The sequence below is a fragment of the Cyprinodon tularosa genome, unplaced genomic scaffold, assembly GCF_016077235.1.
Source record: "Cyprinodon tularosa strain WSP-4 unplaced genomic scaffold, ASM1607723v1 ctg681, whole genome shotgun sequence".
Lineage (NCBI taxonomy): Eukaryota > Metazoa > Chordata > Actinopteri > Cyprinodontiformes > Cyprinodontidae > Cyprinodon > Cyprinodon tularosa.
The window spans coordinates 271861-329902 of record NW_024039431.1 but is presented as its reverse complement, the minus strand read 5'-3'; the positions used below and the strand labels follow the sequence as shown (position 1 = coordinate 329902).

Sequence of the window (58042 nt, the reverse complement as noted above, 5' to 3'; positions counted from 1 at the left end):
AGAAATGATCAGCAACCTTTCTATGAAATCTATAGAAACAAAATAAAACATTTTCCCAGCATAAAGAAAAATTGTTTAAGATATGGTCAGTAATAAACCTGCTAAATTCAGACCAAAACCTTTGTATAACAGGGCAGAGCCAAAAAAGATGTGTCACAGTTTCTGGATGGTCCTCACAGAAAGTGCAATTGGTGTTTATGTCGCGTTTATATTTTATCATATAATGTTTAGCAGGGTAAATTTTATGGAGAATTTTAAATGACACTTCCTTCACCTTGTTTATAATTAAATATTTATGGGGGATCATCCAAACAGTTTTCCAGTGAATATCTGGGATATAACGGCTCCAATAAAATGTTATGGCTGGAGAAATCGCTCCTTTGTTCAGGAAAGGAGCTCTCTGCTGTCGCGCCCTGATGACGTCAGGTTACCCTGGAAACAAAGCGCGTCGCCTCGCCTCTGCCGCTGAGCTAGGTGTTAGCTGCGGGCTAACTCTGTAGGAAGCGTGATGTTTGGAGTTTAGCTGTGTGTTTTTTCTTAATAAATGAGGCATTAAATGACGGCGGAGATGATTTAAAGCGACGCGTCATGTCACAGAATCGAAACTATTTTGTTATTTAGTGAGGAACTTGGTGTGAAAGTAGAGCGCTGCTAAAGCTAACAGGTGTTTCAGAGACACATGTGACCCTTCAGGAAGCTGCTTGGTCCGCTTTGGGCAGGTGAGGCTGTGCAGAAACCAGAAGCTTTAGCAGAGGAAATATATTTTCCCCTGAATCTCATCTGGAGGCAGAGATGATGACTGATTAGCTTTAGCTCTGATTCTAAAGCCTGCCTGGTTTTTAGGTCCATCTGAGGTCTGGTGTGATGGAGGATGAAGAAGCTGTGACGTCAGAGCTGAAGATGCAGTTAGAGAATGAAGCTCTGAGCCCAGAGGAGAAGATCAGCCTCCTGATCGATGCTTTAAACAGTGAGATGGATCCTCTGTGGGATGGACGGCTCTGGTTCCACTGGTTCTGATTTTCTTCTTCTTCTCTCAGAGGTTCTGAACTCTGCAGCCCTGCAGAAACCCAGCAGAGACTTGGCTGGAGCCAAGGCTCGCTTATATGACAGCGGGGTGCTGAGTCACTGCGTCCAGGTCCTCTCTCTGGGTCCCAGCAGGCTGAGGGGGAGCTGGGCGGCTGCTGCAAGGCTGGCCCACCTCACCAGGTAGAGGTCACCCCCTCTAATATAAAGAGAATAAAGTCCGGAATAAAGTCTTAGCATTATCAGAATAAAGTTGTAATATTATGAGACGAGGTTTTAACTAAAACAAAAATCAGAATTCCGAGATTAAAGTCAGAATTCTCACTTTGTCTCTTATTAAACTGAAATAATGTTTAAAAATCTGTTAACTTTTTAATATTTTTTTCAGTGGCCCTAATGCTCTTCCCTAGATTTTTACAAGTAAATAATAGATTTAAATATCTGCAGATACTTTAATGGCAACAGTTAAACATAATATTTAAAACCTTTAACTATCTATATAAGTATGGAGGACCAATCCTGCCGTAATAAAAATACACACAGAAATAAAAGAATGACTTAATAATATAAAATTGCTTGAAAAGGTAGCTAATAATATGAATTTGTGCCATTAAATGTGACAAAATAATATTAATAAGACATTTCTTCATCAATTGATCAATTATTCATCTAAAAATATAAAGTTTTTTAAAAGTCAGAATTCTGACTTTGTCTCTTATTAAACTGAAATAATATTAAAAAATCTGTTACCTTTTTTTTCAGTGCCCTAATCCTCTTCCGTAGATTTTTCCAAGTTAATAATAGATTTAAATATCTACAGATACTTTGATGGCAACAGTTAAACATAATATTTAAAACCTTTAACTATCTATATAAGTATGGAGGACCAATCCTGTCGTAATTAAAAATAAATACACAAATAAATGAAGGACTTAATATTATAATATTAAACTGAAATAATATTTAAAAATCTCTTAACATTTTTTAAATATTTCCACTGGCCCTAATCCCCTTCTGTAAAAATCTGTTTTTAAAGAGATGTTCTGTGTAACCGTCCCTCCTCTTTCTCTGCTGCAGCTCCAGCTGTGTGGGGGCGGAGCCAGGCAGCCGATCCGAGGCGTTCCATAGGCTGTTCCTGCCATCAGTCATGGACGCCCTGCTGTCGTTGGCCGGTCAGCTGATGAGTTCATCGGAGGTGAGCGGTACAGTGTGGTGAGATGAGGTGGAAACTGTCTGTTACTCCTCTGGTTTGGTTTTTCTCCCAGAGTCCGTCTCTCTTCAGGAAGGTGATGGATTCTGTCAGCTGGCTTCTCTCGGCTCACCCCCACCTCACCCCTCAGGGTCCGTTTCACCCGGCCTCTGCCTCATCTAATCCAGATTCATCCACTTCAATAGTTGTGTTGTTGCTTTTTATTGTCTCCTTTGTCCGCAGTCCTCAGCTCCGCCCACTATGAGCAGATCCAGATGAGTGATGATGTCAGCGTGTGTCTGCTCTGCATCCAGATGTGGATTCACTCCTGTACAGTCAACAGGTATCAGGTGTCAGTTTAGAGGTTTTTACCCTCAGAGAGTTTAGAATCTACGGAAGAGGATTAGGGCCACTGGAAAAAAAACTTAACTGATTTTTAAATTGTATTTCAGTTAAATATGGGGAAAAAGCCAGAATTCCAACTTTTTTTTCTCAGAATTCTACTTTTTTTTCCTCACAATTCTGACTTAAATATCAGAATTCTTACTCTTATCTACATTTCTTTACATCAAGATCCAAAATTCTGAGAATAAAGTCAGAATTCTGAGAAAAAAAGTCGGAATTCTAAGATTAAACTGAATTTTTTTCCTCAGAATTCTGACATTTTTCTCAAAATTCTGACTTTAATCTTAGAATTTAGGATCTTGATGTAGAGAAATGTAGATAAGAGTAAGAATTCTGATATTTAAGTCAGAATTGTGAGAAAAAAAATTTAGAATTCTGAGAAAAAAAGTCAGAATTCTAAGATTAAAGTCAGAATTTTGAGAAAAATGTCAGAATTCTGATTTTAATCTCAGAATTGTGGATCTTAATGTAGAGAATTGTGAGAAAAAAGTCAGAATTCTGACTTTTTTTTCATATTATTCTAAAATAAAATTAAAAAATCAGTTAACTTTTTATTTTTTCAGTGGCCCTAATCCTCTTCCGTATTAATCACCATCAGATGTGTGTTAAAGTCGTTTTGAAGGAGAGCGGAGCGTAGAAACACAGACCTGATTTCCTGGTTGTTTTAAACTTCCAGATGTTGACCTCGGATCCATCAGAGTATCTCTTCTAACCAGGAAGTCTTTCCTTCTGCAGAGACTTTTTGTCCAATCAGAGCGATGAATCCGTCCTGCTGCTGCTCAACGAGGCCGTCGCCCAGCTGGCTCTGAGCTCAGACACCGCCGTGGGCGGGGCCTCCATCAGACTGATGCTCCTGATGGCCAGCCAGCTAGGACGCCGCCTACAGCCCCTCCTGCTCAACTTCAAAGGTCAGAGGTCAGATGTGTCGCCCATCAGAAAGAGGTGAAGCTGTTTTTGTTCCTGATAAAAGGTCAGAGGTCATTCCGCGTCCTCGCAGGTCTGTCCAGCCTGTTGGAGAAGGACTGGAAGGGGCGGGGCTTCGACGCGGAGGTCGACCAGCTGACCTCCGTCCTGCAGAGGCAGCAAAGCGTCAGCGGTCGGCCGCAGGTTAGTGGCTCGAAATATAGAAGGAAGGAAAAATAATCCAAAGTTACGCTTCTATGATGGAAAATCTAGTTTATGGTGAGAAAAGTTTAACCAAAACTTCGACATTGAAATAAAACTTTCTCTGAAAAATGTTGATCAAGCAGCTTTTTGTTTTTTCTTATTAACATTAAATCATGTCTTTTTTTAAAGCTAAATTTAATTTCCAACATTTAACATAAATTAAATTTCTAAAATATTTTAAGTCAAAAGACAAATTCTACATCTATTAAATATCCTTTTTTCAGGCTAAATGGAAATAATATTAATTATTTACCAAGAACGCAAAAAAAATAACTTTATTTAACTTTTTTAAATAAATTTTTACAACATTTTACATAAATATAAAAAACAATGAAAAGGTGAAAATTATACTATAATTGGATATAGTACAAAAAATATCTATGAATATTTTATTCATATTTTTATTTATATTTTTTATTATATTATTTTTTATAAGTATTTCTTTAATGGTTCACCAACTTATTTAACTTGTTTGATTATATCCATTTACTGTTTTTTTTTTTTTTATTTATTTAATGAAAATAACTTATGTAGAATAAATAAAAAAAGCAGCAATTTTCTCCAAAGTATTTATATATTTGTATATATTTATGCTTTTTAAAAACAGATTTTTCTTTTTCTCTTGTTTCCTCCTGATGTGGACCTCCTCTCTTCTTCTGCTCTAAAAATGTTCATGACCTTTAATATTGTTATTAGCTAAATATTTACCCTAATTTCCTCTGGATGATAAGGAAGAGGATTAGGGCCACTTAAAAAAAAAAGTAAACTCATTTTAAAATTTATTTTAGTTTAATATAGCACAAAAGTCAGAATTCTGACTTTAATCTCGGAATTCTGACTTTAATCTCGGAATTCTGACTTTAATCTCAGGAATTTTGACTTTAATCTCAGAATTTTGACTTTAATCTCGGAATTCTGACTTTAGTCTTAGAATTTTGACTTTAATTTCGGAATTCTGACTTTAATCTCGGAATTCTGACTTTAGTCTTAGAATTCTGACTTTAATCTCGGAATTCTGACTTTAGTCTTAGAATTTTGACTTTAATCTCGGAATTCTGACTTTAATCTCGGAATTCTGACTTTAGTCTTAGAATTTTGACTTTAATCTCGGAATTCTGACTTTAATCTCGGAATTCTGACTTTAGTCTTAGATTTCTGACTTTAATCTCAGAATTCTGACTTTAATCTCGGAATTCTGACTTTATGACTTTATTGTGGATCTTAATATAGATGCTCACCATCAAGGCAGAGATGTGGATCACTGAGCTTCACTGACAAAGATGTGAGTTATTTGGGAGAAACAGGAACACATTGGTGGAAAATGATGGAATTAGGAGACTTTTCCGTCCCTGAGGGCCCCTGCTGATGCTGTTTGATTAATGGAGGAGCAGAAGGAGATTAAAACCAGAGAGACAGACATGGCTACGGCTGGATGCTAACATGTTGGTTAGCTGGCAGAATTCAGTCAGATTTCTCAGATTAAAGTCAGAATTCTGACTTTTTTTCTCATATTAAACTGAAATATTTAAAAATAAGTTAAGTTTTTTTATTTCAGTGGCCTTAATCCTCTTCTGTATCAGGAAACTTAAATAGTGAAATCACTGTTAAATTGTCAGATGTAAATTCTTTACCTTTGGAGGAACATAATCATCCGTGTCTCGTAGGAGGTGAGCAGCGAGCGCGTGCGGGCAGCGTGTGCGATCCAGGCCGCCTGGCGCTCGTATCAGACCCGCCGCAGAGTGAAGAACCTGAGCAGAGCCGTCAGCGCGCTGCAGAGGAGATACAGGTTCCTCCGTCTGAAGAACGCGATCTAACTTTATCGTATTTAACGCGATAACTTGACGATGATCCTGTGTGGGACTCAGGGCGCGGAGGAGGCTTCAGCAGGAGCAGAAGGAGGCCCAGCAGTGGGAGGAGCAGCTCAGGTATCAGGTCAGTTCTGGGGAGAGAGAGCAGCGCTTCCTGATGGTGTCTATTTATTCTGGATCTATGATTCATTCGGGCGTTCATCGGAGCTCTGAAGGTCTTTTATTGTGGGAACTGTCAGGTGTGTGTGAGGAGGCAGCAGGCGAGGAGACGCTTCCATCAGAAGCAGAGGGAGCTGCTGCAGCGTCTTCCTCCTGGTAAACCTTCAGCTCGCCTCCATCTTTATTTTAATCTCAGCTTTAACCTGATATAGTTTAACTTGCCTTAATCTCAGACCAGGTGCAACCGTACCTGCAGGAGTGTGAACGCAGAGCTGCTCTGGTGATCCAGAGCTTCTGGAGAGGCTTCAGAGCGAGAAGGCGCTACGTCGACTCTCTGAGAGATGCTCTGAGAGAGTCGCAGAGGCAGCGGCGCGCCGCCAGGACTCTGCAGAGAGCCGTAAAACACACCAGCAGCCCTCACGCCGCCCAGTCCGTCCCGCTGCGGCGTCATAACACCTGTCTGCTTCTCCAGGGGCGTCGATTCCTGGACAAACGGCGAGCAGCCAAGGCCCCGCCCATCGCCCCTCTCTGGATTGGCCAGGAAGGTCTGACTGACAGCCGGCGGGCGGAGTTAAAACAGCAGCTGGACGAGTACATCGCCGCGTACAGGGTATTTGAGTTTATGATTTAAACCAGGAAGTCTGAAGGGATTCAGGTCTAATGACACCTGGAGGCTCCGGGAAACACTAACAAGCTGAAAAATGAAAACTACGGAAGACGATTAGGGCCACTGGAAAAAAAAAACAAGTTTACTGATTTTTAGATATTATTTTAGTTTAATATGGGAAAAAATCTCAAAATTCTGACTTTGATCTCAGAATTTTAATTTTAATCTCAAATTTCTGACTTAAATCTGACAGCTAACAAACATGTTAGCATCCAGCCGCAGCCATGTCTGTTTTAGAGACTAGCTCTCTTGTTTTTAATAATTTAAGATTAAAGTCAGAATTCCGAGATTAAAGACAGAATTCTGAGAAAAAAGTCAGAATTCTGACTTTAATCTCGAGATTAAAGACAGAATTCCGAGATTAAAGTCAGAATTCCGAGATTAAAGACAGCATTCCGAGATTAAAGACAGCATTCCGAGATTAAAATCAGAATTCCGAGATTAAAGACAGAATTCCGAGATTAAAGTCAGAATTACGAGATTAAAGACAGAATTCCGAGATTAAAGACAGAATTCCAAGATTAAAGTCAGAATTCCGAGATTAAAGACAGAATTCCGAGATTAAAGTCAGAATTCCGAGATTAAAGACAAAATTCCGAGATTAAAGACAAAATTCCAAGATTAAAGTCAGAATTCCGAGATTAAAGACAGAATTTTGAGAAAAATAGTCAAAGTTCTTGAGGGCGAGAGACATGCGGCAAAGGACCTCAGGTCGGATTCAAACCCAGGTCGACTGCATCAAGGACTAAGGCCTCCGTACATGGGTTGTGCGCACTAACCACTGCACACCGTCAGAATTCTGAGATAAAAGTCTTAATTCTGACTTTTTTTCTCATATTAAACTGGAATATTATTAAAAAATCAGTTGACTTTTTTATTTTTTCACTGGCCTTAATCCTCTTCAGTATGAAAGGAATAGGAACGTTTAGGAATAGGAACGCCGTTGCTTTTTATTTTAACTTATATCTGAATTAATGTTAATTTCAAATTGACTCTTAGTTTATTAACTGTTTTTACTGTAGCTCTTATTGTTTTAAAAATAGAATTTAAAATCTTAGTCCACAAGCATCCTCAGTTTTATTTACCCATAAATTTTCTCACAATGACATATGTTTACATTAATTATTGGCTGCATCTAAAAATATCAAAAATGGTTTCAGTTTAAACATAGATATGAAATAATACAATATAGCCTTTAATAACTCAGATTATATCATTGTACTAACTAGGACACTACAGCCTGTTAAATCAGCCTGTAGTGTCTTTTAATGTCCAGCAGGTGTCAGTATTCTGTGAGACAGTGTCACAGTTTGCCTCATTTATCACTATTTATCAGATTTTGTAAAAAAACATACTTTGCCTCAAATATTAACTGAGTTATGATTTATTTAAGTTTTCTGCTTGAACATGAGGACTCTTCGCTCTCAGTCTGCAGGTTTACTAGTGGTTCCTAGAACCTCTAAAAGTAGAATGGGAGGCAGATCTTTTAGTTCTCAGGCTCCTCTCCTGTGGAACCAACTACCAGTTTTAGTCCGTGAGGCAGACACCCTGTCTACTTTTAAGGCTAGGCTTAAAACTTTCCTTTTTGATAAAGCTTCTAGTTAGAGTGGCTCAGGTTATCCTGATCTATCTCTATAGTTCTGCTGCTATAGGCTTAGACTGCTGGAGGACATAGGGACCCCTTTTTCCTTTTTCTATGTCTGCTTCTGTCTCCTTGAACCCCAGTGGGCCTCAGCAGATGGCCGCTCACACTGAGCCTGGTTCTGTTGGAGGTTTCTTCCTGTTCAAAGGGAGTTTTTCCTCTCCACTGTCGCTATAAGCATGCTTAGTGTGAGGGATTGCTGAAGAGTCAATGAGTCGATGCATTCAGCTGGTTTTCCTTAGATAGAAAACTTTGAATCAATCTGACTGGATGATCTGGTGAACTGGAAAGTGACCTGAGATGACATGATGTGAATTGGAGCTATAGAAATACACTGAAAAAGCTTTTTTGCTTCTTTAAATTATCCGTTTTTTGTTTTCTTTTCAACCCAATATTTCAGGTGAGGCTTTATTTCTAAATCTAGAAGCTTTGCCTTCATGGAGAGTTTAAATTTTAGATTTATGGGAGAAGAAAAGACCCTGAAAGATCTGTGTGTGCTCCTCTGTAGTCAACAGGCCTGTCTGCTGAGGAAGGCGCCGCGCTGCATGCGGAGGTTCAGCTGCTCCTGCAAGCGGAGCTGCAGAAAGGAGAGCAGCGGAGGAGAGAGGAGCAGAGGGTGGAGGCTCTGCTGGCGTGTGCTCGCACACAGCTGGAGCTGCTGCAAGGTGACGCCCCCAAAGACGCAGGCTCTAAATAATCCAAGTATCTATGGTCAGTGCTGCAAAGATCATTAATCAGCAACTCTGTCATCCCTGAAGATGCCCCGCCCCTCTCTGTTGTCACGGCGAAGCAGGCGGAGTCCTTCCTGAGCCCATCGGCCTCCATCGCCGCTCGGGCGAGGGACGCCCACAACGCGGCGCTGCAGGCGAGCCGGCTGCCCTGGTGGAGGAACCTGGGAGAGACGCCCACAGGGGAGGAGGCAGGCCACGCCCACCTCCAGGAGCTGGAGGCGGAGTTTGGGGGACTGTTTATCGGAGGAGCAGCCATGGTTGAAGGAGGTCCTGAGGTGGAGCTTTAACCAGGGCTGATCCGAGGGACCTGATTGGCTACTTTAGTTTCCTCTCTGTGATTGGATGATTCTGATGAAACAGGAAACTGTTTCTAATTCTTTTTAGATCATAATCTAATTATGAATCTCTGACTTTAATGAGATCTTTTGCATTAAATCATGTAAAAACAGATGAAAGCGCCCCCTAGTGTCTTTCTGTGTAAGTTACACCTCTTGGCACCAATAAATGTCAAACATCTCTGCACCTGTTTGAATGAATGGATTTCCTGCTGGAAAATATCTGCAGAGGCTCCTGTTAGCCAGCAGAGGGCCCTCCTGCACCGCAGCATCAGGACCCAGAGGAGGAGGAGGAGGAGGAGGAGGAGGAGCGGCTCCTCTTCATCCAACTTTAATGTGATGCTCTGCCAGTAAGCAGCGTCCAGATGGATGCAGTCGGAGGCGGAGCTGAAAGCAGAGCGGCGTATCGATTATCGATCAGAGCTGCAGGGCAGCAGATGTTACATAAGCAGCTGTTGGAGGGAAGCAGCGGCAGCAGGAGGAGGAGAGGAGCAGGAGGAGAGGAGCAGCGCTGCAGAGCAGCAGGTAGGAGCTGATTATCATGCCTTTACTGCTGGAACTGATTTAAAGTTCTCCTTTAGAAGCAGACGGTGTCTTTTCTATTAATGCAGCTTTATTTAAATTATGCAAAAATAAAACAAAGTCTCTGCTACGGAAGAGGATTAAAGCCACTGGAAAAAAAATGTTAACAGATTTTTATGTTATTTCCTTTTAATATGGGGAAGAAAGTCAGAAATCTGACTTTATTCTTAGAATTCTTACTTTTTTTTCAGAATTTTTAATTTAATCTCAAGAATTTTGATTTTTAATGTTACGGAAGAGGATAAGGGCCAGCAAAAAAAAAAAAAAGTTAACTGATTTTTACATTTTTCAGAATTTTATTATTTTTCAGAATAAAATACTATAATATTTTCATATTATAGTAAAATAAAATTAAAAAATCAGTTAACTTTTTAAAAAAAATGTCAGTGGCCCCAATCCTATTCTGTTAATATGGGGAAAAAACTTAGAATTCGGACTTTAATCTCAAAATTCATACTTTTTTCTCAGAATTCTGACTTTTTTCGCAGAATTCTTACTTTTTTTCTCAGAATTCCGAATTTAATCTCAGAATTTTGGTTTTTAATGTTACAGAAGAGAATTAGGGCCAGCAAAAAAAAAAAAGTTAACTGAATTTTTCAGAATTCTGAGTTTTTGCTCATATTATAGTGAATTTTTTTTTAAATCAGGTAAATTATTATTTTTTTTTTTTTTCAGTGGCTTTAATCCTGTTCTATAAAGATGGGGAAAAAAACTTAGAATTCTGACTTTAATCTCAAAATTGTGGATCTTAATGTAGACGGAGCACTCGGCTTCACTGACGTGAGCGGCTTGATGCTAACATGTTTGTTAAAGTCTAAATTATGAGTTTTTTTTTCTCATATTAAACTGAAACAAAATTTAAAAATCAGTTAACTTTTTGATTATTTTTATGGCCCTAATCTTCTTCCGTACTCTACAGTCTTAGTTTTAACTAAACAAATAACTAAATGCAGACACTGTTTTCTTTTAACGAAATGTATTTCTAATCTAAATAGCTGAATTCGGAGACTTTATATCAGATTAATGAAGATAATATTTCTCATCAATAATTGTTTGATTTCATTTTATCTCTTTTAATTTGAAGTAATTTTTCTTTTAACTGTTTATGGCAAAACGCATCATTAAAAACTTCTTATTCTTTTTAATTTAGTAAAAAATACATCATGTCTATACATCAAAAATCTATCATGCGTTTTATTTCAAATCATACGTTATACGTAGTTTATCATTTAAAACTTTTACAAAGTATTTTTTAAGCTCTTTTTTCTTCTTTATTGGCTTTTAAAAATAATTAACCAGGAGTTAAAATACGTTTCTTTAAAAAAACACAACATCCTCCAGGAACAAAACCCTTTCAGATTTAGATTGATTGATATTTAACACTGATTTCTGTGTTTTCTTATTGATTAAATCAGAGTTAGGGTTAGCCTAACCCTAACTCTGATTTCCGTCGCCGCCATGTTTGACCAGGCTGTAGCTCTGAGGAGCAGAGCTGAGCTGCAGGAGTTAATGTTCAGAGGAATGTGGTGAAGCAGGAGCTTTAAACCGGTTCCCCTCTCTCTGTTTTCCACCTCCTCTTCATCGCCGGACCTCAGGAGTTCTCCTCAGAGATGGCGGGGACGCTTCCGAGCTTTCCCAGCCTGCCTCGGGGGGTGACGGTCCCGGCTCTGCTCGGCTCCCTGCCCCGAGCCGTCAACCCTCCCAGTCTGCCCCGGGGCCTCACCATGCCCAGTCTGCCCACTCTGCCCAGCTTCCCCAGCATTCCCAGAGGGATCACCATCCCCAGCCTGCCCAGGGGCGTGACGCTGCCCAGGATGGTCTCCATGCCCACCGTACCGGAGGCCCCCCGCCGGCTGCTGCAGGACTGCTGCTCCGTGTTTGATCACCAGACGTCTGGAGGTAACCTGACTCTGCTTCATGATGTTCAGTCATTTCCTCTCAGTCTACAATGATGATAAAACTGAGACTAAAGTTGAACTTTATCAGTGATTTTCTCTGAATTGAGTCTCCCTACATATTAAAGGAAGTTAAGAGGTTCCAGTTGGTTCTTCTAACAGAACCAGGCCTACATCTGCTGGTCAGTACTGGGTCAATTTGCTCCACTAAGACTCAAACGTCCCTTAACTGGATTCTACTGGAACAGCAACGAGACGGGCTGCAGTTTAAATCCCCACCAGGACAGAAGCTGCTGATTTGAAGCAAATCCTTCATAATTTGGATTCTTTCTGTCCTGAAGAATCCAAATTTTTCTGCTGGTTAATAAGTGATGTTTGATGTTTGCATGCATCCTTACCTTAGTAAACTGTCCCAGTTGTAAAGCAGGAGGAACCATCTGATGGTTCTGTTTCATTACCGGAGGTACTGCTGTCATAAACCGGAAAGATGGACCCGGTATTCAAGGCGAGTGGGAACTTTCAGAACGTTTAATGACAGAAAATAATAAAAAAACAGAACTGACACTCTGGAGGGAGAAACACAGGTAAGTGACCGCGATCATCTGACAGGAGATGATTATCAGAGTGAATCACTTCCCTGGTTTAACAGTTCAGTCCATCCTCTAAGGAGGAAGGCAGGATTCAGCTGATGGACTCCCAGAACAGCTGCCCAAAGTGTCCCCCATGCAGCGACCCAGGTGAGCAGGCAGGAGACCGATCCAGGTCAGAGAAACAGTTCCGAACCGGACAGTTCCGAGTCCGTAGCCGGACCAGGGGTTCCGACCCGAATCCAGGAATCCTCAGAGCGTTCAGGTGGGTTCAGAGTTCTATGAGTCCAGCAGCGAGCTCAGACAGACACGAGCAGAAGGCGGGCGGGCTCAGTGGCAGCGAGGAACATAGACAAGACATGGTACCAGGATAACTGCAGAACTTTAAAATGGTCTCCTCCTAGGGCCAGGCTTACAGGAATTAAAACTGACCTCCCCCACGTTCCGAGCCGGGCCTCCCCTCGCAGGCCAAGCTAAAACCCTGAAGCCTCTGTGGAGAAGAGCCGGGAACCAACCAGGAGACAGGAGACAAACCCCTCAATCCACTGGCCTCCAAGAGTCAGGACATGAACCAGGAACTTAACTAAACTCAGTAAGCAAAGATTAATAACTTACATTGAGACATAACACGAATAAACTAAGAACAACTAACGAATAATGATCTGGCCTCGATAGCTGGACTGAACCATTTATATAGCAGAGGGAGCAGGTGAATAAGATTAATGGTAATTAGAGAGCGGGGAGGAAACAGCAGGTGAAGGAAGTTAGTAATTAGATCAGCTAACCGGGGCTGCGATCATAACAGGAACTGGTTCTACCTTCAACTTCTTCAAACTAAATCAACATCCAGAAGCCGGAAGTTTGGAGCCAAACACATCCTGACCTTTACTGGATGGGCTTCTAGATTGGCCCCGCCCCCAACCATGAGGAAATGTACTGAACTACGTTTAAAAGCAGAGTCGGTGGCGTGAAGCCAACCAGCAACTTAACAACAGATGATTGTTATCTATTGTATATATTTGAGTCCCTGTAAATGACATTAAATCCTCTTAACGGTTTTAAAGTCGTACGGAAGCGGCTGTTCAAACCGTTGCATTTCTGAATTCTCCCGAGTGGTGATTGGTCGATTATTAAGGGGGTGGGATTGTTGTGGCGGAAGGTTCACAAACAAGTTTGATTGTGGCCAGTTTGTGGGAAGCATCTTGCTAACCAGTTAGCATCTTAGTGCTAGCAGGTTCCCAATGGGAAATTCCATTGGGACCAAGTAGCACTAAATTGGTGACTTAGAAACGACGCTGTCAAGGAACGCTATGGACAGAGGAAACATGCAAGAGGAGGGGAAAAAAAGGATTTTTTTTTTTTTTTTATTGAAATTTTCTACATTTTGAGACAATATGGTCTGATAGAGAGCACATTTATATACATGTTTAAGCCAGAATGATTTAAAATCTAGATATGATTTCCCTTCGACCTTAAGTTGGATCATATTTCAAAGAATCCTTTAAGTTGTGTAATAATTGAATTCACACATAAATATCATCAGAGCCTCCATTTAATGAGTTTAAATTTTATTGTTTTATTCATGAGGTCTTTTAATCCTCTTATTTTCCTTTTTAATCAAAGCAGCATAGTGGACAATAAAAATAATATATGCAAAACCTAAACCTAAAAGATTAAATAATAAAAAAAGCTCTAATAATGATTGAATAAATTCCTTTATTAGAAAACCCACAGCAGGTTTCCTGTTATATAATCCCAACGTTTGTCCCACTAAAGCTCGGAGCTTCCAGCTTTCTGCAGATTCCTGTAATATGGCGAATAAATCCAGAGCAGATTATTGAGCGCTGAGCTGCAGCACATGACCTGGATCTCCCACCAAACAACATTCACTGACACAGACCCGCCGTCCCGCCCGCAGGATCACAGAACAGAACCGTTCCCAGGTGGGTTTGAACCGTGCTTTAGATGGTTAATCAGGCGCCGCTGCTAATCACACAGGATAATTATGAATGGAAGGGGGCGGAGCCTCCACACCATGGAGGGGATTAACTCCAGCTGTGTGTGGATGTGAGCTGAACCAGACATCCTCATGTACGGTAAGATGATATTCAGCATTTATCAGTCTATTTTTTTACCATCTAGTTTATAGATTTTATTCTGAGGAAAGAAGAAAATTGGAGTCCAGGTGAAAAATTCCAATTATTTCATTAAATCTGTCCTTTAAAGGCAGAATTCTGAGAAAAAGGTCAGAAATCTGAGGAAAAAAAGTCAGAATTCTAAGATTGAAGTCAGAATTTTGAGTTTAGGTCAGAATTCTGAGTTTTTTCCATTATTAAATTGAAACACAAAGTTATTTCAATAAAGTTAGTTTCAGGTTTTGCAGATTATTTATTCGTGAAGTTAATAAAAAACAAACCGACATAAAAATAACTGAATAAATAATTTTTGCTCCCATTTGACCTGCGTTTTCGTTTACTATCCATTTACATTTCTTATTATTATTGTTATTATTATTGTTTATGCAGTTGCTTTTCTGAAATCGTCTCCGATCTTCTCCTAATGTTCCTCCGCATCCTTCCCGCTGCGCTGTAGACCTGCTGATGGATTCATAACTGCACAGATTTCAGACTCTAATGTCTTTTAATCTCATCATTTTTCCAGACGTCTCTTTGGGGAGATGAAGCCGTGTGTGCAGGAATATCCTGCAGAGATGCAGATATTTAGAAATTTCTGAATCTTTGAGGCTTTCTTCTTTGAAACACTTTTAGAGCCTTTTATTTAGACTGTGGACAGATCCATCCCTTCATGTGGTTTTATTGGTAGCGAGTTTCTCCAGCCCCAGTTTTGCTGGAAGCTCGGCTGAGTTTTCTCTCCATGATGAGCTGCTCTCCCAGGGCTGGAAACGTCTGGATTTACTTTATTTATTTTTTCTAAATCCAAGTAGTAATGGAGCGATCAAAACCATCCATCCATTATCTGACCCGCTTGTCCCAAGTGGGGTCGCAAGTGGTGCTGGTGCCTATCTCCAGCAGTCAATGGGCGAGAGGCGGGGTCCACCCTGGACAGGTCCCCAGTCCATCTCAGGGCAACACAGAGACAAACAACCATTCACACTCACACCTTAGGGGACTTTAGAGAAGCCAATTAACCTAACAGTCATGTTTTTGGACTGTGGGAGGAAGCCGGAGTACCTGGAGAGAACCCATGCATGCTGAGGGAGAACATGCAAACTCCATGCAGAATGATAGCAGCTCCGAATGTCACATTAGCAGATCTTGGTGCACATTTGCAAATCTTGGTGCACATTTGCAAATCTTGGTGCACATTTGATGATCTTGGTTCACATTTGCAAATCTTGGTGCACATTTGCAAATCTTGGGTCACATTTGCAAATCTTGGTGCACATTTGCAGATCTTGGTGCACATTTGCAGATCTTGGTGCACATTTGCAGATCTTGGTTTACATTTGCAAATCTTGGTGCACATTTGCAGATCTTGGTGCACATTTGCAGATCTTGGTGCACATTTGCAGATCTTGGTTCACATTTGCAAATCTTGGTGCACATTTGCAGATCTTGGTGCACATTTGCAGATCTTGGTGCACATTTGCTGATCTTGGTGCACATTTGCAATTCTTGGTGCACATTTGCTGATCTTGGTGCACATTTGCAAATCTTGGTGCACATTTGCAGATCTTGGTTCACATTTGCAAATCTTGGTGCACATTTGCAGATCTTGGTGCACATTTGCAGATCTTGGTGCACATTTGCAGATCTTGGTTTACATTTGCAAATCTTGGTGCACATTTGCAGATCTTGGTGCACATTTGCAGATCTTGGTGCACATTTGCTGATCTTGGTGCACATTTGCAATTCTTGGTGCACATTTGCAAATCTTGGTGCACATTTGCAGATCTTGGTTCACATTTGCAAATCTTGGTGCACATTTGCAGATCTTGGTGCACATTTGCTGATATTGGTTCACATTTGCAAATCTTGGTGCACATTTGCAAATCTTGGTGCACATTTGCAGATCTTGGTTCACATTTGCAGATCTTGGTTCACATTTGCAAATCTTGGTGCACATTTGCTGATCTTGGTGCACATTTGCAGATCTTGGTGCACATTTGCAAATCTTGGTGCACATTTGCAGATCTTGGTGCACATTTGCTGATATTGGTTCACATTTGCAAATCTTGGTGCACATTTGCAGATCTTGGTTCACATTTGCAGATCTTGGTTCACATTTGCAGATCTTGGTTCACATTTGCAAATCTTGGTTCACATTTGCAAATCTTGGTGCACATTTGCAGATCTTGGTTTACATTTGCAAATCTTGGTGCACATTTGCAGATCTTGGTGCACATTTGCTGATATTGGTTCACATTTGCAAATCTTGGTGCACATTTGCAGATCTTGGTTCACATTTGCAGATCTTGGTTCACATTTGCAAATCTTGGTGCACATTTGCTGATCTTGGTGTACATTTGCAGATCTTGGTGCACATTTGCAAATCTTGGTGCACATTTGCTGATCTTGGTTCACATTTGCAAATCTTGGTGCACATTTGCAGATCTTGGTTCACATTTGCAGATCTTGGTTCACATTTGCAAATCTTGGTGCACATTTGCAAATCTTGGTGCACATTTGCTGATCTTGGTGCACATTTGCAGATCTTGGTGCACATTTGATGATCTTGGTGCACATTTGCTGATCTTGGTGCACATTTGCTAATCTTGGTGCACATTTGATGATCTTGGTGCACATTTGATGATCTTGGTGCACATTTGCAGATCTTGGTGCACATTTGCTGATCTTGGTTCACATTTGCAGATCTTGGTTCACATTTGCTGATCTTGGTTTACATTTGCAACTCTTGGTGCATATTTGCAGATCTTGGTGCACATTTGTTGATCTTGGTGCACATTTGCAGATCTTGGTTCACATTTGCAAATCTTGGTGCACATTTGCAGATCTTGGTTCACATTTGCAAATCTTGGTGCACATTTGCAGATCTTGGTTTACATTTGCAAATCTTGGTGCACATTTGCAAATCTTGGTGCACATTTGCTGATCTTGGTTCACATTTGCTGATCTTGGTTTACATTTGCAAATCTTGGTGCACATTTGCAAATCTTGGTGCACATTTGCTGATCTTGGTTCACATTTGCTGATCTTGGTTTACATTTGCAAATCTTGGTGCATATTTGCAGATCTTGGTGCACATTTGTTGATCTTGGTGCACATTTGCAGATCTTGGTTCACATTTGCAAATCTTGGTGCACATTTGCAGATCTTGGTTCACATTTGCAAATCTTGGTGCACATTTGCAGATCTTGGTGCACATTTGCAGATCTTGGTGCACATTTGCAGATCTTGGTGCACATTTGCAGATCTTGGTTTACATTTGCAAATCTTGGTGCACATTTGCAGATCTTGGTGCACATTTGCAGATCTTGGTGCACATTTGCTGATCTTGGTGCACATTTGCAATTCTTGGTGCACATTTGCAAATCTTGGTGCACATTTGCAGATCTTGGTTCACATTTGCAAATCTTGGTGCACATTTGCAGATCTTGGTGCACATTTGCTGATATTGGTTCACATTTGCAAATCTTGGTGCACATTTGCAAATCTTGGTGCACATTTGCAGATCTTGGTTCACATTTGCAGATCTTGGTTCACATTTGCAAATCTTGGTGCACATTTGCTGATCTTGGTGCACATTTGCAGATCTTGGTGCACATTTGCAAATCTTGGTGCACATTTGCAGATCTTGGTGCACATTTGCTGATATTGGTTCACATTTGCAAATCTTGGTGCACATTTGCAGATCTTGGTTCACATTTGCAGATCTTGGTTCACATTTGCAGATCTTGGTTCACATTTGCAAATCTTGGTTCACATTTGCAAATCTTGGTGCACATTTGCAGATCTTGGTTTACATTTGCAAATCTTGGTGCACATTTGCAGATCTTGGTGCACATTTGCTGATATTGGTTCACATTTGCAAATCTTGGTGCACATTTGCAGATCTTGGTTCACATTTGCAGATCTTGGTTCACATTTGCAAATCTTGGTGCACATTTGCTGATCTTGGTGCACATTTGCAGATCTTGGTGCACATTTGCAAATCTTGGTGCACATTTGCTGATCTTGGTTCACATTTGCAAATCTTGGTGCACATTTGCAGATCTTGGTTCACATTTGCAGATCTTGGTTCACATTTGCAAATCTTGGTGCACATTTGCAAATCTTGGTGCACATTTGCTGATCTTGGTGCACATTTGCAGATCTTGGTGCACATTTGATGATCTTGGTGCACATTTGCAAATCTTGGTGCACATTTGCTAATCTTGGTGCACATTTGATGATCTTGGTGCACATTTGATGATCTTGGTGCACATTTGCAGATCTTGGTGCACATTTGCTGATCTTGGTTCACATTTGCAGATCTTGGTTCACATTTGCTGATCTTGGTTTACATTTGCAAATCTTGGTGCATATTTGCAGATCTTGGTGCACATTTGTTGATCTTGGTGCACATTTGCAGATCTTGGTTCACATTTGCAAATCTTGGTGCACATTTGCAGATCTTGGTTCACATTTGCAAATATTGGTGCACATTTGCAGATCTTGGTTTACATTTGCAAATCTTGGTGCACATTTGCAAATCTTGGTGCACATTTGCTGATCTTGGTTCACATTTGCTGATCTTGGTTTACATTTGCAAATCTTGGTGCACATTTGCTGATCTTGGTTCACATTTGCTGATCTTGGTTTACATTTGCAAATCTTGGTGCATATTTGCAGATCTTGGTGCACATTTGTTGATCTTGGTGCACATTTGCAGATCTTGGTTCACATTTGCAAATCTTGGTGCACATTTGCAGATCTTGGTGCACATTTGCAAATCTTGGTGCACATTTGCAAATCTTGGTGCACATTTGCTGATCTTGGTGCACATTTGCAGATCTTGGTGCACATTTGCAAATCTTTGTGCACATTTGCAAATCTTTGTGCACATTTGCAGATCTTGGTGCACATTTGCTGATCTTGGTGCACATTTGCAAATCTTGGTTCACATTTGCAGATCTTGGTTCACATTTGCAAATCTTGGTTCACATTTGCAGATCTTGGTGCACATTTGCTGATCTTGGTGCACATTTGCGAATCTTGGTGCACATTTGCAGATCTTGGTTTACATTTTCAAATCTTGGTGCACATTTGCAGATCTTGGTTCACATTTGCAAATCTTGGTTCACATTTGCAGATCTTGGTGCACATTTGCTGATGTTGGTGCACATTTGCTGATCTTGGTGCACATTTGCAGATCTTGGTGCACATTTGCTGATCTTGGTGCACATTTGCAGATCTAAATACAGATTTGTGGATTTTTTTACACATTTGCAAACCGGATTACACACACAAGTAGTTTTACACCTTTGCAGATTGTTGTACAGACACACAACTCTCCACACACGTGTGTAAATAATTTTGCAACAATATTCCTCCCATACTAACTTTCCTTTTTAATAAACTTACAGTTAGAGTGGCTCAGCTATCTGGATCTATCTCTATAATAATGCTGCTATAGGCTTAGACTGCTGGAGGACATAGGGAGCATTCTCTCTAACTAAGGCTTTCTTTCACAGCTCTACGGATGCATTATCTGCAGTTTTTAGCACCATTAAATGAATCTTTTACCCGCCAGTTCCTCTGATCCAAATGATCAAACTAAGACTTTCATAATGGGAATGATTCTCCCTCATAGTGTCTAATTTAACGTTGGTTCTTTCGGCTAATGGAGCCAGATCATGTGTCCAGTTTAATGGATTGAACCAGTGCTGCTGTCTCTTTAAACTCTGCTTACTGAAATCGACTATAGAGATGTTATGTAACAAGCAGCAGGATTAATTCCTAAGATGCAGCTTTACTGCTGCTGCTCTATTGTTCCGTATAAATCTGGCTGGTGAGGAGAAATCTAGAAAGTCCCAATGTTTGAGATAAACCCTCATCTTTAATGTTCAGATTGGGTCTAAGGTGACATGGGACTCAGACCCAGATGCTTTTTTGTTATTTTTTGCAGCGGGCGGTTTGGGTTCTGACCGCTGATTTCTCTCTTACAGCCATTAATCCCTGAAATGCTCAACATGCAAGAGATGAAAACCCAAGGATTAATAGCAACAGTGGCTCTGCTGCCCCCTACAGGCTGCAAACATCCCTGAATTCCTCATCACTAATGTTTTATAAAAACTTAAAATCAATAAACTGGAAAACATTATATAGAAAATGTTTTCCACAACTTTTATATTTAAGATGATCTCCAAACAATCCTGTGTTTATTCTCCTACAGCCTTGTGTTAATGTTGGGCTGTGTGTGTGTGTGTGTGTGCAGGTGTGTGTGGCTGCTGCTGGGCGCTGCGTCCTCGCTACAAACGGCTGGTCGACAACATTTTCCCAGAGGACCCCGAGGTAGAGAGGCAACAGAAACCATAAAGCATCCGACCGTATGTGAGGAGGCAGCAGGGTGTGAACATGTTTGCTCTGTGCAGGATGGTCTAGTCAAAGCCAACATGGAGAAGCTGACCTTCTTCGCTCTGTCAGCTCCAGAGAAGCTGGACAGGATCGCCGCCTACCTGTCTGAGCGTCTAACCAGAGAGCTGAACCGCCACCGTTATGGGTCAGAACTCCGCCTTTATCTGGTTAACCGGCCTGAAAGAGGATGAATGATTGAGTTGTTCTGTTTCAGGTACGTCTGCATCGCTCTGGAGGCCATGGAGCAGCTGCTGCTGGCCTGCCACTGCCAAAGCATCAACCTGCTGGTGGAGAGTTTCCTCAGCACCCTGCGGCTGCTGCTGGAGGCCGACAAGCCGCACCTGCACATCCTGGCCACCAACTCTGTACGCAGCCACACACCTGTGCTGTTCCCCACCTCGAAACATCATCTTCTTTCTGTGGATTAATGCAGAGGGATTAACAGCAGGATTATTTCTGCTTTTAATGTTTTATCTCTTAGATCAAAGCCTAGATAAGATAAGCTGATCATACAGACTCTGCAGTTATCTTTATAAAATACTTTTAAAATGTCTAAAAATGAAAGCATTTAGTTTCCTCTGTGACAGTTCTTCTGTTTCCTGTTTGGAGATAAAATGTATTTTATTTTCTTGCAGAGATTTAACAAATTTTTGATAAATTCTCATTATTTTAACGTTTAATCTTAATCTATGATAGAGCCAGATGAAAAACGTTTGGATGTGTGCAGGAAACACATTAGGTTCCCTGCAGGATCCTCCACCTTCTGCAGAAGGTAGAGGAGGCAGATCCAGCCTAAAGGGGTTTTTCTTTTCTCCTCTTTTTGCTTCATCAGATTCAAATATAAATTTTATTCAGACGGGTTCAATTCGACTAAATATATTTCTTATTTTTTTTCCTTTGTTTTCTCTTTTTTTCCCCATTTTTCTTCTTATTTTCAGACTTTAATTTATTTTAAATATTACATATTAAATATTTAGTTTGTTAAATCAATATTTAGCTCGAAAATAAATACTTTGTTTGCAAACTTAATATTTATTTAACAAAGTAATATTTTTATAAATGAATGAATGACACAGTGATAAAATTACTTGGAAATAATAACATTTTTATTTTTCTCTTTGCTAAATAACTATAAATATCCTCCTAATGTTTGGCTGGAAGTTCCGTACTTTTCAGTTGAATCTGTTTTTTATCGCAGTTTGTGAAGTTTGCGAACATCGAGGAGGACACGCCTTCATACCATCGCAGCTACGACTTCTTCGTGTCGCGGTTCAGTGAAATGTGTCACTCTGACCACGAAGACCCCGACATGAAGATCAAGTCAGTGATTTTATTGTTTTTCCATTCAGCGTTGCTGCCAATCGGAAAAGTCTTTATATGCCGTCAGTCTGGCAGCTTTGGTCTCTTATTAAACCAGAGAATAAAACATAAAAACAAATGAATTAATAATAAACTGCAGAACAGAGCAGAGCCAAATGTCCTCGGAACAAATGTGTTTTTAATCTTGATTTATAGCAGCTAAAGAAGGAAAGGATAATGTGGGTTGATAGAAAAAAATATTTAAAATGCTGGGAAATAACAGTTTTTCCACCCAGACTAAATTAAATTCTATTCAGTTTATTTCTATAGCTCCAATTCACATCATGTCATCTCAGGTCACTTTCCAGTTCACCAGATCATCCAGTCAGATTGATTCAAAGTTTTCTCTCTAAGGAAAACCAGCTGATTGCATCGACTCATTGACTCTTCAGCAATCCCTCACACTAAGCATGCTTGTAGCGACAGTGGAGAGGAAAAACTCCCTTTGAACAGGAAGAAACCTCCAGCAGAACCAGGCTCAGTGTGAGCGGCCATCTGCTGAGGCCCACTGGGGTTCAAGGAGACAGAAGCAGACATAGAAAAAGAAGCATAGATACAAAAGGCAACTGTCAACCAGCTCCACAGGCGGCCCCGTCCAGGAAACACACAGCCAGGCAGACGAGCTCCGAGCCAGCTCCCATGTCAGAGGATGAAGAGAGCACATCCAGTTAGTCACAGTCAGAGAAACAGGACTACACTGGAAAACAGGCCAAGCTCCAGCATCTAGAAACAAAGGTGTTGATGGCAGCAGCACAGCTGATATTTCTCTCCAGGATGGAGTCACAGCCAAACAGGAACAGACCAGATGAAGCTACTATGAGAAAAAGCAGAGAGAGCAGAACGTTAGAGATTGAACTAACAGATTCTGCAGAGTGGGAGAATAGAGATAGAATGAAGCAGAATGATGAAAAAGGGGTCCCTATGTCCTCCAGCAGTCTAAGCCTATAGCAGCGGAACTATAGAGATAGATCAGGATAACCTGAGCCACTCTAACTAGAAGCTTTATCAAAAAGGAAAGTTTTAAGCCTAGCCTTAAAAGTAGACAGGGTGTCTGCCTCACGGACTAAAACTGGTAGTTGGTTCCACAGGAGAGGAATCAAAAATGATTCATAATTAATGAAATATATATGGTCTTTCTATAAAAACTGTAATTCTAGAACAAAAGCCAAGAGGATGAGATTTTTTGATCTAATGATTCATAAAATGTTTCAGGCATTTTAAACCCGATAGATTAATCATCAGACTTCTTTGCTGAATCCTCCGTTTGTTGATTTAAAAGTTCTCCATGTTTAGTTCAGCTGTTATTTCCTGCTCTAAGCTTCTACCACTGCAGTAAAGATTCGGTCCGTTATCCAGGATCCGCGTGTCGGGGATCCGCGGCCTTCAGGGGGTCGTCAGGAAGACGGTGGACGACGAGCTGCAGGTAAACATCTGGGAGCCTCATCACATGGAGCAGATGGTCCCTGCTTTACTGGTCAACCTGGAGACCTCCAGCAGCAGCAGGTACGCCATCATGGCCAACAGATAAGCGGGCGCCACGGTGGGCATTCTTTTCCTCTGGGGGTTAAAATCCGTTTCATTCTGTTTGCTGGCAGCGGTTCTCCTGCAGAGCAGACTGAGGTGTGTTTCAGAGAGCTGCTGGGTCGAGCTGCTTACGGTCACATCAACAACGCCATCAAACCTGTGCTCATGTAAGAACCTCAATCCCTCCAACATCACCATGAATAAAGACTTATTAATAAGTTTGATTCTGCAGATGTTAGGGGAAGAAGAAGCTTTAACTGTGTACTAATAAACTAATGAAACAGGATGACTCTTCAACTTCCTGGTTGTTCAGGGTTTTTTTTTTATTGAAAATATCAAGGTTAACAGACAAACATGGCTGCATATAGTTTGTTTCTTCAAGTCAGAAAACATAGAAAATATATTCATACAAATATGAAATATATATCGTTAACGTAGACCTGCTATAGAGGGTATTAACATAAACATCAAGTACATAAAACCAAGTAATAAACAAATAGAAAATTATAAGAATAGTCATAAAATAAAAACAATGATATAGATTAAGAAAATATAACATGAGGAGAGAATTCAGTCTTTTTTTTAGATGTTTATTTATTCTGGGAAGAGTTTTAGGATATCAGAGATTTTTTGTGCTTCAGGATTTTTCAGAATCTTTAATGATTTTATATAAAGCTTAAACTCATTTAGAAAACAACAAGTTTGGGAGATGATTTAGCAATTCTTCATTTATGAATAAAATGTAGCTAGACAAACAATCGTATTATTGCAGAGCTGATCAGCCTGAGTTTGCAGGAGGTAAATGTTGGAAACGAAGATCGCTGAGGTTTAATCCATCTATGCAAATCAAAACAAGATGTTTGCATCACTGAACATGAGAAGAACAGATGGTCTGAAGTTTCCATGTCGTTTTCACAGAACGTAAATCTGTTATCATCTATACCGAAGCAAAGTCTCCATAATTCTCAAGAGGGGTAAATATTCATTATTTTAGGGGTCTAGGGAGAGTTAGATGCATTGTTCTTAGTTTAGTTATTGAGCTTTTATCACAGTTCTGTAAGATTTAAATTTTATTTTGTCTTTCAGAGTAAAGGTTTTCATTAAAACAGTTTCTAATAAAATGTTTAGTGCTTTTTCTATCCATAATATTAATCCCTTTAATTGTTTATTGGATGATATGCTAAAGTATTTTTGGTTAATTCTTGGGGTAGTGCTCAGTGTTATTTATTAAAGTTTGACTCTAAAGGTTTGAAATTATGTTTAATGCAAAAGTGTTCATAATTATAAAAACTCTGTTGGCATCCATTAAATCTGCTATGGACCGTATATTTCTCCCATACCAGATTTGTTGCAGTGCAGATTATATCTGTAGTTCCAGAGAACAGGTGAGAAGTTCTGCACTGGTAACATTTTCCAGTAAAGGAGGATTTGTCTGTGAAACATTAAAGTTCGCTGTCGTCCTTGGAATAGAAAACTAAAACGATTCGCTGTGTTTGATCCAAGATTTTAACCAGTTTATTTTTATGCTCCCATTTAGGCAGAAAAATCAATAACTTTGAGACCTGCATCCTTTGCCTCTTTAACCAAACTGCTTCTCTTCATATAATGTCGTCTGTTTGATTTGGTTAAATGGTTGAATTAATCTGTTTGGGATGACGTTGCAATAGGCCGGGTAGATCCATCTAGATCCATCTGTCACTCGCTTGTCAGGAGGCGGGACCCAAACTGGTTGAAAGAAGAACCTGCTCTGAAGAGTTTTCAGCTGACAAAACTTTCATTTCTTCTTGTGCATCAACCAACCCAGAACAATGGCAGATATGTTTCTTAAATAGAGGAGGAACTAAATTGGAAGAAACCATTTTTAAAAGGCTGTTCAGCTTCACAATAAGAAGAAAATGAAAGTTTGGTTTAAACAAACAACTAATTAAGAAATACTTTTACCAATAAAAACAAAAACAAATATTTTAATTCAATCCAAACAAAAACTCAATAAAGAAAACACCATAGATCAGATCAACCTCCCCCCCTTCAATTATCCAATGGTACAGTCCTGTACACACCTGCTTAGTATTTCACTATATTTTAACTCCTTAATCCATGAAATGCCCTTTTATGAAGAGTTAAACAAAAACAAAATATTGTAAAGTGAAATCAATTTACCTTTTTACAAAAATGGAAACAAGATGTGGCCGACCAAAGAACCACAACCCAAACAAATCCACTTCACCCAAACTAATGTAGAAAACCAGATGCTGTGTTTAGCTTTGGCTAATATACAGGTAACATGGCTCATTGTTACACCATCCTAGTGTAGATAAATCCCTCTGTAGACAGAAGTTTAGTCGTGACTTGCATTCTTTTATTTTATTGGATAAGTGGATCCCCAGATATTTAATTTCAGGTTTAATAGGAATATATAGTCTTACCTCCAATAAGTCAGGGTTTCATTGACATGGCAGGTTGTTCAGGTATGAGCTTCCTGGTTTGGTGCAGGAAGAGTTTCCCATCCGTCCTGTGATGACATCAGAGGTTTGACTAATAATCGTGAGCAGTTGTAGTGCGAGATGGTGAGAACAGTGAGGGAAAGGGAGCATATGGTGGAGATGGATCTCCTGGACAGGAGTCAGTAGATCCGAACCATCGTCTTAGGGGCGACCTTTCACCTTCCACCTCTCCAGGTGCTCCATGATTGGTTGGCCTGGTGGGTGACGGGGGGGTGGGCCAAATGATATTCAGTTAAAGGTGAAACTTTACAGAAATAAAATGGCATCTCTTTTTCTTTATGAGGAACCGTCGGTGTTGTTGGTGTGAACAGAAAAACTACCCGAGCTGTTTGGTACCATTTATCGTCTCAGTGGGTTTGTTACCTTTATTATCATAATGTTAAACCTCTCCTCTTCTTTCCACAGGAATTTGGGTTTAATTTGCTTCTTCTTTAAGGCTTTCCTGCAAATTTACATTTTAAGAGAGACTTTAGCTGACAAAACCAGACGCTTCAAACGTGTCTAAATAAGGTGCCAAAAAACGAGTGAGACACTAAGGTTGGTTCCCAAAGAGCAGGTGGATAAAAGACGCCATGAAACCCCAACATGGTGGAGCCCAAATGAAGCCGATCGATTCTTCATTTCTCTGCTGCTGTTGTGCTTTCAGGCACCTGGACAGACACAGCCTGTGGGAAGGACGAGGATTCGCTGTCCGCTGCTTTCAGATCATCATGTTCTCCATTCAGGTCAGGAAATACACTAAGATGACATCAGCTCTTCTCTGCCTTGTGTTTCTGCTGAGTGACTAACGCTTCATATCAGTCCCAGCACTCCCATCTGGTCATCCAGCAGCTGCTGGGTCACCTGGATGCCAACAGCAGGAGTCCAGCTTCAGTGAGAGCCGGGATCGTGGAGGTCCTGTCTGAGGCTGCGGCCATAGAGGTCACGGGATCAGTAGGTCAGAGAGGAAACCTGAACAGTCAGAAGCTCCGCCCCCCAGAAACCCCATCCACTCAGAAACGTCTCCGCTGTGTGCCTCAGGTCCCACCGTGTTGGAGGTGTTCAACACTTTACTGCGACAACTCAGGCAGAGCGTCGACTACCAGCTGACGGGTTACTATGACAACGCCGGCAAACACAAAACCACGTCGGTTCACGAGAAAACCCTGCAGGACGCCGTCATCAGAACCATCGGTCAGGCTCCTCCCACTGATCTCTGCTGCCGCTTGATTGCTTGAACTGATGGCTGTCCTCCAATCCTGCTGCAGGATCCTTTGCCAACACACTTCCTGTCTACCAGAGGTCAGAGGTCATGCTGTTCATCATGGGTAGAATTCCTGTTCCTGGCATCTATCCCGCCCTGGGCTCGCCGAACGCAGGGTAACCTTCCCACCTGGTCACTCAGAGAGATGCCCAACACGCTGCTGACATCATGATGATGATGATGATCCGTCTGTTTCAGGTTTGAAGGCAGCAGGATGATCCAGGTGATGCTGCTGAAGTCTCTGCTGCAGGTGAGAGATCAGACTCACAGAAATCTTCCCACAGATCCTGATATGGTTCCAGTTTAATTGACTGGAAAAGAGATTGAACTAACAGATTCTTCAGAGTGGGAGAATAGAGATGGAATGATGAAGAAGGGGTCTCTATGTCCTCCAGCAGTCTAAGCCTATAGCAGCAGAACTATAGAGATAGCTCAGGATAACCTGAGCCACTCTAACTAGAAGCTTTATCAAAAAGGAAAGTTTTAAGCCTAGCCTAGCTAGTAAAGTAAAAAATAACTAATCATATTTGAGAAAATCTATGTTCTGTGACACAATGAAGGCGTCCGTCTGCTCAGGTTTCAGAACGTTACGAGAGCAGCAACCTGCTGACAGCGCTGCCCTCCTCCTTCCTGGAGCCTCTGCTGTCCTTCACCCTGATGGAGGATCCAGAGATCCGCCTCCTGGTTCTGTCCATCCTCACGTCCCTCATCGATCGTCACCAGAACGCTGCCAGGATCCCCACAGTCAGGTCATCTATGCCTCCATCTAGTGGCGAATGGATGTTACTGCAGTGGGTTGCAGGTTTCAGTTTAGATGAACGGAAGTAGAAAAACATTTGATTCTTTTGTTTTAGTGTAACGTTTGATGCATCAGTGTTGAAGCAGAAGGAGGACAGATGCTCCAGACAGGACAACCTGTTCATTAGGAAGGTAAGGACACTGGATACACCTGGTTTCATTTCCTGCCTTTCATCCAAATATAATTACATATTAAGATGTAACCATGTAGTTAGAATAAAAACTACCGTAATTTTCGGACTTTTTCCCCATTTTTCGACCTTGCGAATTATCTATGGACTTACAGCTAACGGCCACTAGGGTAATACGGTACCTCCGGAAGCAGACTCTGAGAAAGACGGACATTGCTAACGAAGGACAGTTTGTGTGACAACCTCATTATGGAAAACATACGTTGAAATGCATATGATGCAGCTTTTAAGTTAAAGGCTGTCCATTTGGCATTAAACGAAGGAAGTAGAACCGCTGCACGTAACCTTGGAATCAACGAGTCAATGATGAGACGTTGGAGACGCCAGCAGGAAGAATTGTCTCAATTCAGTTGTCTTGAAATGTTAATAAATAGGAGCTTCCCCAAACAGTTGCCTCTTTCACGACAATCCTCTCTGTTGACGAACCGTATGGTAATTAAATAAACGAAATAATATTCAGGCGCAGCTTATAGTCCGAAAATTACGGTACTTAGAAGGAAGACCGCTTCTCTGGTTCATCCAACTATGATAGAGGGAAGAGCAGCGTAAAGTATGGGGTAGGTTCTATGTTCAGAGATCCTTGCTTTGTGGGTTTCTGCTGGTGCAGCACGCTCAGCGTCTCTACAGACACATCTATCTGGCCTGTAAGGAGGAGAACAATGGATCCAACCACTACAAGGCGCTCTTCAGCCTAATGGCTGTTCTCAGCGTGGAGCTGCTCAACGAGGAGGTGCTGGTGGACCTGATCCGACTGACGCTGGCCTTGCAGGTGACGACGGATCGCCTCAGAGGGATTGCTGTTACCACGTCACTGTCGTTTTCTCATGAACTGCTCTCTAATTGGTCAGGAACTTGGAGCGTCCAATCAGGAGAATCTCTCCTTTTACAACCGCTGCAGTCTTCATGCCGTCTGCGCCGCCTTCTTCCATCTTCTGTCGCAGCTGGGCCCACCTCCTCCCCTTCATCAGCACGTCACTCAGGTGATCTGAGGGTGAAAACAAGGAATGGAGGCATGTGAAGCTCCACATCTACTGTAGCTTTATGTGTCTGCAGGTCATAGAAAGTCGTTGGAAGGAGGCGCCACACCTGCTGCCTGAAAGCCTCTGGTGTGACCAACCCAGGTACAGAAACAAGCTGCAGAGATCTCAGATGATCGGGGAGGGCGTTCCATTTATTCATTTGGGTTTTGATGTTGATCAGGCTTCCAAAGGGTGATCTGAAGGTGGACAAGGCTTCTCTGTTCGTCCAGTCAAAGATCTGCGAGGCGCTAACAGGAAGCAGCTATAGTGCGCAGTGTGAACGCATCAACACACCTTATACGCCTCAACTGATGGGTAAATGCACTACTGACGCATCTCAGGTTTACAGAGAATATTCTTCACCTTAGAGGATGAAAGAGAGCATGTCCAGTTAGAGAAACAGGACTACACTGAATAACAGGCCACGCCCCTGCATCTAGAAACAAAGGCTTTAGATATTGAACTAACAGATTCTGCAGAGTGGGAGAATAGAGATAGAATGATGAAAAAGGGGTCCCTATGTCCTCCAGCAGTCTAAGCCTATAGCAGCAGAACTATAGAGATAGCTCAGGATAACCTGAGCCGCTCTAGCCTAGGCTTAAGTTTTAAGCCTAGCCTTAAAATTTGTACCACCAAAGCTTTCTGAAAGAGTCGTAAAACTAACGGATGGCCTTTGCTTCTGTTCCAGATGAAGACCGTCTGTCCAGGAAGATCAGCATTGCAGACACCATCTCTCTCCAGATAGCCATCGACCATGAGTCCAGTTCTGAAGCTCAGGTTCGTTTCCGTCCGCCTGAGTTTAACCCTTCATCTGCACGTCTCCTAACGCTTCCCTTTGTGCTCCTTAGAAACCTCAGACGGAGCAGATCACCTTTGAGACTCTGAAGAACACCATCGGTAAAACATCTCATCATGACATGCACGTTGTTGTTTTCGGTTTCTTAAAAACGTCTTTTTCCTTCTAGATGATCAGGGACTGGTGGAGGAGGAGGATAGGAGGAGGAGGATGCAGGTGGTGGAGAGGTTTCAGACGGCTCCTTTTGAAGAAATAGCAGCTCTATGTGGATCCAGGGTGAGACTGAACTCCAGCCTCTGTCTCTGGATAGGAAAACCTGTCAAACTGTCCCCCTGACAGACGTTTTGTCTTCATCCTCAGACCTCACTGCTTCAGTCCAAACTAGATCAGGTTTTTGACCTGATTGTTCGTCCTCCTCCGTCTCCATCCGGGCAAACGTCCCGTCGATCAACGCCCATCTATGAGATGAAGTTTCCTGACCTCTGTGTTTATTAGGACGACCTGGAGAACGACGGAGGGAGAGAGAGGACTCCAGTGATGCTCTATGTTTAGATTTAGTTTAAGGTTGATCTCAGTTTTTCATTTTATGTTTGATGCAAAGGAAAACATCAGCGTTCCATTTATTTATAATCTGAGTTGTTCTGATTTTCCTTCTTAGTAAAATGACACCAATTTGATCTCCAACTGGAATAATTTGAAGAAAATTCCTATTTTACATCAAACTATGCAGAATATAACAGTTTGATTTTCACTCTTTTCTTCAACTAGATTTTCTTTTATATTCCCTTAAAGGAAAAGTCAGAATTTAAACTTCTGAAAGTCCTTTAATTTATGAGATTATTCCATCCTGTTCAATAAATGATCAGTGTTTTTAATTCAGAGTAATTTTCATGTGAATGTGCTTTAGTGGAGGCATCCATGTTTGTTAATAATTGTTGTTGATTGCAGATGTGTCTAGTAGTTCCCATTGATTTAGCTTGGAAAGTGCTGACTGAACTTTTCCTTTAAGTTGTCAAAAGCATTTATGTCATAAGGATGGGTTACATCTCTTATTGGCTTTTATCAGAAATTGTATTTAGTATGTAAGTTATGTATTTTTTTTTTATATGCAAGGTTTTGTTACCAAACTGCTGTTATTGTTTTAGAAACGAATCCTTAGTATTTTACTTTGTTCCCTCTCCAGATGTTCTGGAAGTTCTCCCAGATGTTCAAAGCTCATTCAAATATGAATAAAAAATGTTTCCTTTTCCCAGATTTTTAACCACCTGTTTCAAATTTATTACGACCCCAGCAGGAGAGATGATGTATTTATGATGTATTTTAAATCACTGAAAGATAAAACCTGCAGTGGAACTGCAGAACAAGTCAAATCAGACTACTACTCACATGGGGAGCCAGAAAAAGACGAGGAAGTAGCACTGAGGAACAGATTGGGAGCAGGTGTGAACTGAGGAGTCTAGAAGGGAGCTAGAGAAAAGGAGACCAACACCAAGAAATACCTAAGAACTCAAATACATCCAGAAACACCAGAAAATAGGAATTAAACCAATAAAACTGGAAAACATGGATCAAAGTGAAACTGAAAACTTCAACAGAACCCAGACCGTGACAGTCACATAGAAATACATATGATAAACGCGCCCGGAGAAAACTCCAAGGTGTGACAGCTCAGGGGTTCAAATCCTCTAGAAATTCATCTTGTTTTTCCAACAACTAAAACAAAAAGACAAATCTGCCCAGAGAAAAGTCCAAAGTGTGACAGGTGTCTACATTTAAAACCGGGTTACGTGAAGATTTTATGCAATTCTGGGTTTCTAATCTAAGGTAGATCAGAGCTTTTAAAGAGAAAGATTCTTCATCTGCCTCGTAGCTCAGATGGAATAGATGCTGGTTTAGAGTCCAAAGGATCCTGAGTTCAACTCCTGGTTCATCTCTGGAGTCTCATAGATTATAACACCTAGAAGCACTATACATGTTACATCTAGATTTATTGGTTTTCAAAGAGAAATGAAACCAAAAAGATAAATACACTACAAAAAGATGAGCTTAGTGAGACAGAGCATGTGGTGTGATTGTTAAACCGCTGGTCCATAAACTAGAAGCTCATGAGTTCAAATCCCTCAGAAGTTGATCTTCTGTTTTTCTAACGACTGTAGAAGAAGAAACAAAAAGATAAATGCGCCCGGAGAAAAATCTCAATGTCCACAAGTGTGGCATGGATGTTAAAGCCTTCACTCTAAAACTAGAAACTCATGGGTTCAAATCCCACTGCTGTCTTTTTCTAACGACTGCAGAAGTAGAAACAAAAAGATAAATGCGCCCGGAGAAAAGTCCAAAGTGTGACAGGTGTCATAGCAGAGTGGGATTGTCTGCGACCGTAAGGCGCCAGTGGTGCAGAGTCTGAGTTCAATTCCATCTGTGGTTGATGTAGCCTGGAACTACCCACTGTGGTGGGTCAGGGAGGGGGCCGTGTCCCCTCCCTGACTTCCACAGCAACACCTGGAGGAGGTTATACATCAGGAAACAAGGACTGACTGGAAATTTTAATGACAGTCAGAAAAATACTAAAGTTATGTTTCTAAAATACTAACAGTAGTTTACTTAAGAACAGATTTAACTCATCTTTATTATATAGATAAGAAGATTAGACAACAATCGAAATCTTGAAGTGATTTAGTTCATTAGACTACAGTTGTTGGTGTTTTAGACATGTAACCTTTACTGCCTCCAGTTACATGAGTTAAATCGAAGGTTATGTTTCTAAAATACTAACAGATGTAACCCAGATACAACAAACAAGTGTTATACTTTTGACAACTTGAGTACAAATAGAAATCTTAATGTAACTAATTATTGGTCATAAGTAATGTAGTATAATGCAAGTGGTTCATTTTCAAGTTTTGTTAAAAACTACTGTTAGTATTTTACATAACTTTAGTATTTTTCTGACTGTCATTAAAATTTCCAGTCAGTCCTTGTTTCCTGATGTATAACCTCCTCCAGGTGTTGCTGTGGAAGTCAGGGAGGGGACACGGCCCCCTCCCTGACCCACCACAGTGGGTAGTTCCAGGCTACATCAACCACAGATGGAATTGAACTCAGACTCTGCACCACTGGCGCCTTACGGTCGCAGACAATCCCACTCTGCTATGACGCCTGTCACACTTTGGACTTTTCTCCGGGCGCATTTATCTTTTTGTTTCTTCTACAGTTGTTGGAAAAAGATAATATAAATTTCTGTGGGATTTGAACCCATGAGCTTCTAGTTTTAGAGTGAAGGCTTTATCATCCATGCCACACTTGTGGACATTTGGATTTTTCTCCGGGCGCATTTATCTTTTTGTTTCTTCTTCTACAGTCGTTGGAAAAACAGAAGATCAACTTCTGAGGGATTTGAACTCATGAGCTTCTAGTTTGAGGACCAGCGGTTAAACAATCACACCACATGCTCTATCACACGAAGCTCATCTTTTTGTAGCGTATTTATCTTTTTGGTTTCATTTCTCTCTTTGAAAACCAATAAATCTAGATGTAACATGTATAGTGCTTCTAGGTGTTATAATCTATGAGACTCCAGAGATGAACCAGGACTTGAACTCAGGATCCATTGGACTCTAAACCAGCATCTATTCCATCTGAGCTACGAGGCAGATGAAGAATCTTTCTCTTTAAAAGCTCTGATCTACCTTAGATTAGAAACCCAGAATTGCATAAAATGAGACTTATTTTGTAAAATATGCAATCCTGTGTGTTTTCACTTTTACAGGTGCTGAAAATATAGACAATATATACTTTAGCCTGTTCTCTGATCTAACCTCTGAATTTCTATATTAACCTTGATAATAATGGTGGCTAAAATCCAATAAGTATCAGCAGGATTTGATCCTATAACCTTCTGATCCAGGTCTGGTTAACTGGACCTCTGCACCACTAGACCCTCCACACTTTGATCTGTTCTTGCAACACATTCATCTCCTTCATGTCTGGATAAAGACTTTCAGCAGGAATCAGAGTCAGGACCTTCATTGATAAGATTGCTGATGTGAACATTAACTGTTCTTGAAATATGTTTATATTATTAAAGAAATCCTTCTGGTCTCCCTGAGGAATTGAACTCCAGACCCTCTGAACTCCCTCCCACCTCCTTTCCTCTCTGAGCTATCCAGCATCTAATTCCATGACATCTTCCACGTGACGACTGAACATTTCTCTTCCAGATCCTCATTTTCTCCAAAGCATCAGCTTCAGAACCCAGAGGTCCAAGCAGAGCTGGTTCTACAGCTGGTTCTGATGCTGGTCCCACTGCTCCACAGCTTCTTGTTAGGTTGGATCTTCTGCTCTGGATTCACTCCACAAGCAGATGGTCAGACCAGAACATCTTCACCTGATTCTAAACAGATTCATCATCAGAACCAGAACTGGATCCTTTCTTCATCTCTACATCTTAAACTAGGAAGGTCCAACACTGTCAGCAGTTCTGGTTCTGATCAGCTGGGTTTTCTCTGCAGTCATTAAATACATGGAAATATCTGCAAAAAGGTCTATTAATTTATCAATTAAAACATTTATTTTAATTTATATTCAGCTGGTGGAAAAAATAAAATAAAAAGACATTCAGAAACATTGTAAAAACAGGATTATGTATATTTATTTATAGTTTATAAATATCAAACACAAAGAAATTTATTGTCTGGATGAAACTACTTATTCTGATGGTTTTTATGTTTTTTAAATACCAACAGGCCATAATGAAAATGAGCTTTAAAGCTACAGTGTGTAATAATTCCAGGGATATACAGTCAGAAATGTAATATATTATACATAACTATGTTATTTATCATCATCTACGAGCTCAGCCTCTTAACCTTAATATTTGCGTTGCCTTAGAATTCGTTATTTATAATTACATAGGAGCGGGTCTCGCAGCCATGGAGGCTGACATCTTTGCGCTACGGCAGCGCAGAGCCAACAAACTAGCGATTGCGAGATCGCCCATTACGCTCGAAAGTAACTACGGCAAGTTGAGAGAGATGAACTGAGACGGTACTGAACAATAGATGGCAGTATTATGCCTGAGAATACTATCTGTAAAATTATTTTCAGCTGGTGGAAAAACAACTAAAAAGACATTTAGAAACATTGTAAAAACAGGATTATGTATATTTATTTATAGTTTATAAATATCTGAGGGAGGAGCAGCGGCATAAATACACATGAAGAAGAACCAGAACCAACCGGTTCCATTCAGAAAGCTAGAAATGATAGAAATAAAATAACAGCTATGTTTATTCTGTCAATCTTGTCCTCCAGGTGAGTTTTTCCTCCATTATAGAGCGTGATCAAAGCCCTGGCAGTGAATGGAGTCACAGTTCATGTCAGCTTTAGCAGCACTGGAGACCTTTTTGGACTCTGATGAAGTGAAACCATTCCTGGATTTAACAAAGACTGAAATAAATGAGGCAGAGTTTCCAGCTGATGTTCAGTTCAGGAAGTGCTGGATCTGTCCATGGTGCTGAAACACAGACTGTGGGTCAACTTCTTCCTGCTTATTCCAGTGTTTTGGATCCATGTCTGTGGTCTGCTCTGCATTAAAACATGACTTGGCATCAGGTGGGTCTAGAGCAGAGAAGAGATCATTGCTTCATCCAATCATGGAGGATAGAAGAAGAAAGCAGAGGCTCTGAATGTTGATGGAGATTCAGCTGGAAGCAAAGTTTGGACTTAAAGGCAGATCATCTGTGACCCTGAGGGAAGATTAGTAAGAATTAAGAGAATCATTATTTCTATAAGCTGATTTATCGCTGATGTTTCACATTCTGATTGTTCACAGTGGCAGAGGAAGAAGAGTTGATCCAGCAGATCTTTGACTGATCAGCTGGCAAAGCAGCAGATGATTGATCTGAACCATTATGATGCTCAGTAGTTAGCAGCTGCAGACTGGATGTGATGGTTACACTTCAGTCTCACAAGCTGTTTGGTTTAGAAAATCTTCCTAGTGAGCAGATGGACGTCATCACCATTAATGATGTCACACCAGTAGCTGGTGTGTTCTACCTTTAGCAGAGCTGGAAAAAAATAATAAATAAATAAAAAATGGAGAAGCTTCTTGTTAAAATGACGGAGATGAAAATGCAAAGTTAATGTTTGCAGGAAAGTTGGGGAAAAACACAATAGGAAGAAGAAAAGATCAACTGGATCTCCATTAATCAGGAGCATAATACCGCCCTCTGGTGGACATAGGATGTAACTATAAAACAAATATACTGCATTTATACATTCATATTATTACTACACCAGATAACATGTTATTGATATAATTAGCTTTGTGAATTAATGGCATTTAATTCTACTGTTTAAAAACACTTTGTAGAGGTCAGAGGATCAACTTCAGCTTTTTACTCCAGTAAAAGTGTAAAAGTACCATTTTTAAAAATACTTAAAGTATAAAAGTTTGCATCATGTTGAAAAAGTATTTATTTTGGTATGTGGTAAGCAACAAGTTGGGGCAGCACCGAGTCCACACACAAAGAAATGTATTGTTTTGATGAAGCTAATTATTCTGTTTTGTTTTTTTTAAATACCAACAGACCATAATAAAAATGAGCTTAAATGAAACAAAATTAATGAGTCTACCTTTTAAATTTAAGGAGTAGAAGTAAAAAAATTACTCCAGTCAAGTACAGAAAGCCTAAATTTCTACTTAAGTAACTTAAGTTTCTACTTTGTTTCCTGACACATCTGGCAGTAAATAAATTAGTTTATTGCAAGGTTTTAACTGTGTCCTGATTTGCCTCTCTACTGCCCTCCTGTGGTTATAGATGGTAACTACATGCTAAACTCCATATTTACAATAAAAATAATTTAGCCATTAATTTAGGACTGAAAGATAATGCCGTTTAGAATCAGAGTGTAGATCTACAGATATAGATAATCAGAGATAAGTCAAGTCAACTGAAACTGCTGCTAGCGTCTGTTAGCATCGTTAGCTCCGCTCTGAGTCTCTGGGGGCTGTTTTTTCTTTAACTCTGTGAAACTGATTCTTACTCACATTGATAGAGAAAACATTGGAACGAGACCTGGAGACACATTTGAGAAAATGTTTGGAACTGGGAAGAAGTTAATCTGCTGATCTGAGTCTGGAAACCAGCTAGCTACAGCGCTACAAACTCATTGGATTCAGATCAGCGGGTTTATAATTTTACAAGAATTACTACAACTAAAGTAAAGCTGAAATAAATCTATCAGAGATGCGCTTCCTGTGGAGCCTTTCAAAGTAAAACACATAGAAACTCTCCGCAGCGAGGAAATCCAATAGTTTTAGTAATTACATTAATGAATTAAAGATATATTTTTTACACATTTAAAAACCATTATTCTGAACATTACATGACAATCTGTTTTAATAATAATGAGCAGCAAAATCTAACTGCTGTGCTATAAACTATAGGATGTTTCTGTGTTTACGAGATACAACTACTTTGGTGTTTTATTATAGTAATACAACCTAATTTTATCTGACCAGATAAGAATTAAAATTATATTAAATATAACAGTTAATCTAAATTAACATTAACAACTTATAAACAAAATTTGTAATTACAATACTTAGCCAGCAGAGGGCAGTGAGAAGTCATCATTAAACATCCATTCATGCATCTTCTCCTACTTATTCAGTCTGTAGTATTAGGTTGTAATTACACATTAAACTTATTCTGAATTTTTAGAGCAATGTATTATATTGATGGTAAAAAAAAAAAGAAATATGAACGATTGTTGTTGTGGTAAAAGATGAATGCTGTCGTTCAATTCTATTCAGTGTATTTCTATAGCTCCAATTCACATCATGTCATCTCAGGTCACTTTCCAGTTCACCAGATCATCCAGTCAGATTGATTCAAAGTTTTCTATCTATAATCCCAGAGGAAAATTACTTTTACATAGCGCAGACCATGCCTCAAAATTGGATATAAATCAGAAATATCTGTGTCATACCAGCAACAAGCTAACTGCAACACCCTGCTGCAGGAGGATAAGCAGCCCTTAGGGACTAGAACCACCAGGCCCCGGAAACAGCTTCTTCTGAACACGTCCTGACACCGACTATAAGGACTGTAGAGTCTTATTACATTTTAACACACTGAAGGATAGTTCAGCACAGTATTTATACACAAATCCAAACATACAGCAAATTAAGATTATAACAATATAACAGAAAAAACTAAACTATACAAAAGTCTGGAAATCTGTGTCACTTACTCTTGACATCCCCCCTCTACCCTTTTCCAGAAATTATAAGAATGGCTACCATGTCTCCTCAAATTTTATATATTTACCTTTCAATATATAAGTTATATTTCAGCCAGTCAATTACATTTGGGGCTTGGAATTTTTCCAAAAAAGAGCTATAAGACGCTTGCTTATAGCAAACACATGTCAACAAAAGTATATTACTTTCTTTTCAAATGCATTTCAGGAGGGTATAAGTGCATAACAAATATTTTTGGTGATAATGGTAGATTAACGCTCATCATTTTATTGATCATGTCCCTCACCCCTTTCCAGAAAAACATTATATGTTCACACTCCCAAATGCAATGGTAAAAATCACCTTTGAGTTTGTTGCATTTAGTGCAGGTATCTGGAATAGTTTCATTATAATTATGTAGAATAGCTGGAGTCATGTAGGTCCGCATCAACCATTTATATTGCAGTAATTTCAATCATACACTTATTGTTTGAATCTGAGCTTCCTTACATGCCTCTGTCCAATCATTCTCACATAGATCTTATTTTAAGTCTTTCCTCCAGGCGTCTAATTTATTCATTGACGATTCTTTTGATTCTGATGCTATAATTCTGTATTGGTGTGACATTAAACCTCTGGCATAGCAGTCTTTTACCATTTCTTAGCTAGTACTGCCATGTCTAAAGAGTTCCTTTGAACTGAAAAAATATAATTCCTTATTTGTAGATATTTAAAGAAGTGCTTTTTGGGTATATTAACTATATTGACTAGTTCCTCAAAAGACCTAAATTTGTTTGAAGAATACAAAACTTTAACAGATTTTATCCCCTTTTCTGCCCAACTTTTAAAACCTGCATCTGACTTTCCTGATTTAAAGTCCATATTACCGCTGTTTGGTGGTGGTTAGGGAATATACTGAAATAAGTACAGTAATTTGGGTATAATATTCATTTTTTAAACATTTATGTGACCAATTAATTGTGACATTAGCTCTAATAATATCCGTATGTTTTCTAACTGCAATGGCAAAGGGTTCTATAGAAATTACAAAGAGGAGAAGAGAGAGAGACGATCCTTGCTGACATCCCCTCGATATAGTGAAAGGTTTTGACACTGTATTGTTTGTAAGTACCTCAGCTACTGGCTCATTACTGAGAATTTTAGGGCCACGTCATAAGGTTAAATGCCTTCTCTGTATCCGATATAAAATGGCAGAATCTGCTGCATTCCGCTGGTTATGAAGGATATTGAGAAGCCTTCTAACATTATGAAATCCTTGTCTACATTGTACAAAACCATTTTGGTCCTCTCCAATTAAATTAGCTAATACTGCTTCCAATCTCCGTGCCAACAGTTTTCATAAAATTCTATGACTTAGACTTTTTGGGTGCATGTTTTCACATTTTGTATTACTTTTTCCTGGTTTTGGTAGTAATGTATTTAATGCTCCTCTCATTGATGTTGGAAGGATGCCAGATCCAAATGCCTCTATTGCCATATCTAATAAGGGATTTGTTAATTTTACTTTAAATTTCTAATAAATATCTATGGAAGACCATCCGGTCCTGGTGATTTTCCTGACGCTGTTGAATCAATAGCTAATGCTATCTCTTCTACAGTTATCCATTCTTCAAGCTTCAGCTGAGATTTGGGGCAAATCAAGATTTTTTAGAAATTATGTTCATAATTCCTCATGTGAAGAGAAAGCTGGACTATATAGATTACTATAATCGTCTCTGAAAGTTTCATTTATCTTTATTGGATCTATAATGTTTCCTGATTGTGATTCTATTGTAACAATACCCCTTTCCTTTTGTCTTTTTTTAATTTGCCAAGTAGTTTTCCTAATTTGTATCCATGCTCATAGAGATTTTGGTTTTAGTTTACCTATGAATGTATTCATTTATAGTGAATACATAGTCTCTGTAAACATCTACATAAATACACATTTATTAAACAAATATATTAGCACTTCTGGATAGAAGCAAACAAAAGTTCATTGCTTTGTACTTGTGACAACGTAATGACAACAAAGTTGAATTCTATTCTATTTTTGGAAGACTCCCTAAAATTACATAATTCCCCTTTAATAGAAATAGTGACCAGAAGTATTATAGCTTAAATGCTTAGCTTATCAGAACTCTCATTTTAAGCCAACAAAGCTCTTCTTTCTCTGCACCCACTGCTATGAGAGGAGAGGGGATGTGAATAGGAGGATGCATTAAATGGTGTCAGAAAAAGGAGCAACTGATGGACGTTCTTTCTGAACAGGCAAATAACTTGGCCAACTTGGGGCAACCCGAAAAGCAGCTGCAGATCACTGTACATAAAGACATGATTCATGTGGAAAGTTATTTTCAATATATGGAAATATGGCAGCTGTTGTATTTCTGTCTAAAGATAAACAGGTCAACTCATTAACAAGTAAAAAGCTTATTTTTTCTTTACATGTATTGACAAGACATTGGCCTTTGACTCACAGGTGAAACTGGGAGCACAAAACCAGGGACATAAATGGAATAAAAACTACAGAATGTGAACTAAACCAATATTAAAGCAGAAAAATAGCCCTGAGCTATCTAAGAAAATATATAAATAATACACAAAGTACATGGTGAAAATACTTGGTTATGGATCAGCATATGATTTAATAATAGAGAATCTGTCTATCAAAAACAGCTGTGATTTGTCTCCATCTGGTGGCCAAATCCTAAATTGAAAGAATAAAGTAAAGATGTTGTTATAGTTCTCTTCGAGCTACAACTAATTACCCAGTTTTTTACAAACAGATTTCATTGATCCATTGATTTGGTAGTTTTCATGTTTATTAAATAAACCTTAGTTTTTACGTCACTGGTGAAACAAAAGGGGAATTTCTCTGAAATCAGGTGACCAGTGATGAACCAATCCTCTGTCTCGGTGAAAAACAAAACTGGTTCCCCTGGTAGTAACAGATCTTTCAGTTTCTGCCTTACAGTGACACAGAAAAAAGGATCTCCGGAGAAATCTTCTAAAAGGTAAAGTAAGATGCTGTTTTCCATCGTTAACTTTGTAGAATAAGCTGTGGGAAAGTGTTGTCCTGTAGAACCCGCAGAAAGAACCAATATATTTCACATTAATGGCAGTGACACCGAAGAGGCCTGGTGTTTTCCCATATCCTCAAAACTAAGATTGCGCATCTAAAGAGCTTTTTACGGTATACTTTTTATCATGTGAAGATTTGATTAAGTTAAAGAAATTGCAAATTTTTTTAAAAACGGACATTAAACATTTCTACAAGGTTCTGCACCTTTTTTAGCATTTGAAAACGATTTTAATATTTCAGATTATTTGATTTAAGATTATTTTAAGATTTAATAAAACCTTAAACAGCAACAAAAATATGCAGACATATATTGCAATATACTACTTTAATAATAATATAACAATAATAATACTTTGTTTTATCATTATTATTGTAGTAGTAATACTTAGAAATCATTCAACTGGGGCTGTACAGGATTACTGAATGTAGTGTTTAGTTAATTTCTTTCCAGTAGATGGCGCCCGATTGCAGCCTGTAAACCTCCGTGTAGAGGCGCACTGAGAATCTATATGCGGTCAAACACTGTTGGTCTGATCCCAGAGTTCCATGAAGGTTCACAGACGGGTTAGTGAGAACCCAGCTTGTTCCATTCGGTAGGACCCTGAGAGTCGATCATCTAAACACAGTTTTTACTGTGTTCTCTAAAGCTTGGTAGTTACCAGCAGATAAAATTATGATAATAATTAAAAAAGATTAAAAAAAACCCTGCGTCATCTAAGCTTCAGCGTCAGCTGAACCATTTGATCCTGGATGTTTATAGTGTGATCATATTCGTGTGAGCAATGATAGAATAAAGAATATGACTATAGAATCTAGATGAAACTTAGACATTTCCACACAGACCTGTCTGAAGTGTTTTTTTTTCTCCACACCTGTTTGTCCAAAACCTGACTGACAACCTTTGCCCTGCCCCTCCCCTGGTTTGCGCGCGCTCAACTCTGACTGTGCGCGATCTGCTTCCTGATCGTAGAGCCTGATCCCTACGCTCATAAACTATAAAACAGTAGACCACCGCATCGACCATTTTTTGTGAAAACTTGGTTCGGTGTATTTAAAATTTTTTATTGGGTTAAGATTAATAGAAATTTCTGATTCGATGTATGAATGTTGCAAATATATATATTCAAAATTCAACAATCCAATTGAGATTAAAAACCTCTCTTTCAAGGGAGTTCTGGCCAAGAGGCAGCAAAGTTACATAAGAAACAGAGATAAATGAAATTTGATGACAGCTACATAAAAATTAAAAAAAATCAGTAAAACAAAGATCATTGAGGCTGCTTCAAATTCTTTCACTTTTAATTTTAAAGCATTTAAGGATAAAAACTCAGTCAACTTCCAGTTTCTTCGTTAAAAAAAATCCATGCACAAGGAGCTACATATATATATATATATATATATATATATATATATATATATATATATATATATATATATATATATATATACATTTAAATATATTTACTAAAACTGTGTATTTAATTTCTTTTCTAGAGCTACTAAATAATGTTAAAATATTTTGTGTTCAGGATTCTTGTCTTCTAGGTGAAGACAAGAGGTGATGTAACATTTTCTTTGGTTTCTAAAGAATTATATCAGACTATGTTTTGATTTACACCCACATGGGAAATGATATACCTGAATAAAACCTTAAAGGAATGTATATTCAGCTACTACCATAAAATGTTTTCCTCTTATTGGAGGATTTTGTTTTTAGGCTAAACATATTTTTGTCAAACTAATATTTACTTTAACTTTATGCTCCTTTAGTTCATTGCAATTAATATGAAAACTAACAAACAAAAAAATAAGTTTAAACTTTTTGTCTCTTTCCTTTGCAGCTTTGTAGGCCATGACTCTGTGCACAAAATAAAACGGATTTGGTTTTCAACTGCTGACAGCAAACAAAAGATTTATAAAATTCACACTGAAGACAAAGTCTTTTATTCAGTGTGGATTAAAAAATGTCCATTTATAAGAATTTTTTTATATAAACATTACATTTATTTATATGTGTGCATTTGTTAGTGTTCCTCCAAGTAAAGTCACTAAATAACACATGGAATCACATTCGATTTAGATGCAGTCTAAACTTATATGAAGTTACATCTTGTGCATTCAAAATAATAGAGATAATTAACATTTTAGAGACTAATTGAAGTAAACTCAATGTCCAGACTATTATGATCATGGAAAAAAATAGCCAGAATTTTCCTGGTATTTATGGTAAAACTGTTAACATGAATATTTTTGGATTCAGAATAATTTTCGGTTTAGTTTCTGTGGAACAGCTGTGGTGTAAGGACCATCTGGTGGAGGAGAAGCAAACACTGAGCGCTGCAGAATATTGTTTATAGAAAAACAAGTGTTATTAAGCAAGAAATTGAGATTGATCTTTTTTATTCAACCTGTAGCTTGTGCTTGGACTTAACGTAATTTTTTAGAAAAAAAAAAAATAAATTTCACTTTACTTGGAGTTGCCATCGTTATGTTTTGAGCTGTACACCAGTCGCCTGGATTATCCACAATACAAGGCCTGAAACAATCCAGTAATCGATTAACTGGAGTGTAGAGACGGTAAAACCTGCCTTTAGCTGAAAGAGCGACCCACTTAGAGCAGGAATTATACCAAGATTGTAAAAAATATATAAACATTTTGCATTTAGGATAAAAAAATAAAACAATTCTGAACTCCTCAAGTGGAAAAGTTTGAGCTTCACCTGGTTTAATTACATAAAGTCTACTTTAAAGAATATTTTGCTATCTCATTATTAATCAATTAACCAAAAAAAATAAATAAATCGACAGATTATTCAATTTTCAAAATATTTCTTAGTTGCTGCCCTACACAAAACTCATCTTAAATCTAACGTTTCGGTTCTTTGCTGGGTTGGACCCATTCAACAGGAAAATAAGCTATAGGCTTATAGATGCATCAGCACTGAACTACTGAGGCGTCAGTCTAATCATCAAACCATGTTTTAGTTATAAAGGGTAAAATAAAAAGGATATTTGAAAGATAATTTTACTAAAACATAAAGATCTACCTTGTCTTTATCCTGATTACAGATGACTTCCTTTTTTAGCTCCTTTTACCAGCTGAGCTGACTTAAAAGCTTTGATGGAGGCTACACTATCCCTCAGTTTTTAGTGAACATGACTCTAAATATTGCCCTATTTCTTTCCTTCATATATCTTTCCTTCTCAAATGAAGGTGGAAGGTGTGGGAGGTGTGTGAGCTGAGGTGAGCGGCATGGATCAGAGGGGCAGAGAACCGGAGGACCAGAGCAAAGCTCAGAGGTCAGATCAGCGTCTCTAACTGTCTAGGACTCTTTTCCACATCAGAGCTCAGCATGAACATCACCAAGTCATCTTTATTTTCAGGAAACCACCTGAACCAGAACCTGAACAGGAACCCAGCTGTGTGTCCTTAAAGAACAACAGGTCAAAGGATGACTATTATGATTTTAAATCAGAGCAACCTTCAGCTGCAAAGAGGTGAGTTGTTTCTAAATGTTTAACCGTATTAAACTGAACCCACTTGGTTAGAAATGTTTTGATTATGCATTATCGTATTTATAACACAGTTTGTTTTGGCTGGATTTGTTTCCACCAATTCAGTCTCCAGTTAGTTCAGGGTAAACAGGTGTTACTAGGTGTCTGTAATTTGCCTGTTGATCCAGCAGGGGTTCTGCAGATCTGTGTCCAAATGTCTGTCCTAATTCCTAACCCCTTCATCACTATCTGGAGTGGAGACTATGTAGTAAACTCAGTTAACTGACCGTTTAGAAAGATTCAATTTCAATTCAGTTTATTTCTATCAAAGAAAAACCAGCTGATTGCATCGACTCATTGACTCTTCAGCAATCCCTCACACTAAGCATGCTTGTAGCGACAGTGGAGAGGAAAAACTCCCTTAGAACAGGAAGAAACTTCCAGCAGAACCAGGCTCAGTGTGAGCGGCCATCTGCTGAGGCCCACTGGGGTTCAAGGAGACAGAAGCAGACATAGAAAAAGGAAAAAGGGGTCCCTATGTCCTCCAGCAGTCTAAGCCTATAGCAGCAGAACTATAGAGATAGATCAGGATAACCTGAGCCACTCTAACTAGAAGCTTTATCAAAAAGGAAAGTTTTAAGCCTAGTTTTCACAGTATAAAGGAATCAAGGGTTGAACCAGACCATCTGTGACTACATTAGTGAGAGATTTGGACACGACAGAGTTGACAGGGATTGAAGGAAAAGCTTTTCTATTAAGGAAATGTATTTAAAAGAGCAAAGGTTAAAGGTCAGATTATGACCTCTAACTGTCCAGGACTCTCCTCTGAGTCAGAGCTCAGCATGAACATCACCAAAGCATCTCTATCCACAGGAAACGACCAGAACCAGAACCTGGACCAGAACCCAGCTGTGCGTCCCTAAAGAGCGACATGTCAAAGGACGCCTTCTATGAATTTAAATCAGACCAACGATTACCTGCAAAAAGGTGAGCCGCTTCTAAATGTTTAAACTAATTAGTTTAACATGTTAACCCTTTAAGCTCTGAGGGTCTTAGGAGCAAATTCCACCTGAAATTCCATCTGTGGATTAAAGCAAGTTCAGCTCCCAGACTATAAATTGGAAACACAGTTTCTTGTATTTGTGTGACTGAAAGGCATTAAGGAATATTTTCCAGGTGGAACCACTATTTTAAATGTCACCATGTCTGATTTATAGGTGATTAAACAAAGAAAGAATGAAGGAAATATAAAAGCAAAGGTTAAAGTTCATATATTCACCTCTAACTGTCCAGGACTCTCCTCTGTGTCAGAGCTCAGCATGAACATCACCAAAGCATCTCTATCCACAGGAAACGACCAGAACCAGAACCTGGACCAGAACCTGGACCAGAACCCAGCTGTGTGTCCTTAAAGAGCGACATGTCAAAGGACGCCTTCTATGAATTTAAATCAGACCAACGATTACCTGCAAAAAGGTGAGCCGCTTCTAAATGTTTAAACTAATTAGTTTAACATGTTAACCCTTTAAGCTCTGAGGGTCTTAGGAGCAAATTCCACCTGAAATTCCATCTGTGGATTAAAGCAAGTTCAGCTCCCAGACTATAAATTGGAAACACAGTTTCTTGTATTTGTGTGACTGAAAGGCATTAAGGAATATTTTCCAGGTGGAACCACTATTTTAAATGTCACCATGTCTGATTTATAGGTGATTAAACAAAGAAAGAATGAAGGAAATATAAAAGCAAAGGTTAAAGTTCATATATTCACCTCTAACTGTCCAGGACTCTCCTCTGTGTCAGAGCTCAGCATGAACATCACCAAAGCATCTCTATCCACAGGAAACGACCAGAACCAGAACCTGGACCAGAACCTGGACCAGAACCCAGCTGTGTGTCCTTAAAGAGCGACATGTCAAAGGACGCCTTCTATGAATTTAAATCAGACCAACGATTACCTGCAAAAAGGTGAGCCGCTTCTAAATGTTCAAACTAATTAGTCCTGTTCAAAGGGAGTTTTTCCTCTCCACTGTCGCTACAAGCATGCTTAGTGTGAGGGATTGCTGAAGAGTCAATGAGTCGATGCAATCAGCTGGTTTTCCTTAAATAGAAAATTTTGAACCAATCTGACTGGATGATCTGGTTGAACTGGAAAGTGACCTGAGATGACATGATGTGAATTGGAGCTATAGAAATAAACTGGATAGAATTGAATTATCAGATAGTGCAGTTATACATTTTAAAGAATCTGCTTCACTTTCTCTCTCCTCTGTGTCGCTGAGCAGTGCTGCAGAGTGCAAAAGCTTAGCTTATTCCCCTTCACAGGTTGATGAATTTGTTGATGGGGTTGCTAGTTCTCTGCGTATTGCCTTAGACAACGAAAATGAAAACCGTTAAAAATAGAAAGCTTGTTCCTTGGTTTAATGCAGAGCTGCGTACTTTGAAGCAAAATGCTAGGAAACTGGAGACAAAATATCGCTCCACAGGAATCCTACCTAGTCTGGAAAAATAGTTTCCTGCTGTATAAGAGGACCCTTTGTAAAGCAAGAGCAGCATATTTCTCCTCATTAATAGAGGAGAATAAGAATAATCCTAGATTTCTTTTTAATACAGTTGCCAAACTCACCCAGAGCCATAGCTCTGTTGAACCGTCCATTCCACCTGCTCTTAGCGGCAATGATTTTATGGGATTCTTTATAAATAAGATTTATCTTATTAAAAATAAGATCATAAGCACTCCTCTATCCGCGATTGTACCTGAGGTAGTCATGGAATCTGAACCGGGTTTAGACTGCTTTGATCCAGTTGAACTTTCAGAGTTAGCAAAACTATTGTCTTCATCTAAGCCTTCAACTTGGATGTTAGATCCCAGTTCCAACCAGGTTATTTAACCTCTTGGACACTAGGCCTGTTTTCGAGAAATATGCCTCAGGCGAGTGCTGAGGACCCAAATTTGGGTCCTCATGTTATGAAAAGGTTAAGGAGGTATTCCCTTTGATCTCCTCCTCCATTTTAGATGTGATTAATCTATCTCTGTTACAGGGATATGTACCAAAGGCTTTTAAGGTTGCTGGAATTAAACCTCTGCTTAAGAAACCGTCTCTTGACCCAGATGACTTGGTTAATTATAGACCTATATCCAATCTTCCTTTCTGATCTAAAATTCTTGAGAAAGTAGTTGCCAAACAAGTGTGCGATCACTTCCACCATAATGAACTTTTTGAAGAGTTTCAGTCTGGCTTTAGAGCTCATCATAGCACTGAAACAGCTCTGGTGAAAGTCACTAATGATATTCTCATGGCCTCAGATAATGGACTTGTATCTGTGCTCGTCCTGTTGGATCTTAGTGCTGCATTTGATACAGTTGACCATAATATTCTTTTAGAAAGACTTGAATATTTTGTTGGAATTAAAGGAACAGCACTAGACTGGTTTAAATCTTATCTATCTGATCGATTTCAGATTGTTCATGCTAATGACAGATCTTCAACATGCTCAAAGGTTACCTGTGGAGTACCACAGGGATCAGTGCTAGGACCAATTCTCTTTACTTTATATATGCTCCCAATTGGTAGAGTTATTAGACAGCATTTTCACTGTTATGCACATAAATGTAATAAATTCCCACTTTCTATTTAAAAATACACTGGTTGTGGAGCAGGACACCGCGTGGACCTTTGTTGTTGTTCAGAATGTGAGTTAATGCTTCCTGGTTCCTCCACAGACTCTACCAGCAGAGCTCAGAGGTTCCCAGTGGTCCATCTGCCCAGCAGCATCAAACCGAGCTGGACTCCATATTCATGGTCTGTGCTTCTATTACTGATGTCCAACATGGGTCTGATGTTTGGCTCCATCATCTCAGCCTGATGAGCCCTTCATGTATTGATCTGTTTCAGCTGCTGGAGGAAAACATTGTCACTTTTGTGAAGAAGGAGCTGAAGAAGATCCAGAAGGTTCTGAGTCTGGAGGAAAGCTTAGAGTGTCAGTGGGAGGATGAGGGTGAGGATGAAGAGCAGATCAAGAGCAGCAGAGAAGCTTTGGTGAAAATCACCATGAACTTCCTGAGGAGGATGAAGCAGGAGGGAATGGCTGACCGCCTGCAGAGCAGTAAGTCAGATAGACAATCCTGACAGGCTTCACAGCTCTAATGACCAGTCCTGCTCTGATCTCAACAAAGTTTTCATCCTTAAACTGAAAGCAGAAGAGCTGTGGAGATCTTAATGAAACCAGCGACAGTTTCAGCAAACAGGCGATGAGTCTGAAGGAGTCTGGGCTCCTTGTACCCAGACTGTGCGTAGCCTCGCAGGTGTGCAAAAGCCTGAGCTACAACCTTTATGTTGAAGATCACATTTAGTGAATAAAAAGGAAATTAATCTCTGATAAATCAATATTTTATTACCAATTGTTATGGGAAAAAAATGATTAAACTATACCAGAGGTCACGGATTAGCGGATCGCAGTCTGGATCCGGACACACCTGCTGGCTAATCCGGACCCAACCTGATTTAAAACATTTATAAATTATTGCATGTTGTCCGACGACATCATAGTGGAGGGTTTTAACATCCATGGTGACAATGAAGTTGATAGCTGAAGTGTAGCATTTAATGCTATCTTAGACATATTGGCTTTGTTCAAAATGTGAATAGTCCCACACATTCTCATCTTCATACAATGGACCTTGTACTGAGATGCGGCATAGAGCAGAGGTCAAGGAATAGCGGACTGCAGTCTGGGTTGCTGCTGCTAGGTACTTCTAGACACAGCAGGCAATTTTCTATAATATTGTCTATTAAAAAATTCAATCTATAACATGGATGCATAAAAACCTCATTTTATTTTAGTGTTAAATTCTGTTTAAAGTAACAGCTTGTTAAAAATGTCTGCAGACCTTTACTTATTGAGTTTCTATATTCGGACCCCGTTGATTTCTATTTGGTGACCACTGAACTGTACAGTCCACTTAAATAAATGGAGATAGATTAAAGAAAAAGAGAACATCAGCTCTGCTCTGGTTAGGCAAAGTGTAACTCACTAATTATAACCCTGCAGGAAGGCTGTGAAGCTCTTCAAAGACTATTACCCAAACAGTTGGAAACACACTATATGAAATATCCTTGGGAAACATTCTAGCTTGTTATGAGAAACATTATGTTAATCCCAAACTCTCCTTAACCTCTCCAAACCCACCCAATCGCAGATGACCACTTTTAAAGCATTTACAACTAATAACTCCAGCTGTAAAATGTTTACCAATATAGACATGTTATACATCATTGGAAAGCTTAGATTCTCCACAATTCAACCACCAAGTTCATTTTATGGACACTGCAAGCACCAAAGGACAATTAACACAGACATAGCAGCATGTCAACATGTGTACATAAAAAGTCAGCCACAGCTACATTCCTTTGAAGGCATCCAATCTTCAATGGTTTATACTTCATTCATTCATAAGGGTCCACAGATTAAAAGTAATCCAGCATCTCAGCATCAAGTAATCCAGATCAGAAATGTAATACTTAGGCCCCGTTCACACGAAGCCAAACCCTGGCCTAAACGCACAAATTTTTCACCAAACCAGCCTCTCATCCATACGAAGCCGGCGTTTCGGGGGTCTGTAAACGATCTTTTTTTTAATTAAGCCTTCATAATGGGGAAGATTTTGAAACGCCGTTTTCGCATTTCCATCTTTAAGCTCTAACCGCATTTTTTTTCTTACACGCATGCGTCATAGCGTCGCCTCTAAACACGCATGCGCGACACAGTATCACAACAACAATGGCGCCGTACTGTGTTGAATGGTTGCTGCTCATGCTACTCACCCTGCTGTCGGGCTTACAACAGAATCTTCTTCTTCTGGAATATCTCCAGGAAGAACAGAGCAATATCGACCACATAGTTCAGCACCTGAATCTGACTGAACCACCAAAATGGACCCGCAGGGCAACCATGAATAAATATTAGTGCGCATGCCCAACATTTCGTCGCCTATTTTTGCTTTGGCACCACAGCGCCACTTACAGGCCTGGCATACATTTTGCAGCGTTTTCATGCATTCGTGTGGACGATCACATTTATTTTACGTCTCCGTCTTTACGACAAACGTTCTGGAAAATATTAGCGTTCCGTGTTCGTTTTGACTTCGTGTGGGCGGGGCCTTATTTCCTCAGTTGTTAGCCCGTGATGTTTGGTATGGCTCTTTACATCGTCTGCTTATCTACAAGACGCAAGTGTCAGGGACAGCCAGTGAAGTCTCACAAGCGCTCCCTATTTGCCTTTCTTCCAATGATGCACAGAGTAGAGCCTCATAGAGTCCTGCTGTTATTGGCTAGGACCACATGGGCTGTTGGGCTTTGTAACCAATAAAATAAGGTTATAAACAAGGGTAGGCAGGGCTGGGTTGCATAAAGCAGAGCTGTGTGAAACACACAGCTGAGACTGGATCAATGCACGCAGCTCCAAGCTGAATAATAACAACGGTCTGATTATTATTTTTTTTAAGTTTAGACGCTGTTTTTTTTTATTACAATGCCTAAGGCTGAAAAAAAGCAAACTACAGTTAAAATAGTTTGCAAACTAAATATTTAGTTTTTTTAATAAATATTTAGCTTCAGATTAAATATTTAGTTTGCAAACTAAATATTTAACGCCCCACAGATTTGACTTTTTTTTTTCTTTTTTGCAGAAACCTGACCTGGACAAAGCCTAAAAGGCTAAACAAACACATATATTTATTAGCATTAGATGTTTATTTGTTTATCTTCTAATCTAGCCATCATCACTTTTACCACTTTAAGACAATTAGCGTTTTTCCGGGTGGTATTGATGATATATTGTGTTCTAATAGGGACTGGAGCTGGAAACTGTCAACGCAAACTCAAGTCAAACTTGAAGATGAAGTTCCAATGTGTGTTTGAGGGAATCGCTAAAGCAGGAAACCCATCTCTTCTGAACCAGATCTACACAGAGCTCTACATCACAGAGGGAGGGACTGGAGAGGTCAATGATGAACATGAGGTCAGACAGATTGAAAGAACATCCAGAAAACCACACAGACCAGAAACAACAATCAGACAAGAAGACATTTTAAAGCCATCACCTGAAAGAGATCAACCAATCAGAGCAGTGATGACAAAGGGAGTGGCTGGCATTGGGAAAACAGTCTTAACCCAGAAGTTCACTCTGGACTGGGCTGAAGGCAAAGCCCACCAGAACATCCAGTTCATATTTCCATTCACCTTCAGAGAGCTGAATGTGCTGAAAGAGAAACGGTTCAGCTTGGTGGAACTTGTTCATCGCTTCTTCACTGAAACCAAAGAAATCTGCAACTTTGAAGACTTCCAGGTTCTGTTTATCTTGGATGGTCTGGATGAGAGTCGACTTCCTCTGGACTTCACCAACAATGAGGTCCTGACTGATGTTACAGAGTCCACCTCAGTGGATGTTCTGCTGATAAACCTCATCAGGGGGAATCTGCTTCCCTCTGCTCTCCTCTGGATAACCACACGACCTGCAGCAGCCAATCAGATCCCTCCTCAGTGTGTTGACAGGATTACAGAGGTCAGAGGGTTCACTGACCGTCAGAAAGAGGAGTATTTTAGGAAGAGATTCAGAGACGAGGAGAAGGCCAGCAAGATCATCTCCCACATCAGGACATCACGGAGTCTCCACATCATGTGCCACATCCCAGTGTTCTGCTGGGTCGCTGCTGCAGTTCTGGAGGTGTTGGAAGTAGAAAAGAGAGGGGAGCTTCCCAAGACCCTAACTCAGATGTACATCTACTTTCTGGTGTTTCAGATTAACATGAGGAAGACCAAATATGATAGAGCATCTGTGGCAGATCCACACTGGAGTCCAGAGAGCAGAAAAATCATTGTGTCCCTGGCAAAACTGGCTTTTTATCAGCTTCAGAAAAGAAACGCTATCTTCTATGAATCACACCTGCTAGAGTGTGGCATCGATGTCAGAGCAGCCTCAGTTTACTCAGGAGTGTTCACAGAGATCTTTAAAGAGGAGACAGGGCTGCACCAGAAGAAGGTATTCTGCTTTGTCCATCTGAGTGTTCAGGAGTTTTTGGCGGCTCTTCACGTCCATCTGACCTTCATCAACTCTGGGATCAACCTGATGGAAGAACAGTCAACATCCTGGAGAACTGAGACGAGAGAAGACGAGTCTGCAGAAACGGATATTTACAGGAGTGCTGTTGACAAGGCATTGCAGAGTTCCGACGGGCACCTGGACTTGTTCCTGCGCTTCTTCATGGGTCTTTCAGTACAGAACAACCAGAGACTTCTGGAAGGTTTGTTGAGACAAACCCCATGCTGTTCCAATACCAATCAGGAAACTGTCCAGTATGTCAAAAAGAAAATCAGTGAGAATCTACAAGCAGAAAAAAGCATAAACCTTTTTCATTGTCTGAACGAGCTGAACGACCGTTCCTTGATGGAGGAGATTCAGCGTTCACTGGATTCAGGAAGTCTCTCCCCAGAACGACTGTCACCTGCCCAGTGGTCAGCTCTGGCTTTTATCTTGACTTCATCTGAACAAAGTCTTGATACTTTTGACCTGAAAAAGTATTCAGCCTCAGAGGATACCTTCCTAAGATTGCTGCCGGTGGTCAAACAATCAAAGAAAGCTATGTCAGTATTTAGCTTTAAGTTTTATATACAATGATTATACTCCCCACTTTAAGATTACCCCTATCTCCTTTTTCAGCCTGAGCCATTGTAACCTCTCAGACAGAAGCTGTGAGACACTGTCATCGGTTCTTGGCTCCTACTCATCAAGCTTGACAGAGCTCAACCTGAGTAACAACAACTTGAAGGACTCGGGAGTTTTCCTCTTATGTTCTGGACTGGAGAGTCAAGATTGTGCCCTGGAAATTCTGAGGTAAGACATCCAGTGGTTTTATGTTGAAGTTTATCGCAGCTGTAAGGTAGTGCCATTTAAGGATCCAAACCTTTTTTATATTCAACATAAGTTAATCTGTGCCAGTCTGCACCCAGTTTGAACCGAGTCTGTGTCACTGAGAGCCATTGTAACAATGAATTTCCCTTTGTAACATTGATTAAGTACGTCTTGTCTTGGTCTAGTCTAGTGTAGAGAGATATGGCAGCTATTGCTACATTTCCACCTTGGTCTTTGGATGGAATCCTAAAGAAATGAGGCTTGTATTATTTCTATGAACTATATTTTTTATTGAATATATGTTCCATCCATCCATCCATCTTCTTCCACTTATCCGGGGTCCATTTGTGGGCGTAGCAGCTTCAGTAGGGAGGCATAGACGTCCTTTTTCCGAGCCACTTGGGCCAACTCTTTGGGTGAATTCCAGGGCGTTCCCAGGCCAGCTGAGAAACATAGTCCCTCCAGCGTGTCATGGGTCTCCCTCTGGGCCTCCTCCTGGTGGGACGTCCCTGGAACACCTCACCAGGAAGACGTCCAGGAGGCATCCTAATCAGATGTCATAGCCACCTCAACCGGCTCCTTGTATCCAGGACCCTATAGATGAGGGTAGGAACGTAGATCCACCGGTAAATTGAGAGCTTTGCTGTTTTTGGCTCAGCTCTTTCTTCACCACAACAGACCGGCACAGCACCCGCTTCACAGCAGATGCCGTACCAATCCGCCTATTGACCTCCCGCTTCATCTTCCCCTCATTCGTGAACAAGACCCCAAGATACTTAAACTCCTCCACTAGGGGCAGTACATCCTCCCCAACCCGGAGAAGGCACTCTACCCTTTTCTGGCTCAAGACCATGGTCTCGGATTTGGACGCACTGATCCTCATTTCAGCCGCTTCACTCTCGGCTGTAAATCGCTCCAGTGAGAGCTGTAGATCACGCCCCGAGGAAGAACCTCTAGAGATTACTTTACTAGAATTAAATTTCCCTTTGGACTACATAAAGTATTGATTGAAATATATCAGGTTTGATTCCTGGTTCTGCCTCAATGTAGACATGCTGCTTCTAGTAGTAAATATTTTCTTCTTCTCTTCACTCTAGGTAAATAAATAAAGAAGTAGAATTATTTGGGTGTATTCATGATTTTTTTAAATTAATTCTTTCTTTTCAAACCAGCCTGAGCTCTTGTAACCTGTCGGGAACCAGCTGCAAACATCTGTCCTCTGTACTATGGTCCCAGTCCTCTCGTCTGACTGACTTGGACCTCACTAACAATGATCTCAGCGACTCGGGGGTGAACCTCCTGTCTGCAGGCCTGGCAAGTCCACACTGCAAACTGCAGACTCTAAGGTCAGGAGGTTAATTTATCTGGTTTTCTTCTCCTGAATCTGTTTCTATGCTTCATTTCTGGGATGTTTCTGTAACTCTATTAATAATGAATCATTTTGCAGCCTGTCAGGCTGTCTGATCACAGAGGAAGGTTGTGCTTTTCTGGCCGCTGCTTTGAGCTCCAACCCGTCTCATTTGAGGGACCTGGACCTGAGCTACAACCATCCAGGAGAAGATGGAGAGAAATTGATGACGGCTCGATTAGAAGATGGCCGTTCCAGACTGGAGACTCTCAGGTGCAGAAATAGCTGCAGTGAAAATCGGTTTAGTCTTTTCTTGAGTTGTTGTGTTTTAAGCCTTACGATGGTTAAACTGATATTTCATCACCTCATAAATCTCAGTTTAACTGGTTGTGAACCAAAAAGAAAAAAAAAAGCGTTTCTATTAGATTTAGTGTGAAAGCTTTATTACCTCTGATGTTCTCAGGATGGAGCCTGCTGGAGTCCAATACTTGAAACCAGGTTTAAGGAAGTGTAAGTATTTGTTTTTATTTAGTATTAATAAGGCTAAAGGATCAAAGCTCAGCTCCTGCTTCTTTCATCAGATTCCCGTCGGCTTGTTTTTGACCGGAACACGATGCACAGAAACCTAAAGCTGTCTGAGGATAACAGGAAGGTGACGCATGAGGAGGAGGACCAGCTCTACTCGGATCATCCGGACAGGTTCGACTGGTGCCGCCAGCTGCTGTGCAGAGACGCTCTGTTTGGCCGCTGCTACTGGGAGGTGGAGCGGAAAGGAAGAGTTCATGTTTCAGTGACTTACAGAGGAATCGGCAGGAAGGGAGACAGCGACCTCTGTGAGTTGGGATACAATGAAAAGTCCTGGAGTCTCTTCTGCTCTGACGGCATTTACTCCGTCTATCACAACAACAAAGGAACATCGGTTAGTCTCAACTCCATCTCCTCCTCCTCCTCCTCCTTGGTCACCAGCAGAGTGGCCGTCTATCTGGACCATCCTGCTGGCCTGCTGTCCTTCTACAGAGTCTCCTCAGACTCGTTGATCCACATCCACACCTTCAGCACCAGCTTCTCTGAACCTCTGCATCCTGGGTTTGGAGTCGGCTTCAGGCCGGGTTCCTCCGTGTCTCTCTGTTTGGTTTAGACCCGGAGAGACGCGTTCCATCAGTCCTGCTGAAAAGCCTTCATGCTTTTAGCATCATCATCATCAGTTTGATCCAAACGTCTTGCTTTATCATTATTGCTGTTACAGACAGAAACATTCAGGTTTTCTCCTGTTTCAGAAAACTTTTTTTTTTTACCATAAAATAGTAAAAAAGTTTTTTGTTGTTTTCCATAGATTCTGTTCCTGTTTGCATGAAATTAGGAGCTTTTTAATAGTTATATGATGGTTTTAAGGTTTTGAATTTAATTAGTTTGGTTCCTGATTGACCTTTTTTATCTTAATAGATGGCGCCCCTGTGTTTGGCTGGCCGTCTCCCTCTGCTGAGAGTGTTAATGTTTTTCCTGTAGCTGCTGTTTGTTGTGCGTAGTGTGTCACCACTGTTGGTGTATGATCGCCTGACACTTTTTAATATTTTTAAATCTTTGGAAAAACCGCCAATTTGCGGCTTTGCTGGACACTCAAAGAGGCTTCCGCCTTACCTGGAGTCTATACCGCCGCATCTGTGGCGTCCTTCCTGCTGGTTACCTTGCAACGGTTGCCGCAGAAAACGCGGAAAGCGAGGGGGAGTCCTGAGTAAACTGAAAATGTTTCTGGCTGCCTCCCTCCATGAACCCTGTCGTCTTCCATCCAGACCATCCACACACTACAGTGGCTACGATCTACGGAGTTCCACGGAGTACAGATATCGGTGGCTCCGACCGGTCCTTTGGGACACCGGAGTGCTGTTTCCATGCTGTCGGCCAGTGCGGATCTCCCAGCGGGGCTGCGTGCCGGGAAATGTCCGCTCGCGTTTATCTTGAGAGACTTTTTTACAACACATGATCTGGATTTCCTGCTGTTGACAGAGACCTGGGTGAAACCAGGTGAAAACAGCGCCTTCTCGGAGCTCCTCCCCCCCGGCTGTTTCTACGTCAGCACCCCGCGAGCTGCCGGTCGCGGGGTGTGGCCTGGCTGCTAACTTTAAGGAGAGCTTCAGATGCAGGACGATAACCACCAAAAATTACTCCAGTTTGGAACTGCAGCTGTTTGTGATCAACCTTACCTGCCCTGTGCTGTGTGCCACAGTTTATCGCCCGCCCAAATCTAATAAGGACTTTCTTCAAGAGTTCTCAGAGTTTTTGTCTGAGTTTCCTCCAAAATTTGATAAGCTGCTGATTTGTGGAGACTTTAATATTCATGTTTGATGTGCAGCAAATCAACTGGCCAACGAATTCAAAGGCCTTTTAGTCTCCTTTGATATCACTCAATCTGTTAATGCACCAAAACACGAGTATGGGCACACACTCAACATGTTCCATTCAACATGTTCTGCGATTCTTGACTCTGTTGCCCCTTTTCAGCAAAAAACGACCCAAACTAAGTCGGATCCCTGGCTGAATGACCATACCCGTCTGCTCAGACAACAATGCAGACAGGCTGAACGGCGGTGGAAAAAGGATAAACTGCATGTATCCCTGGGCTGGTTAAGGGACAGCTTGGCTGCTTGCCAGAGAGCTCTAAAGGACGCCAAGTCCAAACATTTGTCCTCCATAATAGATAATAGCTCTCATAATCCTAGACTGCTATTTAATACTATTGATTCTGTCAATAATCCATGCCCTACTGTCCTGTCTGATGCCTCCACTGCAACCTGCGAGGAGTT

The 58042-nt window shown here is 40.3% G+C and overlaps 3 protein-coding genes across 3 annotated transcripts; all 3 read left to right on the top strand.

The window, feature by feature from the left end:
• The first annotated feature begins 433 nt into the window (after positions 1-433).
• LOC119771612 (IQ calmodulin-binding motif-containing protein 1-like) lies at positions 434-9221 on the top strand. The gene is made up of 15 exons (XM_038267704.1): positions 434-719; positions 844-967; positions 1038-1206; positions 2101-2218; positions 2289-2364; positions 2456-2555; positions 3353-3525; positions 3615-3724; positions 5449-5570; positions 5650-5716; positions 5832-5907; positions 5985-6148; positions 6224-6361; positions 8569-8725; positions 8819-9221. Exons 2-15 carry the CDS (start codon positions 865-867, stop codon positions 9076-9078), a joined length of 1833 nt encoding a protein of 610 aa, XP_038123632.1. The 5' UTR covers positions 434-719; positions 844-864; the 3' UTR covers positions 9079-9221.
• A 129-nt stretch (positions 9222-9350) lies between these two features.
• Positions 9351-30842, top strand: LOC119771611 (protein EFR3 homolog B-like). Its single transcript, XM_038267703.1, has 23 exons — positions 9351-9651; positions 11304-11607; positions 20588-20664; positions 20745-20872; positions 20942-21092; positions 21926-22047; positions 23443-23589; positions 23682-23777; positions 26761-26839; positions 26916-27051; positions 27135-27287; positions 27362-27473; positions 27556-27607; positions 27934-28106; positions 28212-28287; positions 28954-29115; positions 29195-29326; positions 29400-29467; positions 29547-29680; positions 30054-30142; positions 30214-30262; positions 30331-30437; positions 30522-30842. Exons 1-23 carry the CDS (start codon positions 9496-9498, stop codon positions 30654-30656), a joined length of 2838 nt encoding a protein of 945 aa, XP_038123631.1. The 5' UTR covers positions 9351-9495; the 3' UTR covers positions 30657-30842.
• Positions 30843-46831: 15989 nt separating this feature from the next.
• On the top strand, positions 46832-57537 carry LOC119771610 (NLR family CARD domain-containing protein 3-like). Its single transcript, XM_038267702.1, has 9 exons — positions 46832-46951; positions 48708-48786; positions 48880-49090; positions 51834-53625; positions 53702-53875; positions 55066-55239; positions 55341-55514; positions 55705-55751; positions 55823-57537. The coding sequence occupies exons 1-9, from the start codon at positions 46896-46898 to the stop codon at positions 56377-56379; spliced, it is 3264 nt and encodes a 1087-aa protein (XP_038123630.1). The 5' UTR covers positions 46832-46895; the 3' UTR covers positions 56380-57537.
• Positions 57538-58042: the final 505 nt, after the last annotated feature.

Excerpts from the sequence above, each read along its gene's own strand:
- LOC119771610 (XM_038267702.1), top strand. The coding sequence starts at position 46,896 with ATGTCAAAGGACGCCTTCTATGAATTTAAATCAGACCAACGATTACCT. Across the intron at positions 53,876-55,065 it reads TGTGCCCTGGAAATTCTGAG|CCTGAGCTCTTGTAACCTGT; the intron begins GTAAGACATCCA and ends TTTTCAAACCAG. Across the intron at positions 55,240-55,340 it reads TGCAAACTGCAGACTCTAAG|CCTGTCAGGCTGTCTGATCA; the intron begins GTCAGGAGGTTA and ends ATCATTTTGCAG.
- LOC119771611 (XM_038267703.1), top strand. The coding sequence starts at position 9,496 with ATGCAGTCGGAGGCGGAGCTGAAAGCAGAGCGGCGTATCGATTATCGA. Across the intron at positions 20,873-20,941 it reads CTGAACCGCCACCGTTATGG|GTACGTCTGCATCGCTCTGG; the intron begins GTCAGAACTCCG and ends GTTCTGTTTCAG. Across the intron at positions 30,263-30,330 it reads GACTCTGAAGAACACCATCG|ATGATCAGGGACTGGTGGAG; the intron begins GTAAAACATCTC and ends TTTTCCTTCTAG.
- LOC119771612 (XM_038267704.1), top strand. The coding sequence starts at position 865 with ATGGAGGATGAAGAAGCTGTGACGTCAGAGCTGAAGATGCAGTTAGAG. Across the intron at positions 6,149-6,223 it reads CCAGGACTCTGCAGAGAGCC|GGGCGTCGATTCCTGGACAA; the intron begins GTAAAACACACC and ends CTGCTTCTCCAG. Across the intron at positions 8,726-8,818 it reads ACAGCTGGAGCTGCTGCAAG|ATGCCCCGCCCCTCTCTGTT; the intron begins GTGACGCCCCCA and ends TCATCCCTGAAG.